Source organism: Hyperoodon ampullatus, assembly GCF_949752795.1.
Source record: "Hyperoodon ampullatus genome assembly, chromosome: 17".
In the NCBI taxonomy this organism is placed as follows: Eukaryota; Metazoa; Chordata; class Mammalia; order Artiodactyla; family Ziphiidae; genus Hyperoodon; species Hyperoodon ampullatus.
Window position 1 is genome coordinate 11,710,409 of NC_136930.1, and position 72,089 is coordinate 11,782,497.

General features: G+C 37.5%; 2 protein-coding genes across 4 annotated transcripts in view; both read right to left on the reverse strand.

The window, feature by feature from the left end:
* Positions 1-22,915: 22,915 nt before the first annotated feature.
* On the reverse strand, positions 22,916-54,842 carry MYBL1 (MYB proto-oncogene like 1; the record flags this gene model as incomplete). 3 transcript variants are annotated; one of them, XM_079722569.1, is made up of 16 exons in its annotated part: positions 22,916-23,041; positions 24,498-24,677; positions 25,115-25,219; positions 25,308-25,424; positions 28,494-28,608; positions 29,036-29,178; positions 31,365-31,733; positions 33,118-33,348; positions 36,510-36,614; positions 37,228-37,302; positions 39,485-39,659; positions 42,162-42,382; positions 43,766-43,858; positions 45,709-45,780; positions 46,098-46,203; positions 54,823-54,842. In XM_079722569.1, 16 exons carry the CDS (start codon positions 54,840-54,842, stop codon positions 22,916-22,918), a joined length of 2,253 nt encoding a protein of 750 aa, XP_079578695.1. The 3 variants fall into 3 exon arrangements, with proteins under 3 accessions (XP_079578695.1, XP_079578697.1, XP_079578696.1); XM_079722571.1 differs by lacking the exon at positions 24,498-24,677 and having other exon boundaries at positions 33,118-33,345; XM_079722570.1 differs by lacking the exon at positions 24,498-24,677.
* Positions 54,843-67,049: 12,207 nt separating this feature from the next.
* VCPIP1 (valosin containing protein interacting protein 1) overlaps positions 67,050-72,089 on the reverse strand; it is a gene marked incomplete at both ends in the record, with an annotated part of 21,902 nt that continues 16,862 nt past the window's right edge. Inside the window, one exon of the mRNA XM_079722811.1 lies at positions 67,050-67,918. Within this exon, the coding sequence (XP_079578937.1) occupies positions 67,050-67,918 (869 nt within the window). The remainder of the gene's footprint in view (positions 67,919-72,089) is intronic.

Sequence of the window (72,089 nt, forward strand, 5' to 3'; positions counted from 1 at the left end):
TGAGTCTGTGCTCTAAAGCCCGTGAGCCACAACTACTGAGCCCACATGCAACCACTACTGAAGCCCGCGCGCCTAGAGCCCGTGCTCTGCAGCAAGAGAAGCCACTGCAGTGAGAAGCCCACGCACGGCAATGAAGACCCAACACAGCCAAAAATAAATGTTAATTAATTTTTTAAAAAATACAAGGAATTGCCTAGAAGAGGGTAAAAGTCTTTCTAGAACCCTCCAGCAAAAAGCTATGGAGATGATATTTCTTACCCAAGAGCCCCAGGAGTGGTTCTCAAACTTTCAAATTTCATGGACCTGTAAGATTTCAAAAATATTGAGGATTTGGGGGAGTGACATAGATTTGGAGTCTGGCATATTTTGTCAAATAAAGATATCCTCATTGTTTTAAAAAGAAGGATTACTATTTAAACACCCCCAAAATGAGAAGAACGTGTTCTCAGAATAAATGACTATTTGATAAGTTAATTAAATTTTGTTTTATAAATGAGAATATATATATGTATAAATGAATCACTTTGCTGTACAGCAGAAATTAACACAACACTGTAAACCAACTGTACTTCAATTAAAAAAAACTTTTTTGTTTTACTTAAAAACTTATGCCCAGCCACTTTCCTCAAATAAGAGCATATCCTCACCCCAAATAGACCAATATTGTCTTTCATGTAGACAATGGAATTAGAAAAACTTTTGTTTCTAATTCTCTACCTATATCAAAAATTGATAAAAACGATCCCAAACTGAATGCTAGAATTCAGGCAATAAAATATGGTGCTGCAATTCTAGTGAATGCCAGAGATCCTATGTTCTTATCCTATCCGTCCCCACCTCGTTAATTTGTATGATGGCCTAGGGAAATAATTCCCTTTGCCACTCTTTCTCCATCAGCAAACCTGCGAAAACGTTCATCTTTATCACCACATCGTGAAAAGCTACAGCAAAAGAAACTGATTAAAAGACTCAAAACCACACAAGTAAGTTCCCACTAGACCTACAGAGCTCAGCCATTGCAGGAAGTATAGATTTTATCATCACATCTATCCCCCAGATTCATTTATGACACCCTGGTGACATCATACACTTTCTCCTTTAGAAAGTGAACAGTAAGCCAAATATGAAAGTATAAATCACATTTACTCCTTTACATTGGTTACCTGATGTTTATCAACCACCTGCTGGTGCACCGACCTTCCTGCGTCCTGTGATGGAACAGACGTGGATTCGATGCCGTCTCTGAGAAGCAAGATGAGCTGTGGACACAGAGCACAGGGCTTCTGAGCCAAAGGGTGGAGGCCCCACTGGGGGCACAAGTTTTACATTATTACGATTATAGTTCTCATATCCAGCTTTTTTTTCACCTGATGTTCTGTTTATACTTTTCTGTGTTTGTATCTACATAGTCTGAAAATAGAACAGGCCTTGGAATCAGAAGACCCAAGTTCAAATGCAGCTCTACCACTTACCACCTACCTGCAAAGGCAGATGTAGGTCTTATGGGGCCCAAGGCTTGGGGGCCACTCTTTAAAAATACAAAACTGAGAGCAGAATTGAATATTTCTTTGGAATGAAAAAGGAAATCACATTTCTGGAGATTTCAGTCTTTTCTTCTGAGATCTCTTTAGACAATTTACCAGAAATGCTCATACAGAAATGCTCTCTGATTACAATCTGTTCCCCCGCCCCCGTCCCAGCCACCACATCCCACCTCCCCATGTGACTTCCCCGCTCACAGGGGCCCATGCAAGTGGGGGCCCTTAAGTTTAAGCTTCATTTGCTTTATAGTAAGTCCACCCCGTCCGTGTGATCTTGGGCAGGTCACAGAACTTCTCTGGTCCTCAGTTTGCTCATCTACAAAATGGAATCATAATAGCTACCTGCGAAGGTTGCTGTGAGGACCAAAGAAAATAATGCAGAAATCAGTGCTGGAACCCGTGGGGACCACACAGTCTGGTTATTATTCCTCTAACGCCAATGACTGGGAGGTGGAGGCTATGTATGGGACACCCTGCACTGTTCCTCATAGAGACAAGTTTCCTTCCAGTTAGATAGATTATTGTCACTTTTCAACAATCTACGCCTGCCTTCCTTATGTCACTTTTAATGGATTTTTAGACCAACAGATTTTGTGAGTTTTTATAGAGTCTTCTCTAGCAATTTGCAGTTAAAGGAGGAAGTAGGTAAAGCAACAATTTATCTGGGTCATCCCCTTAATTATTTCTTCTGAAAACAATGCCTGAAAAAAATCTTTTTCTGGGGGGGCAGGGATGCATTGAAGCAATTAGAAAAATGTTAAAGGACTCAAGAGATTCAACGGCTCCGGGCTGTGAGCAGACGGGCCATTCATAACTTTGTAGTTTCTAATTCAGAGCAGTCTCAGATGAATTTCCTACCCAAGCTGGTCTGCTTATGGAACAAAAGCCTGGAGCTGTGTCTGTTTCACGCCCCATTGGAGGTGCACACTGCCAGGGCTGGCCTCTCTGGTGGCCTCTATTCAAAAGAGGGACTCGCTGCCCTCAGCAATTTGGCTTTTACAAATCACTGCAGGGAAATCCAGTTTAGACAACACATAAACGCTTTCCTTCATACCACTGGGACATCGCCACAGTCCTTTTTATCTTAGAAGTAACTCACAAAGGTTTCAATAAACTATTTCCTGTTACTGCAGCCTCACCAAGAAAGGCACCCTCTTCTGGGGCAACTTTTCCAAAATGCTAAAATCTGAAGGTGACAGTTGTCCCTAAGTGATTTCTTCCAGGTTTTACAACGTAGAGGCCTCCAATGATCATTTTCATGCGGCTACATTTTACCTGATATCCTACTGGCTCTGACAAACAGGGATTAATTAGGTACCTGTAAAATAATACACAATCCGGGAATGGTGTTAATACCTCAACAGGCAAGAGATGCCAAGTGTCTCATTTTAAACAATTTACCTCGGTTTTAGTCCTGCCTTTATGGAAAAAAAAAAAAAAAAAAAAAAAAAAAGCTTCTGCAGTTACAACTACTCCAGCCTCAGCTCAGTTACCTTACCTACATAACAAAGGAGAAAGGAATGGAGCCCAAGGACCACACGGTGGGCAGGAGAGATGAACGGATGAACATAACAGGGAGGCTGGGCCCCACCTTCCAAGCAGATCAGACTAAGTAACGGGCAGGAGGACGGGCCAGATACCACCTCTGTGTGCTGGAGAGAGGAGACAAGAAACCAATTAACTAATTTTAAAGAGTGGGTGGTGAGGCATAACTATCACTTCCCAGGATTTTCCTGAGTCTACAGTTTTTGCTTTCATAATTTAAAAAGTATATTTTTTTAAATATTTGGAGCTAATTGAATACTTATAAGTGAATTTCCTTAAATACTGAAAGTAAGTATCTAATAATGGTGACTTCTGGTAGAGAACTGACCTCAAATTTTAAATTAAATTTTCCGAAAGCTTCAACCCAGGTTTCTTCTCCACATCTTGAATTTTGGCTTTCACATTCTTCAAACGTTAGGCTGACCTGATTTTTCTTTCCGGTTACATCAATGTAACTTGATGAATTCCTAATAAGGAGAGTGTATCCAACCTTGTAAAAAAAAAAAAAGTTAAGAATGAAATTAAAATATCATAATAGAAAAAAGAGCATTTAAGATAAAGTCCAAACAAATTTTTTAAATTCTTTAAAGATAAAATTCATCTTACAAGGGGCTATCTGGATAGCTTCTTTTCATTGGGAATTGACTACAATTCCTGAGCATTATGTCATTTATGTTGTATCTACTCCATTATTAAAAATTTGCCCATGGACTACATATCTACCACAAATGCAACAATTCACACTGTTAGAGTAGCCTAATATGAGAGGCTGAATAATGACCCCCCAAGACGTCGATGTGCAAATCCCTAGAACCTGTAAACATGTTACCTTACATGGTAAAAAAAGGACTTGGCAGATGTAATTAAGTTAAGGGTCTTGACATGAGGAAGAGTAGCCTAGATTACCCAGGTGGATCCAGTGTAATCACAAAGGAGACAGAGGGAGGTTTGACTAGAAAGAGGAATGTCAAAGGGATGTAGCATGAGGAAGGTTCCACCAACTACTCCTAACTTTGAAAATGGAGGAAGGGGCTAAGTGCCAAGGAATGCAGGCAGCCTCTTGGAGCTAGAAAATGCAAGGAAACAGATTTTCCCCTAGAGCCTCCAGAAAGAATGCAGGCTTTCTGACACCTTGACTTTAGCCCGTTGAAACTGACTTCAAAGTTCTGACTTCCAAACTGTAAGATAATAAATTTGCATTGTTTTAAGCCACTGAATTTGTGGTAATTTGTTACAGCAGCAATTGGAAATTAATACAGCAGAGTATAGTGTATTAATTCCCATTTTACAGAGAGAGACCTAAGATCTTTCTATTTCAAACTTCTATGAGCCAAAATAGTTGAGCACAGTGACTTGAATAAGATGAGTTGATATTGTTACCAAAGCAGGTCCGTTGGCCAACTAAGAGCAAGCCAAGTGCTGAGATGCCAAGGTTCACAACCAAGAAAGAATTTACTCACAAGGCAGCCAAGTACAGGGATGGAAGAACAAGTCTCATATCCACCTCCCTGAAGTCGATGGGTATGGGATATTTAAGGGATAAGCAGGGAGGTCTTAGGCGTGGGGAAAGGTGACTGGGGGCAGGGGAAAAGGCAAGATAATGTGTTCTGCACAGGCATATCTGGGTTACATGCTTCTCATATTCAAAAATGGAGGCACTTGGGACTTCCCTGGTCGTCCAGTGGGTTAGACTCTGTGCTCCCAATGCAGGGGACCCGGGTTTGATCCCTGGTCGGGGAACTAGATCCCACATGCATGCCACAACTAAGAGTCTGCATGCCACAAATAAGTCCACATGCTGCAACTGAAAGACCCTACATGTCGCAACTAAGACTGGTGCAGCCAAAATAAATAAATAAATAAAACTATATAATAAATAGCAATATATTATATAATATTATAAGCAATGAATATACTATGTATTAATTGATTGATAAATAAATTTTTTTTAATAAATGGAGGCACTTAACATGATCTTAGGGTAGAGTTTTCCAGTCCTCTGATGTCAAAAGACCATCCACTGGACACCTGCACAAGCCCAGTTTTAGGGTCAGTGGTCCCAACCAGCCTTAGCCAGCTGGCACTGAACAAGAGCTGCCTCCAATTTCCTGTAAAACAATGGGGCTATGTGAAGCTGGGAAGGCATGCAATTAAAGAGAGAAAAAAAGGGAGGGAAGGAAGGAAGGAAGGAAGGAAGGAGGGAAGGAGGGAGGGAGGGAGGAAGAAAACAAAAGCCAGCTTAATCAGCGAAAGCAGTTTAAGAGCAGAAGGGTTTTAACAAGCTGTTTCCCTATCTGTTGCTCTGCAAGACAAGCTCAAGAATTCCTGTTAGCCACCAGCTTCTGTTCACTCTATGGGGCCCGGTTTCAATATTCCTTGAGCAGGAATGACAAGATTACGGGCAAGAGCCAGGTGGGTGATAAAAACCAACCAATAAAAGCCAACCAACCTAGAAGTTAAAATTGTCTAAGGAAAATCCGTTAACATAATCCAATGAGACTCTTTATTTATTATCACATTGTTTTTAAAGAAAGAATTCACCCAAAAACTGCTTTTATATGCCTCTCAAGCCATTTCAAGTTTTTTTTAAAAATACCATTTCAATAAACTCTAGAGTCCTATGGGATTTAATGATAATAGTAAACACAATATTCTGACAGTTACAATAACTGATAAGGCCCCAGTAGTATATGTTGAGCTTGATTTTTCTAGATTCAATATAGTTATAGTAATAGACTGCACATGTTTGGAGAGGAAGTTTCGGCTCGAAGTAGCTAGAGGTGGTAATTGAGAACCAGAGGTCAAAGAGCTTTCCTGAGAGCTGGCATTCCTTCTTCCAACACTCCCCAACTAGGTACCCTCCTGAAACTTTGAAAGATGCTGAGGTCATGTTCAGACGTGCACCCTACACATCCTGCAGCTGTGGCCTCTGATCTTAGCATGCGGTGTTTCAGTGGATGCAGTAGAAGCCGAGAGAGCCTGCCCTGCTGAGGGGGTGTGCAGACTGGAGGTCAGTTCAACATAGAGCCTGGAGAGCAAATGCCAGACAATAAATAAGTTTAGCTTCATTCTGTTCATATTCTTATATTTTCTCTCTCTCTCTCTCGGGAGAGATTCTGCTCGAGCATCATTTCCCTGGGGAAACCTTCTCTGCCTGACCACCCATCTAGTTGGCATTGTAGACATCCATAAAACATGGCATTCCTTTCCTTCAGAACGTTCATCGTGGTCTGTGGTTATATACTCGTTAGGGTCATTGGTTGTTTAGTGTGTCTTTCTCCCCAATAAACATTAAATCAGGTAAGAATGGAACCAGGTCTGATCTGTCCCTACCAGTTTATGGTTATGGTCAACATTTGTTGAGAGAATGAATGAATAAGAACATGGGATGTAATCCTATAAAGCAGCCCCGCTGCTGGCCTGTCAGGGAGAACGGTGTACTCTAGAGCTGGAGCTCGAAACTCTCCATTCTTGGATCCTAGAATAACGCTTTCCTTTGCTTCTGAACCAAACTTGGTCTCATTATATCGGTGAGCAAGACATTGGTCAGGAGGACCCTTGCTGGGCCTGACTCCAAAGGGTCAGTAACAATGGCATGAGATTGAAATGAAGACTTCCTTTCTAGATATCCAGATTTCTCATCCAAATATATGTATAATTTTACTTACTTTGTAATCATAATTGTTGGTTCCCAAAATGGCCCCTGTACACAGAGGGAAAGGAGAGACTGAAGAAAGAGGCAGACCACCTCAGACTGTTCCAAGTGACCCAGCTTACATAGTGTCAAAGCACTGGGTTGAGGGGGCTGATCTACAGTCATCATCTGTGCAGACTGTCACCTCGCTGGCACAATCTACAGGGAACGAAAAATTCTTTAGGGGAGACCCTCAAGATGGCGGAGGAGTAAGACGCGGAGATCACCTTCCTCCCCACAAATACATCAGAAATACATCCACATGTGGAACAACTGCTATAGAACACATACTGAACACTGGCAGAAGACCTCAGACCTCCCAAAAGACAAGAAACTCCCCCACGTACCCGGGTAGGGCAAAAGAAAAAAGAAAAAATAGAGACAAAGAACAGGTACGGGACCTGCATCAGTGGAAGGGAGCCGTGAAGGAAGAAAGGTTTCCACACACTAGGAGCCCCTTCGCGGGCGGAGACTGAGGGTGGCGGAGTGGGGAAGCTTCGGAGCCGCGGAGGAGAGCACAGCAACAGGGGTGCGGAGGGCAAAGCGGAGAGATCCCCGCACAGAGGATTGGTGCCGACCGGCACTCACCAGCCCGAGAGGCTTGTCTGCTCACCCGCCGGGGCGGGCGGGGCTGGGAGCTGAGGCTCCGGCTCAGCTCTCCGCAGGGAGAGGAATGGCGGCGTGAACACAGCCTGAAGGGGTTAGTGCGCCACGGCTGGCCGGGAGGGAGTCCGGGAAAAGGTCTGGAGCTGCCGAAGAGGCAAGAGACTTCTTACTTTGTTTCCTGGTGTGCAAGGAGACGGGATTAAGAGCGCTGTTTAAAGGAGCTCCAGAGACGGGCGCGAGCCACGGCTAAAAGCGCGGACCCCAGAGACGGGCGTGGGACGCTGGCGCTGCTGCTGCTGCCACCAAGAAGCCTGCGTGCGAGCGCAGGTCACTGTCCACATCTCTCTTCCGGGGAGTCTGTGCAGCCCGCCACAGCCGGGGTCCCATGACCCAGGGACAACTTCCCCGGGAGAACGCACGGCGCGCCTCGGGCTGGTGCAACGTCACGCCGGCCTCCACCGACGCACGCTCGCCCCGCCTCCGTGCCCCTCCCTTCCCGCCCCGGCCTGAGTGAGCCAGAGTCCCCGAAGCGGCTGCTCCTTTAACCCTGTCCTGTCTGAGCGAAAAACAGGCGCCCCCAGGCGACCTACACGCAGAGGCGGGGCCAAATCCAAAGCTGAGACCCGGGAGCTGTGAGAACAAAGAAGAGAAAGGGAAATCTCTCCCAGCAGCCTCAGAAGCAGCGGATTAAAGCTCCACAATCAACGTGATGTACCTGCATCTGTGGAATACATGAATAGACAACGAATCATCCCAAATTGAGCAGATGGACTTTGGGAGCAACTGTAGACTTGGGGTTTGCTTTCTGCATCGAATTTGTTTCTGGTTTTATGTTTATCTTAGTTTAGAATTTAGAGTTTATTATCACTGGTAGATTTGATAATTGATTTGGTTGCTCTCTTCCTTTTATATATATAGATATATATTTTTTTCCTTTTTCTCTTTTTGTGAGTGGGTATGTGCATGCTTCTTTGTGTGATTTCGTTTGTATAGCTTTGCTTTTACCATCTGTCCTAGGGCTCTGTCTCTCCTTTTTTTTAACTTTAATACTTAAAAAAATTTTTTATTCTTAATAATTTTTAATTTTTTTAAAATAACTTTATTGTATTTTTTTCCTTTCTTTTGTTCTCCCTTTTCTTCTGAGCCATGTGGCTGACAGGGTCTTGGTGCTCTGGCTGGGTGTCAGGCCTGTGCCTCTGAGGTGGGAGAGCTGAGATCAGGACATTGATCCACCAGACACTTCCCAGCTCCAAGTAATATAAAATGGCAAAAGCTCTCCCAGAGATGTCCATCTCAACGCTAAGACCCAGCTCCACACAACAACCAGCAAGCTACAGTGCTGGACACCCTATGCCAAACAACTAGCAAGACAGGAACATAAACCCACCCATTAGCAGAGAGGCTGCCTAAAATCATAATAAGGTCACAGGCACCCCAAAACACACCACCGGACACAGCCCTGCCCACCAGAAAGACAAGATCCAGCCTCATCCACCAGAACACAGGCACCAGTCCCCTCCACCAGGAAGCCTACACAACCCACTGAACCAACCTTAGCCACTGGGGGCAGACACCAAAAACAACAGGAACTACGAACCTGCAGCCTTCAAAAAGGAGACTCCAAACACAGTAAGATAAGCAAAATGAGAAGACAGAGAAACACACAGCAGATGAAGGAGCAAGGTAAAAACCCACCAGACCTAACAAATGAAGAGGAAATAGGCAGTCTACCTCAAAAAGAATTCAGAGTAATGATAGTAAAGATGATCCAAATCTTGGAAATAGAATGGAGAAAATACAAGAAACGTTTAACAAGCACCTAGAAGAACTAAAGAGCAAACAAACAATGATGAACAACACAATAAATGAAATTAAAAATTCTCTAGAAGGAATCCACTGCAGAATAACTGAGGCAGAAGAATGTATAAGTGACTTGGAAGATAAAACAGTGAAAATAACTACCACAGAGCAGAATAAAGAAAACAGAATGAAAAGAATTGAGGGAAGTCTCAGAGATCTCTGGGACAACATTAAACCCACCAACTTTTGAACTATAGGGGTCCCAGAAGAAGAAGAGAAAAAGAAAGGGACTGAGAAAATATTTGAAGAGATTATAGTTGAAAACTTCCCCAATATGGGAAAGGAAATAGTCAGTCAAGTCCAGGAAGCACAGAGAGTCCCATACAGGGTAAATCCAAGGAGAAACATGCCAAGACACATATTATTCAAACTATCAAAAATTAAATACCAAGAAAAAATATTAAAAGCATGAAGGGAAAAACAACAAATAACATAAAAGGGAATCCCCATAAGGTTAACAGCTGATCTTTCAGCAGAAACTCTGCAAGCCAGAAGGGAGTGGCAAGACATATTTCAAGTGATGAAAGGGAAAAACCTACAATCAAGATTACTCTACCCAGCAAGGATCTCATTCAGATTCGACAAAGAAATTAAAACCTTTACAGACAAGCAAAAGCTAAGAGAATTTAGTACCACCAAACCAGCTTTACAACAATTGCTAAAGGAACGTCTCTAGGCAGGAAACACAAGAGACGGAAAAGACCTACAATAGCAAACCCAAAACAATTAAGAAAATGGTAACAGGAACATACATATCGATAATTACCTTAAATGTAAATGGATTAAATGCTCCAACCAAAAGATAAAGACTGGCTGAAGGGATACAAAAACAAGACCCGTATATATGCTGTCTACAAGAGACCCACTTCAGACCTAGGGATACATACAGACTGAAAGTAAGGGGATAGAAAAAGATATTCCATGCAAATGGAAATCAAAAGAACGCTAAAGTAACAATTCTCATATCAGACAAAGCAGATTTTAAAATAAAGACTATTACAAGAGACAAATAAGGACACTACACAATGATCAAGGGATCAATCAAAGAAGAAGATATAACAATTGTAAATATTTATGCACCCAACATAGGAGCACCACAATACATAAGGCAAATGCTAACAGCCATAAAAGAGGAAATCAACAGTAACACATTCAGAGTAGGGGACTTTAACACCCCACTTTCACCAATGGACAGATCATCCAAAATGAAAATAAATAAGGAAACCCAAGCTTTAAATGATACATTAAACAAGATGGACTAAATTCATATTTATAGAACATTCCATCCAAAAACAACAAAATACATTTTCTTCTCAAGTGCTCATGGAACATTCTCCAGGATAGATCATATCTTGGGTCACAAATCAAGTCTTGGTAAATTTAAGAAAATTGAAATCGTATCAAGTATCTATTCCGACCACAATGCTATGAGACTAGATATCAATAACAGGAAAAAAATTTGTAAAAAAATACAAACAAATTGAGTCTAAACAATACACTACTTAATAACCAAGAGATGACTGAAGAGATCAAAGAGGAAATCAAACAATACCTAGAAACAAATGACAATGAAAACACGATGACCCAAAACCTATGGGATGCAACAAAAGCAGTTCTAAGAGTTAAGTTTATAGCAATACAATCCTACCTCAATAAACAAGAAAAATAAACAACCTAACCTTACACCTAAAGCAATTAGAGAAAGAAGAACAAAAAACCCCCGAAAGTTAGTAGAAGGAAAGAAATCATAAAGATCAGATCAGAAATAAATGAAAAAGAAATGACAGAAACAACAGCAAAGATCAATAAAACTAAAAGCTGGTTCTTTGAAAAGATAAACAAAATTAATAAACCATTAGCCAGACTCATCAAGAAAAAAAGGGAGAAGGCTCAAATCAATAGAATTAGAAATGAAAAAGAGGTAACAAGTGACACTGCAGAAATACAAAGGGTTATGCAAGATTACTACAAGCAACTATATGCCAATAAAATGGACAACCTGGAAGAAATGGACAAATTCTTAGAAAAACACAACCTTCCAAGATTGAACCAGGAATAAATAGAAAATATAAACAGATGAATCACAAGCACTGAAATTGAGACTGTGATTAAAAATATTCCAACAGATAAAAGCCCAGGACCAGATGGCTTCACAGGCGAATTCTATCAAACATTTAGAGAAGAGCTAACACCTATCCTTCTCAAACTCTTCCAAAATATAGCAGAGGTAGGAACACTCCCAAACTCATTCTACGAGGCCGCTATCACCCTGATACCAAAACCAGACAAAGATGTCACAAAGAAAGAAAACTACAGGCCAATATCACTGACGAAAATAGATGCAAAAATCCTCAACAAAATACTAGCAAACAGAATCCAGCAGCACATTAAAAGGATTATACACCATGATCAAGTGGGATTTATCCCAGGAATGCAAGGGTTCTTCAATATACACAAATCAATCAACGTGATAAACCATATTAACAAACTGAAGGAGGAAACCCATATGATCATCTCAATAGATGCAGAAAAAGCTTTTGACAAAATTCAACACCCATTTATGATAAAAACCCTCCAGAAAGTAGGCATAGAGGGAACTTTCCTCGACATAATAAAGGCCATATATGACAAACCCACAGCAAACATCGTTCTCAATGGTGAAAAACTGAAATCAGTTCCTCTAAGATCAGGAATAAGACAAGGTTGCCCACTCTCACCACTATTATTTAACACAGTTTTGGAAGTTTTAGCCACAGCAGTCAGAGAAGAAAAAGAAATAAAATGAATCAAAATCGGAAAAGAAATAAAGCTGTCACTGTTTGCAGATGACGATACCATACATAGAGAATCCTAAAGATGCTACCAGAAAACTACTAGAGCTAATCAATGAATTTGGTAAAGTAGCAGGATACAAAATTAATGCACAGAAATCTCTTGCATTCCTATGCACTAATGATGAAAAATCTGAAAGAGAAATTAAGGAAACACTCCCATTTACCATTGCAACAAAAAGAATAAAATACCTAGGAATAAACCTACCTAAGGAGACAAGACCTGTATGCAGAAAACTATAAGACACTGATGATAGAACTTAAAGATGATACAAACAGATGGAGAGATATACCATGTTCTTGGATTGGAATAATCAACATTGTGAAAAAGACTATACTACCCATAGCAATCTACAGATTCAATGCAACCCCTATCAAACTACCAGTGACATTTTTCACAGAACTAGAACAAAAAATTTCACAATTTGTATGGAAACACAAAAGACCCCGAATAGCCAAAGCAGTTTTGAGAAAGAAAAACGGAGCTGGAGGAATCAGGCTCGCAGACTTCAGACTCTACTAGAAAGCGACAGTAATCAAGACAGTATGGTACTGGCACAAATACAGAAATATAAATCAATGGAACAGGACAGAAAGCCCAAAGATAAACCCACGCACCTTATATGGTCACCTTATTTTTGATAAAGGAGGCAAAAATATACAATGGAGAAAAGACTGCCTCTTCAATAAGTGGTGCTGGAAAACTCGACAGCTATGTGTAAAAGAATGAAATTAGAACACTCCCTAACACCATACACAAAAATAAACTCAAAATGGATTAAAGACCTAAATGTAAGGCAAGACACTATAAAACTCTTAGAGGAAAACACAGGCAGAACACTCTGTGACATCAATCACAGCAAGATCCTTTTTGACCCACCTCCTAGAGAAATGGAAATAAAAACAAAAATAAACAAATGGGACCTAATGAAACTTAAAAGCGTTTGCACAGCAGAGGAAACCATAAGCAAAATGAAAAGACAACCCTCAGAATGGGAGAAAATATTTGCAAATGAAGCAACTGACAAAGAATTAATCTCCAAAATTTACAAGCAGGTCAGGCAGCTCAATATTAAAAAAACAAAAAACCCAATCCAAAAATGGGCAGAAGACCTAAATAGACATTTCTCCAAAGAAGATATACAGATTGCCAACAAACGCATGAAAGGATGCTCAACATCACTAATCATTAGAGAAATGCAAATCAAAACTAAATAAGGTATCACCTCACACCTGTTAGAATGGCCATCATCAAAAAATCTATAAACAATAAATGCTGGAGAGGGTGTGGAGAAAAGGGAACTCTCTTGCACTGTTGGTTGGAATGTAAATTGATGCAGCCACTATGGAGAACAGTATGGAGGTTCCTTAAAAAACTAAAAATAGAGCTACCACACGACCCAGCAATCCCACTACTGGGCATATACCCTGAGAAAACCATAATTCATAAAGAGTCATGTACCACAATGTTCATTGCAGTTCTATTTACAATAGCCAGGACGTGGAAGCAACCTAGGTGTCCATCGACAGATGAATGGATAAAGAAGATGTGGCACATATACACTATGTAATATTACTCAGCCATAAAAAGAAACGAAATTGAGTTATTTGTAGTGAGGTGGATAGACCTAGAGTCTGTCGTACAGAGTGAAGTAAGTTAGAAAGAGAAAACAAATACTGTATGGTAATACATATATATGGAATCAAAAAAAAAAGATTCTGAAGAACCTAGGGGCAGGACAGGAATAAAGACACAGATGTAGAGAATGGACTCGAGGGCACAGGAAGGGGGAAGGGTAAGTTGAGACGAAGTGAGAGAGTGGCATGGACATATATACACTATGAAATGTAAAATAGATAGCTAGTCGGAAGCAGCCGCACTGCACAGGGAGATCAGCTCGGTCCTTTGTGACCACCTAGAGGGGTGGGATAGGGAGGGTGGGAGGGAGATGCAAGAGGGAGGAGATATGTGGATATATGTATACGTATAGCTGATTCACTTTGTTATAAAGCAGAAACTAACATACCATTGTAAAGAAATTATACTCCAATAAAGATGTTAAAAAAAAAAAGTAAATGAACCAGAAAAAAAAAAAAAAGAACATCGGTTGAGGATCCAGGCTACCCTCCTCCTCCCCTAACAAATACTTGCTTAAGTTATAAATGAAGTCAGTGTAGGTGAGTCAAATAAAACCAGAAGACAACATCCTGGAACATTTAGAGAATATATGTTGAGGGCCCAGTGGGAGCTGGAACTCTTCAGAGAGCTACAAGTCTGCAAGAGGAGCTAAGGCATACATAAAAAACTACAACAAAAAACCAGAAGTGGGCTTCCCCGGTGGCACAGTGGTTGAGAGTCCGCCTGCCGATGCAGGGAACACGGGTTCGTGCCCCGGTCCGGGAAGATCCCACGTGCCACGGAGCGGCTTGGCCCGTGAGCCATGGCCACTGAGCCTGTGCATCCGGAGCCTGTGCTCTGCAATGGGAGAAGCCACAACAGTGAGAGGTCCGCATACTGCAAAAAAAAACCCAGAAGTAATGACAACCAGCAGTGAGGGACAGATAAAGTGCAGTGGGAACTCAGAAGAGGCAAAGTGAGTTCCAGTGGAGGTTACCCTGCCTAGTCCGTGAATTACCTCTCTTGATAATATTCCACAGTCCCTTGCCCCTCAGTCTTTTTGTCACATACTTTTGGCAGATGGATATGCTGTCTGCTTCCCCTGCTGCTTCATGTGATCGACGGGCCCCTGTGGTGGGCACCAAGGGCAGAGCAGACACATATCACTGTGTCTCGGTGAAGGGCCCTGCCTGTGGTCGTGCACCCTGCCAAGGGGACAAGTGGGGCTGGATGAACACAAAAGCATCATTACGGACCTAGCAGAGGGCCTGAACTCACACCTGCCAACCTGGGGCTTCCCTCACCGTCCAGGGGTTAGGACTCGGCACTTTCACTTCTGGGGCCTGAGTTTGATCCCTGGTTGGGGAACTAAGATCCGGCACGCCATGCAACACAGCCAGAACAAAACAACAAAACAACAACAACAAACAAAAAACCACACCTGCCAACCTAAAACAAGTCCTCCATGCTGCTTGGCAGTTCTGCTGTGTTTCCCTGATCAAATCCCTTCCCCATTCTTCTCAAGGATTGTTTCAGAAACCCTTTATTCTCCTCAGATCTCTGACGGTGCCTCTAACACCAACCATTCCTCCTTTTTTTTCTCAGCAGAAGACCCTGCCTCTTATTCCACAGAGAAACTGAAGTCAAAGAGCTAAGTGCTCACCCAAGGCAGGCCCCCATCCTGGGGAGCCCACTTCCAATGGTAGACCCAGGGCTAGAAAGACTTGGGCTCCTCACCTACTTGGAACAACTTGAAGGGCCGTCCGAGCCTCAGAAGTCCCCATGGAGCTGGCCAAGGCCTTCTCCTCCCTCTGCCCAGTCCTGCTTCCTTCCCTTCCTCAGGCGTTGATTACAAGAGGGCTCCCTAGTTCACTCCTCTCTCGCCTGCTAATCTCCACCAGGGTCTGCTTCCCAGGGAATGCGTGTCCTCCCCGCTCTGTGCCCTCTTCCTCAGGAGCCTTCTCTGCACTGTCCTCCTTCTCCACTCATCTCAACACTTCAGCCCCTCTGGCCTTAAGGATTTTTGCATGTGGAACACTAGCTCCCTCCATGGGACCTTAACCTGCTGTTCCCCAACCTTCTTTACCTACCTACCTCCTGCCTATCCATCTGGCAGATCTCACTTCAAACATAACTTTCTCCTGAGGAAAACGGATCAGTTTCCTTTGTCACAGCCTCTCATAGGATGTACTTCTCTCCTTCCCAGCACTTAGAGTTCTGTCTGTCTCCCCTCCCAGATGGAAGCATGTTCCTGGGCTGCTTGCTTTTGCTATCGCATCCTTTGTGTTTTGCACAGCTCCAGGCGGTGTGCTAAATTCTGGACACATTCCCTTGGAGCTTACAATCCACTGAGAGAGAGAGTCAGTCATACAGAGGTTAAAGAATGTAGCAGATGTCCCCGGTCCCTCGGTCAGTAAGGAGAAGAACTGGGATTAAATTAATGAACTCCAAAAGACTTAGGCAGAAAGGAGGGGAAGAGGGAAGGGAGAGTGGGAAGAATTACAATGACTATAACTTCTGAAGTTGTTCTGCTGTGGCCTGAAATAGGAGTATTTCTTCTGAATTACAGAACATTTTCTCTGTAAATTCCTAGTGATTTAGAACTGCATTGCCCAGTGCAGTAGCCACTGACCACATGTGGCTATTGAGCCCTTGAAACGTGGCTGGTCTTAGTTGAGATGTGTATAAAATGCACATTGGATTTCAAAGACTTGGCATGGGAAAAAAATGTAAATTACCTCATTAATAATGTATATTAATCACATGTTAAAATGATAATATTTTGGATATATTGGGTTAGATAAAATATATTATTGAACTTTAAAAAATGTAGACGCCTTCTTATCTGACATTATTTGCACTCATTGTTAATTGAGCAAAAGTGTTCAGTAACCTGGAGAAGTCCTGTTAGCTTACCAGCCGTCAATCAGATGAGTAAGTTAGGTGAATGTTGGTTAAGAGGACGTCAATACTAGGGAATTCCCTGGCGGTCCAGTGGTTAGGACTCGGTGCTTTCACTGCTGAGGGCCTGGGTTCAATCCCTGGTTGGGGAGCTAAGATCCCACAAGTCTCGTTGCCAGAAAAAAAAAAAAAAAAAAAAAACCAGCAAGAGAGAGATAGAGAGATAACATCAACACTAAATAAACAAGGTAATAACACATTGTGCTATAAAGCAATGTAGCTGACAAAGTACAAAGTAACTAGTGGACCACATTAGAGAGACGTGTAATTGGAGAATATGGAAATTTCAGTGGGGCAGGAGTGAAAGCCTGAACTTTAAGGTGGCGGCAAGGTTCAGAGATGTACCTGGACTGTTATGGAGGACTCTGACAAGAGTTCATTCGGTGGAGTGTAGGAAGCCCTTACAGGTCAACTTTTGGTATATTTGGTATATACAGCCCAAGGAAATAGTCACTTATTCCATGCAGCACTTTAACATAAATTTACCAGAAGAAATGGGCCCAACATATACTAGAGAATAATGGTGAGACATCCATAACAGTGCTAGCATTGTAGAGTCTTACATGTAAGCATATGAACAGAATAGTGCAAGGAATAATTCGTATGTATTTTCCTCTACTATCCAACCTAGGCTTAATTTTTAAAAACGTGTTATTGAAGTGTAATGTACATAAACACAGAAAAGTGCACATATAATAGTAAAGCTTGAATTTGTATAAACATAAAACCATCCATAAAATCAGCACCCAGGGAATTCCCTGGCAGTCCAGTGGTTAGGACTCTGCACTTTCACTGCCGGGGCCCAGGTTCAATCCCTCGTTGGGGAACTAAGATCCCGCAAGCTGTGCGGTGTGCCCCACCCCACCCCCAAAATCAGCACCCAAAGCAACAAATAGAGCACTGCAGCACTCCAGACACCCCCCTCAAGGTTCCCTTCAACAATCCTCCTACCCAGGGTACCACAACCTGACTTCTAATAGTATACATTAGTTTTGCCTGTTTTTATACTTTTAGAGAAATAGAATCATATATGTATTCTTTCATGCCCTATGCTTAATTTTTAAAGAATCAATCCAAATCTCAGATGACTGAATGAATCCCGGCTCAGCATTTTACTGAGTTTGGACAAGGCTCTTAACCTAAGCCTGTTTCCATATCCACAGAAGTGGATTAGAAAATGTTTATCTAATAGAGTTGTTGGGAGGATTAAATGAGATCACGTATGTGACTGGCACATGGCTGCAGCTGTTACTTGTACTCAAACTTCCAGTCTGTGAACTTCTTGGGAGGTGGAAGACCCCTGGGCACAATTCTCCATAGTGTTAAGGGGGGAAATCCACACTATCTGGGCGGAACTTGGCTACTTGATCTCACTTTTGGCCAAAGGAGGAGAGATGCCATTTCTGTCACATACTTATGCATCTCTTCTAGAATATCAGCTTCCTCAAGGGAAGCTATCCTGTTTACCACAGCATCTCCAGTACCTAGTGCCAGGTACTGTAAACACACAGTTAAGTATTGGTTGCTAGTTGAACAAATAAATAAGTGCTAACTGTACTGGGGCTTAGGAAATTATGTCAGAAACTGATCCAGTCTTTTGAGCTACGGTTGGCAAAATTACAGTAGTAAAACCAGAGTAAAGTCAATCTCCCTCCTTCTTTCCCTGTGCTGGCAAGAAAAATCCACTCAAATCTAGCACATTCTGTACTTGGAACTTGAATAAGTATACCGGATCTGAGACCTTCAAAAATAAGGGCAGGATAGTACACTGCTTTTAATATGGAGTTTGCTCAAACTCAACAGCTTTTAATGTACTGATGCCAAGATACTAAAAAGTTTTTGAAAACACTCTCTTCCCAACACGTCAGCCATGAATAATTTTTTTCCTGGTGTACTTCATCTTGGTTTTCCACCAATATTTTTAAACATCTTCATTATCCATTTATTAAAACAAACAAACAAAAACGACCAGGGAAGGGGAAAGTGTAATGTTCTGATGGAATTGCACTTGGTTTCTTTTACCCTCCACTACTTAATTAAAAATAACTTTTCACTTCTCACAGAGTCACAGAGTGGGAAGTACCTCTTCAAAACCTCCCATCTAGGGCCTCCCTGGTGGCGCAGTGGTTGAGAGTCCGCCTGCCGATGCAGGGGATACGGGTTCGTGCCCCGGTCTGGGAGGATCCCATATGCCGCGGAGCGGCTGGGCCTGTGAGCCATGGCTGCTGAGCCTGCGCATCCGGAGCCTGTGCTCCGCAACGGGAGAGGCCACAACAGTGAGAGGCCCGCGTACCACAAAAAAAAAAAAAAAAAAAAAAAAAAAAAAAAAAAAAAAAAAAAAAAAAAAACCTCCCATCTGTTTTATATTACAATTAAAAGTCTGATTGGCTGGCAAGCCTACCACTCTATAACTAGATAAATCAGGCAGGAAATCACATGGTTATAAAATGAACTAAAAGATTTTAACAAAATAATAGCTTACTGACTATAAAGCAACACTGGTTTTATGCAGATAACTGAGAGACCAAAGCTATTCACAACTGTTGTGTAAAATAAGTATAGTTAATACTCCCTAAGCGTCATGACTCCTTTTATAACATTCTTTCAATTTAACACTTACTGAGATTTTCTAAGCACCACGCTAGACACAGGAGCTGTAAATAGCAATCCCTACTCTTCAAAACATGAAGTCTAGTGGGAAAGTTTTATGGAGGCACCAGGATAATCAGGAAATGATTCACAGACCTGTGCCTTGAAGGCTGAGTAGAATTCTAACAGGTAGGGAGACAAAGAAAAGCAGCCATGACGAGAGGCACGGAGATAGAAGCATGCACATATATGTTCCTGAAAGATCCAAGTCGCCAGGTCCAGATTAGGAAGTGAAGAAGGAGAAGTCTTATTATTTAGGCAACAGACAACTACAGAAGGTCTTTGAATAGGAGAGGTGTGATCAAATCTGTGTGTTTTTTATGTTGCTTTACACTCACATATAAGCAGTTGTATTTCCTCTCAGCAGTTATATTTCACACTGTAAATTAATAAATTAGCATTCTGGTTTCATGTGTCAGTCTCACACACTTGCTATAGGCGTTCTAGTGAGAGGTAAACTCATTTTTGGTGGGTTAATCCATCAGATTTCTAAGGCTAAAGGTAAAATCTAGATGGTGACAAATTCACCGAGGTGATATAATACTGCACAAACCTGACTGTGTGACCACTTGGCTTTGCCCAGGTGACACTCTGATGTCACAGAACAATTTCTTCATATTTCTGTAGAATGGAGATCAGAGTGATTAGTGCAGTCGTCTAAATAAAAGATGAAGGAATGGAATTAGAGCTGTGCCTTTATGTGGGCAGAGATTTTACAACAGATTTCAATGTGCAGGGTGAGGGAGAGGCACGAGATTTCACAGTGGGTGATCAAAGGGAAGATAACACCACTAAGAGATAGAACAAAGAAGGGGCATGTCCAAGTTGGGAACAAGAGAACATACTACAGTTAAGGTACTGGCAGAAGAGTCATATGGAAAGAGTCATACCTAAAGGCAGTTGAAAATATGGCTCTAAATGAGGCTCAAGTATTTCCATTTCTTGAGTAAAGACGTCAAGCTGTGTTAACAGATAAAATCACCTGTGAAGGGAGCTCTAAAGGAGAAAAATGGTCTAAGAACAGAACGTTGAGTTAAGTCCTTCAAGGTTCAATCAATACCATAAAATACAAAACCAAAGTGAAATGAGCAATGCCACGTCAGCTTGTACACAGATGTTTTATTTTGGATGTTAACAGTCAACATTGTATGCAAGATTCTCTTACAATGGAAGGTTTTCCCATACATCAAAAAACTCAATTTAGTCAGGGTAATTGCTGTATTAATGCGAAAACCTTGCAACAAAATGTGGTATTATATATGTGTAGTCAGTTTCCATGCAAGTATGGCTGCTACATGTATGTCTGGCATTTTTATAACATACTGAAAGAAATTCAAAGGAACACAACAGTATAAAAGGTGATTTAAGATGCCTGACATGTTTAAGATTAAGAAATCTTCTTGCAAAAAGCAACAAAGCAGTTAACTAGAGGATTCAACCAATACCAACCCAAATATGTACTCTGTCCAAAAAGCCCAAGCTGATTTGCAATATATTACATGTGGGATAATTTAATGCTCAAGAAAAATTATGCTTTATAAAAATATAGCTCTTCCAAGATATTATACTTTGGTAATTGGAGACTATGTTCATCCAAACCAGCTAAGTAAGGGCTACATTAAAAAAAAAAAAAAGGAACCATTATATGCTATTCAACATAACTGAAATTTAAATGATCCAGTATGATTTTGCTACAAGCACTGGTTTTACAAAGTGAAATTTCTGTGAGAAGTTCACTAATTAGGAAGCAATCAACATACTTAACAAACATGCTAAGAAGATTCAAATTGGTTCATCTATTTGGATCAACAAGGCATAATCTTAGTACCACACACTTTCTTCACTTCTCACTACATATAATATGCAAAAATGAGCAAGTAGATTTAAATAGCTTAAAACCCTTTTAGGTCTACTGTTCAAAAGCTAGGCATTAAAATAGTATTTCAATTTCTATCAACATAAAAACATCAGAGAATCTTAAGCTGTTTTTGTTTTAAGGCATGGCATTTTAGTATTTGCAAGAATTTGCCTGGTAATGGTTGATTCCATTAAGTTAACGTGAGAACTTGCCATCATTTGCTTTCTATCTTTTCACACAGTGCAAGTGGTGGTTGCTCTTTCCTCCTCTCATAGCAGCAAGCCGATTCTGCTACCTTCTATAGCAGTATACTTCAGGAGTGGAGAGGGAGAGAGTGTGTCAATTACAAATAATTAAAACTACAGTGTACAATTCTATTTACCTGTCAGTGTTTAAGTTGACAGCACACCATTATATGTCTCAAAAAAAATTACATAAAATCTCTACACAAAAGCAAATAAAGACATTCTTTCAAGAAGAAATAAAATAAGTGCAAACACCTAAAACAGGCAACTGAAGCAACTGTTGTAACCTGTAGAGAAACACAAAACATTTATAAAAGAACATATATTTTTATAAATAAAAGATAATGTTCTCTACTTCTGAAACATTGAGTAAATATAATAAACGTCTAAGTGCAGACTGTTTTTAGGGACCAAAGTACCATATTATTTTTTAAACAAAATGCAAAAATTTCAAACACATATACAAATCACCAGATTAATTTATATGACCCCCCCATATAATTTAAAAAGAAAATATTAAATTATTATTTAGTACATTTTTAGAACTACTTTATATAACCAACATGATTTAAAGGACATAGTGCAATATTTAGGTAGATGTGACATACAGTATAGATATTGTATTCTTTGCAGCTATAACTTACTATTGTTTCATACTTAAAAGTCAAAATTGTTCTTTACTATGTTAGCTTGTAATAACAGGAAACAACATTGGCTTCTAGACACCCTGTATAGGTATAAATATCTACATTTAAGCTTTAAAAATGAAAATAAATTATAAAAACAGACTTCTTTCCAATTTACAAAGTTTTCCTGCTCCTACACACTGTACAATACATTCAACAAAACTCTCAGCTCTTCTGAGATTTATGAAGAAAATACTGACTCTTTACCAATAAGGAAAAAAACTTTTTGCAATGCCTTTTGGTTTTAGTACTAAGCTCAAATAAATACATTTAACACTGTAGTTAATTTTACTGTTTTTTGAAAAATACCAAAAATTAGTAGTGCAACTTTCTTTCTTTTAAATTCCTTTCCACTGTGTTTCTTTGTAAATGGTAGCCTAAGTAAATCAGCAGATAGGCAAAAGTACTTCATAAAACCATGAGTGCTTTCTATACAGAGACTAGTTTTAGAAATCATACATACTCATAAAACCTACCTATAACAAAACCGCAGCATCAGGAGAGTAGCAACATATATCTTCTGAAGAAAATATGTGAGAATTTACTTTTAGAATATCCAGGAATATTCTAATATGATTTCCCCATCTTGTTCTTTAAAAACAATTTTTTAAAATCTTATGTCTTAAAAAATAAACTATGAAATTGCCTACCCCTTACTTAAGTGCCTAGCTTTCTGCTTGCCCAATATGAAAAAGGGTGCAAACCGTTTTAGGGCTGTATTAAAACTTTAAAAAGAGTTAATCAACAAAAAATTTCATTGCAGCCTAATTTGGTATAGAATCTAATACGAGAGTGGGGCATTTCATCAGTTTTAATAACAATCACAGTATGAGAGCTCTTGAGGTACTGCCTGTAGCTGTGTAAGTACTCAAATATCTTCTTGCTTGTTCCGTCATGATAAGTTGGTCTTCCGTCTTCCCATAAACCACTGTTTCCCATTCACAAGACTAGGAAGGAAATATTAATAGTGATGTGAAAATTACTAAGATAACTACCCATTCTACTTCACAATTAGACTTTTAAAAAATCAATTAATTGATTGGATATTTCATAAGTAATTATTGTAAAAAACGTTTTTGATAACAGCATTGTGATTCTTTTTAAATAATGATGTTTCAAAAATACATACTAAAATATTTATGATCAATTTTTTAAGTCAATTTTTTAGCTATCTATAGGACTGTGGAGGCAGTTTAAAATTTCTGTTCCTACAACTGCCCCTCAAATCAAATCAGTCTAAACATGGAAAGAAATGTCAGTCTTTACTGTTTCAAAGTTTTGCAAAAGATTTAAAGAGAGAATGCAATGTCAAAAAATGAACCAAGGGCTTCCCTGGTGGCACAGTGGTTAAGAGTCCGCCTGCCGATGCAGGGGACATGGGTTCGTGCCCCGGTCCAGGAAGATCCCACATGCCGCGGAGCGGCTGGGCCGCTGAGCCTGCGCGTCCGGAGCCTGTGCTCCGCAACAGGAGAGGCCACAACGGTGAGAGGCCCACGTACCGCAAAAAAAAAAACAAAAAAAAAAAACCAAGAATGCTTTACGTCTTGCAAATTAGGAAATATATCATAACACAAAGTCAAGTTTATGTTTGTTTCATTTGTTTTCTTCCCTTATAAAGATTACTACTCTATAGGTATGACCTGCTATGTAATAAATTTTCCTGAAAAGTTCTGTGTTAAACACTGGTAAATGGGATCATTTTAAATGGATTCAGAGAATGTGTTACATGGCTCTATGAAGAGCAGTGGCTCAAGAAAGAGAGGAGGTGGCCACATCTGATTGCCAAAGATGTTTTCAAGGAATGCTTGAATGTCAGGAAGGCTAGCTCTGCAGTCATTGCAGTGTAAAGAAGAAAACTTCCTCCTCAATGACCTCTCAAATTCTCTGGGTTGAATTCTTAAGATAACAAAGTAAAAATTTCTCCAGCCTTCATTTTCAGTTATGTAATGGCTGCATAGCATCAGAAAAAAAGGATTCTGTTTTACAACTTTGAGCCAGAAAGTTCACTGGAAACCATTATATCGATACCAACAAAATCAAGTTTGAAACTGCTTCCAACCACTTACCCTTTAAAAGTAGCAATTAGGGCTACAATTATTTATTACAGAAGAGGTGCCAGAAGTAGATTTAGATATTTTTAGTTTAAAAATGAAACAGTGCTTAAGAAATCACTAGAAGAGTCTCTGGCTATCATTTCAATTGTTTAGTCTATATGTGCCCTGATGAGTGAGTCTCTCAAAAACCCAAATCTAGTTTGAGTGACAAAACAATGGTGAATGTCTAGTCACTATTATAGTCAATTTTGAATTTAAAAGAAAAAATATAATTTCTGATCAGTAGGTCCAAAGTGATAATTGAATGAACAACAACAAAAATCACTGAAAGAAATTTATAAATTCATACCTGAAGATTCTTTTCCAATGTGACAACTTTGGAAGTGTTAGGGTTTGGTTTCTTTTTATTAAGTGTATATGTTTTGTTGGTTGAATTTATATCTTGTTTTTCAGGAGTCAAGTTGCACCTATTGTCATGTATTTCCAATAATGGTATCATTAATAAAGATGTTGTAAATATATTTTCTGACTAAGAGAAAAAAGAAAGAGGAAAATAAAATAATTCAAAAATGGAGACAAATAGAGGGACTATTGAGTAAGTGGTAGTGGAAGCCCTGTTCATTTCCCTCCAAGAAAGCTTCTGGCTCCGATGAAATTTCTAGTAATGCAGTAAAATTAAATATTTAAGAAATGAACCAAAGATATTGAAATTTAAAGCTTTGAGAACTACCATTTTTTGACATCATACATAAGGGAGCTAACTCCTCTCAAAACCAAACAAATATAAAAAGCAAGGAAGTAAATAAGATACTCTCTACAGTTAATTGTTTCTCTCTGAATTAGGCAGAATACTACTAAAGGAAACCGTCTAAGAAGCTTTAATGAATTAGCCACACAATGAGTAAAGCACAAGAACCACTAGGACTTAAAGCAACCATCTTAATATAAGAAAAATTCTTTACAAACCTGCATGCCTGAGAGATCTTCAGTTACTAGTTGAGTGGCTGGTTCTTCTTTTTCCCAATTATCTAAGACTAGTGATTTTCTGACCTTCTGTACAGAAGCAGTATGCTAGAATGGATGATTTACAACAGGAACATTATGGTCAAGTCACTTGAACATGGTAAGACTTTTATTAACAACAATACTAAAAGATCACCTCTTGTTTGCAGCTTTTGTAAGCTGGTTCATCTTCCTCTTTGAGGAATATGTCTGTTCCAGTTTCTTCTTTTAAAACTTCCCGAATATCTTCTTCCAAGAAGGCAAGTGGCTGTGACTAAATTATTTTTAAAAGGGTTTTTAAAAAGCCTTTTATAGCAATTCCTTTTTCTCCCCATATATAGAAACCCATCTTTTATACTTTTTCATTATTGGCATAATTTTCTCCCAGTCCCTATAGATACATACACAGATGAAAAAGATGTGATCACTGCTCTCAAATAGCTATGGCAAAAATAATATTGCAAAATATTATTGGCAAAAATAATACTGCACATTGCAAGCACTAAATGAAGTGTGCTACTTTCTTCATGCTAGGGCACTAAACAAAAGTCTTCCTTTTGGGGAACCTATTACAGCTCCTGCTTCAATCAGGATCCTCAAAATTAAACAGAAAAGCGATTATTTCTCCAAGTATTTTTATATAAAAATAGGAAACACAGAACGAATTGGGACTACAGTAGCTCTCCTTCTTCTATTTTTATTGTACTTATTGCACAGTGTGTAATTACTAGTTTACATGTTTCCCTTACTACTAAATATGTGAGCTATTTGATTCTTAGGGGTTTTTTTGGTTTTTTTTGCGGTATGCGGGCCTCTCACTGTTGTGGCCTCTCCCGTTGTGGAGCACAGGCTCCGGACGCACAGACTCAGTGGCCATGGCTCACGGGCCCAGCTGCTCCGTGGCATGTGGGATCTTCCTGGACCGGGGCACGAACCCGTGTCCCCTGCATCGGCAGGCGGACTCTCAACCACTGAGCCACCAGGGAAGCCCCTATGTGAGCTATCTGAGAGCAGTGATCACATCTTTTTCATCTGTGTAACATCTCTGCACACCTAGCCTTAAGCTTAGAGCTGAGACACAGTGTTCAAGAAGTGTGTGCATGTGCATGTGTGTCTGTGTGTGTCTATGTGTGTACTGGAGTGTGGGAAGGCAGGATACAAAAAAAACGTGAATGTGGGTTGAATGATGAAATAGTCTCAAAATATTATTCATCTATCTGTTTAAAAAAAAAAAAGGTAATCAAAGCGCCACTAAACAAAAGAACAAACTGGCAGCATGTAATGACCAGCAGCTTATGTTCCCAGTCAACAAACTTAGAGAGAATAGCATTCATATATAAATGAGATTTCACAGACATAGATAACAGATTTGTGGTTGCCAAGGGGGAAGAGGTGTGGAGGAGGGAAGGATTAGGAGTTTGGGGCTAGGAGGTGCAAACTATTATATATGGAATGGATAAATAACAAGGTCCTACGGTATAGCACAGGGAACTGTATTCAATATCCTGTGATAAACCATAATGGAAAAGAATATGAAAAAGAAAGTATATATATATATATGTGTGTAACTGAATCACTTAGCTGTATAGGAGAAATTAACATAACACTGTAAATCAACTATACTTCAGTTTAAAAATAAAAAAAGAAAGAATACAAGTGTCCCAGAAAGCCAACCTCTAAGAAGTGCCTTTGACCCACTGTAAGATACACAAGAAAGCTGAGTGGGTAGCACATAGTAGGTGCTCAGTAAATAACTGGAGGAGGAGGAGTAGAAGGAATGAAAAGTCAGCTCGCTACAAATGAGCCTACAGATACTTTAGAAATTTTAATTACAAAATCAATACCTTCTTTTTATCTTAAATTGCTGATGAAAATGACCTGTTTTGGCAATGGATAAATTCTTCCGAAACATGAACAAACTGACAGGGACTTAGATACCTGAAACCTAATTTCTTATGCACTATTATTAAAATGATAATTTTTACTCAACGTATATGTTGACCAAATGACCCTGAGGCACTGTCAGAATTTTTCAACTGTCTTCAAATTATTGCTTATTTGTTGAATTCCCAATTAGGCTGCTACACACCCTTCTGAAGGCAGGAAGCATACCTGACATGTTTAATATTACATCCCCAAAAGCCTAGCCCAGCGCCTGGCACGTATTAGGCACTCAATCAATATTTATCAAATTAATGATACATTTTTTAAGTGAATAACAAAATGCTGAAACAGATTAGTTAAATCAATTAGGTAATTCCATACAATGGACTAACACAAAAACATTAAAAATTATGGGATAAATATATACAATTTATTAAATTTAAAAAGGTTACAAAAGAGTTCATAGTGTGATCCCACTTCTATTATGTATATATTCATAAAAACTAAAAAGTTTAGAGAACTCTAAAGAGAATATAATTGTTCATAGTAGCATATGGAACTAAGTGACAAAAAGACTTGATCAGTCCTACTATGTACCCTCTAAAACAGTATTTCAAAAAAAAGGAAAAGACTAGGAGATTTGAGTGCGAGACATGCTCTTTGGTAGAAAATTGATTAAATCAAGTAAACTAGAATTTATTAATTGATTTACTCAAAATGTGACTACAAATAGAAGATAACTAAAGTACCCTAGAAGTGACCAATATTTTAAAAATCATATTTTATTTCTAATGTACCTAATTTGTCAGAAATCTTTATCTGCCTAGCATCAGAATGCCCATGGTTCACCTAAGGTACTTCAAAATTATCTGTGTGCTAACACAGGTAACACCTCCCACCTCCGTTCATGTACTACTATTGTTACCACTATTATTAAAATAATAATAGCAGCAACTAAGCACATACTACTTGAAACTTAGTACCAGCCCCTTTATTTCTATTATCTATCTTCACAAATAACCTGCTGGGGTGTTTTATGATATCCACTGAACAGAAGAGGAAACTGAGCCTTAAAGAGGTATCATGATCAATCAGTTTCATAAATATTATTAGGAAAGTGCTTATGTATATCAAAATATTAAAATTATTTTATTCTACTGTAGGTAACTGCTACTGAAACTACTAAAAGGTGGGTTTTAGTATTAAGCAATGAGTTCTACTGAAACTTGACTTGCCTTCTCTAGATGATATAAAGAAAGTCTGAATTCAAAAGAAGCCAAGCAAAGGTTTACTTACAAGGAAGAAGATTAACAAAAATTCAAACTTATAAATCGAGATAACATTTTTTTAATCCAGTTCATTGAACATCTTTTTTAAAATGTTAAAAATCAAGGATAAAAATCAAAATTTGTCTTATTAAAATTAGGAAAATTCTTAAAAATAAAAGGAGTATACATACCACAGTTTTAAGAGGTCCATATTTTTTCTCCTGAGCAGCAAGGGCATTCTTAAAAGGAGTAGGAGTTCTTGGTGTGGTACCCAATATAGATCTTCTAATAGTAGGTGTTCTAAACCTATCCAATCATTTAGATATTTGTATTACAGTCAAAATTTGATTTCATATGAGTTAAGGAAGGCAAAGCCACAATAAAAGCACACACTAAATTTTCTTGTATATACACATGCTTTATTTAAACATTCCAAGACTTTTAAAGTGTGCCTGCCTAAACTATTCTTATTCCAATCAATAACCTTAAAATAGAAAAAAGACTAATGCAGAAATAAGTACTAAAAATGTTGTTTGCTCAAGATCAAAGTTTTATACTACATTTAGCTGGTTTTCAGTCTCCTAGGGATAAAACATAAGGTTATGATTTTTTTTCAATTCTAAATCCCATATGGACAGGGATGATGATATATGTATAAATGAACAAAAAACACATCTGCTCTTGAAATTGTGCTTCCCATTTTCTCTAACATAATTATTTAATATGTACTTACCCTACATTTTCCTTTTGATCTTTGGGGGTTGTTTCCTTATGAAGAGGAGTTGTAATGATAACTTTCTGCCCACAAACAGGGGTTGATGTGAACGAAGGATTTTCTATATTAATTTGTTCATTTCCAGGATACGTGTTGAAAAACTAAAAAAAGAAGAGAGTTTAAAGACAATTTCTAAAATGTCCAAATCCTACACAAATATCAAACTGATAAGATTTTCAAATTATTTCTCCATTCCTTTTAGGAAAGGATTATCAATAATACATTTACATTCCACTCCATAAAAATTAAGCTCCAAGAGGGCAGGCATTTTTGTTTTGTTCATCACTGCCTCCCCAGAAAAGTGTTTAAGACGTAACAGGTATTAAAAAAATAGCCGCTTAACAAATATTCAAAAGTAACAAAACACAATAAAAAAATTTCCAAACAGTGCACCTTATCAAATAGGAATCTATAGAAACCATAAATAGCTGCTGTGTTAAATGTAAGCTTTGTAAAACAGTGTAACTGAAAAAAAAGTTTTATGACTTTATTAATAAATGGTCTTAAGTGTTCCTTTCTATAAGAATATTTTAGAACTCAGAATATAATAACAGTGCTTTGCTAAGAAGAAGTACAGCTGTCTGGCAAATTTGCCTATTTAGAACACAGCTCAGAACCTTTGAGCAGCCAGAATCGGTATCATAGAGCCTGTTTTCCAAATGACACAATTTACTCATTGGATCTTCCCTTACATACAATTGTGAAATACTACTTTATTTCTGTAGCCAGCAGAGTAGAAGCAATGTTAAGAAAAAGTGGAAACTGCCAGGGACTTTCCTGGTGGCCCAGTGGTAAAGAATCTGCCTTCCAATGCAGGGGACACGGGTTCGATCCCTGGTCGGGGAACTAGGTTCCCACATGCCGCGGGGCAGCTAAGCCCGTGGACCAAAACTACTGAGCTCATGCGCCTCAACTAGAGAGCCCACGTGCCGCAAACTACAGAGCCCAAGCGCTCTGGAGCCCGTGCATCACAACTAGAGAGAGAAAACCTGCATGCCACAACTAGAGAGAAGCCGCAGGGAAAGAAGATCCCGCATGCCTCAGTGAAGATCCCACATGCTGCAACTAAGACCTGACGCAGCCAAAAAAAATAATAAAAAATAAATTTTAAAAAAAAGTGGAAATTGCTTTAAGGCTGCTTATAACTGGAATGAATTCTATAATAGCTCTATCACTTCTGATGCCCATAAACCATAGGATAAAATCCAAGTTCTTTGTTATGGGATATACGATCTTTATAATCATGCCTCAGCCATTTTCCACCTTACAATTTACTGTTCAATGGAAATTGCAGGTATGCAAAACTCCAAAAATAGAAAATTGCTAGTCTGCTCAACCCTGGTTCACCTTCCTCAGGATACTCTGTAACTCTTGGGGTGGAGGGAGGACACACTACCTGCATTGTAGCCTGTGTAAATAGCATCCCCTGAAGCAGAGGGGGTGCCATTTTCAGAGAAAACAGTGGCTGTGTACTTACTACCAGATCCTCATCTTCCCAGCATCAAAAACATACCTCCAATAATATCCCAACATCCTCCAAGTTTATTTGGCCATTAAACTTCCTTCTTCTCCTATAGGACTTTTTAACCTCTGTCAAGACACTTTAAGCAAACACCAGTTTCATCTCTTTCTTAATAACTGACCTTGGACAAATTGCCTAATTTCTGAACTTCATTTACCTACCTCTAAGGTTTTCTTAAAGAGCATTAACTAAGATACTGTAAGAAAAATGTTTAGCACACAGCCTGGAACATGGTGTTCATTAAGAAAGATAGTATTATAAAATAAAAGGTACAGTTTGCCTTGATATAAATATCTGCTCCCCGGGGATATAACTACAGGAGAAAGCAGATAGTTCCTGACATCCCTGAACAACCTACTGACACATGAGATTCTTATAGGGAGCAGTTGTCTATGAATATATACCTGATATCTCTTGAACAGTCAGTCAGGAAACTGGCGGCCAGTCTCAGCTCTGCCATTAGATAACTTTGGGCAAATCATTTTATCTTTCTGGGCCTATTTCCTGATGAGTTCTATAAAAATGTAGAACTACATATCTAAAACATCCCTTTCTGCTCTAAAAATTGTAAGATAAAATGCAACTACTACACTTCGTGAGATACTTTTCTGATTTATCATAACTCAGCACTCTCCTGTATACATTTAAATACATTATCCATTTTTATGTGTTATCAGAGCAAGGAACTGTTAGTATGGATATTAAAGATCTAATTTAATCCAACTCATCAACATTTGGAAACATAAATAAAAACAACACTACTACCTGTGAAGGAGAAAATGGTAGTGTTTTCACCGGTGTGTGTTTTAGTGCCGTATTACCACCATCATTGAATGAGCCATCGCCAGGGTCGCGGCCTGGGGACTGACCCACTCGCGTTCTTCTCTTCTTTCTGAGGATGGTTGGTGGAGTGCTAAACTTAGCCACACTTGGGGATGTTAAAGGAACAGCCTCACTGTCTGCACCATTACAACTGTTTTTTTTCCCTTCAAGTACAAGACTGACGTTAAATTGACATTCCATGGCTCCTTCATTGTGTTGAATTCGCATTAGTTTAACTGGTGTGGACTTGACAGGAGAAGCAGCAGCATCAGAAAGATCAAAGCTAGTAACATCACTCCATGCTACAGGATCCTGCAATAAATTAAATTCTTAACTAAAGTTATTAATATTATAACCTGGTTAAATCTAGTCTTGAACATAGGATGATGATTTCCAGAGTTAATTAACTACTCATCTTTATCAGTAGAAATAGGCTTTCTTTGGTTCATCTTTTTTTTAAGCAAGCCCATTCGAGAGGAACAGATTATGCTTTTACGACAACTCCAGTTGGAACATTCCAAAGCAATATTTCATCTAACTCAGTAGCTGAAGCTTACTACCAAAGTTCTTTAAATGAAAAGAACAAATTATTTTGTTATTTTTATAAAAGAGTAAAGTTCATCATAAAACTTCACATTTTATTCCACATCAGAAAACTTTACACTCTATTCCACATCTACATAATCATTTGGTAATATGTATGGAATATCTTCAAAGTGGTCATACACCATGATCCAAAAATTCAGTTTAACCTAAGGACATAATCATGATTTTGCACAAAGCTTTATGTACGTTCTTTAGTTTGTAATACTGAAAAACTGGACACCACATAAATGTCCAGTAATAACAGTATGTTGGATAAATAAATTTTGCTACATTCATATGACAGGATACCATGAAGCCATTAAAACTCAAGTTTAAAAATGAGTTAAGAGGGCTTCCCTGGTGGCGCAGTGGTTGAGAATCTGCCTGCCAATGCAGGGGACATGGGTTCGAGCCCCGGTCTGAGAGGATCCCATGTGCCGCGGAGCAACCAGGCCCATGAGCCACAACTACTGAGCCTGCGTGTCTGGAGCTTGTGCTCCGCAACAAAGAGAGGCTGCAACAGTGAGAGGCCCGCGCACCACGATGAAGAGTGGTCCCCACTCGCCGCAACTAGAGAAAGCCCACGCACAGAAACGAAGACCCAACACAGCCAAAAATAAATAAATAAATTAATTAATTAAAAAAATAAAAGCAAGGATGTTTAAAAAAAATGAGTTAAGAAAACAGAGACATGCTCATGATATAATGTGGGAAAAAAATTCACAAACATAATACATTAGTGTATATTTGGGTTTAAAAATGTATACATATATGTGTGTTTTGTATGTCTATAACACAGCCTGCAAGGAAATACCTCAAATTATTAACTCTGGGTTTATGGGGGATTTTAATTTTCTTCCTACAGTTTTCTCTACTTTCCAACTATCTCTAATATACAACTTGTATAATAAATACATAAATATATATATATATATATATACTCTTTTTTTTTTTTGCCAGAAACCACTGCAAAATATCAGAACAAAATTAAGCATGACATACAAGGTAATGTGTAACATAAAACTGGTCAGTGTCCATTAAACTGAGTTTCTGAACATGTAACCACATAACTAAAACTGAGCTTTTGATAATCTCACAATTTCAAACTTACAGATTCAATAAGTTCTAGAGTCTCTGCAAATTCTGGGATGGTCTGTAGAGATGACAGCACAGCGTTTGCCTCCACGGCCAGGAACTTTGTGGGTGAGTTCTGCTGAGCAGACACAGCCTGATTTTCATCCAGACTGTAAAACTCACTAGTGTGCTCCTCGAGGCTTAGAGTATTAGACATGCTATCATCCATGAGGAAACTACCAGACCAGCTAGAAAAGCTTCCAGGTTGCTAAAAGTACAAAAGAAATTTGAACATTATTTGTCATTCCCAATCTAAGCAAAAATTTGGATTTTAAGTAAAAATTTTTTCTAGACCAATGTACTTCACAACATTTCAGCTAAAAATATAGTACCAAATATACCATCTTTCCTCAAAACTGATATAAAAACTTTTTTCATTAAACCTCATCTTGACTATATTTCTTTTTTCTAACTAAATTTTTCTTAAATCTATAAAGTCATGGTGAGATAAAACTAGTAATGTACCATATATACTACAACATAAGGTCCAAACTCCTAGAATCTGGCTTTTCTCTACCTTTCTAACTTCATCTCCCAACTCAAGCCCCCACTCCCAGGGAATACTGAATACCCAACTATAGTCCAGTACTTGCAATTCCCTGATAAGTTTTGGTCTTTCACCCTGGATAAAGGGAGCAGCCTTTGCGCACACTGCTGCTCCCTTCATCTGGAATCCTCAACCTACTTACCAGGGAAAATTCCTATTCCTCATTTAAGATACAGTTCAAATACTGGAAAGTACTCCATCTGATTATTATAAACGGAAACAGGTAGAAGTGTATAATGTCCTAGTTCACCTTTTTGCTAATATATAATCACCGCCTATCTTTCAAGACTGAGCTCAAATAGGATTTCTTCCAGGAACCCTTCTGACTACCTAAATCTCAATCTTCTATGAGCTCCCATAAAACTGTGTTACTTATTATATCACACTGGATGCTGTTTCTTATCTGTGTCCCCACTGTCCTTTGAATTCAGGGACTGTGTCATTTTTCTTTATCTCTCTAGAGATGTACACTGGCCAAGTTACTAATCTTTTGAGCTTAGTTTCCTAGTGTCTCATAATGAAAAACAAGAAGAGAGACCTTGAAGAGCCATGGTCAAGAAACATTATGTAATTTGAGAACTGTTAAGAGTAGTAGATCCTAAGAGTTCTCATTACAAGGAAAAAAACTTTTTTTCCCTTTTTCTTTTTTTTTGGGGGGTACCTATATGAGACAATGGATGTTCACTAAACTTATTGTGGTAATCATTTCACAATATGTAAGTAAAATCATTATGCTGCACACTTTAAACTTATACGATGCTATATGTTAATTATATTTCCAAAAAACTAGGAAAAAAACAAAAAGAAACAGGATGTAAAGTGTATAGCACTGTCCAACAGAGCCTGTGAGGTGATGAAAACGTTCTGCACCTGAAACCACTCAATATGGGCGCCAGCCACATGAGCAACAACAGTGTGGCTAGTGCAGCTGAGGAGCTGGATTTTTAAATTTCGAATTAAATGTGTCTAACAGTTACCATATTTTAGAGGGCACACTGCTCAGTCCATAGGAAGCACTCCATAAACAGTACCTATGACTATTAAATAAAAAATGACTAGAATATGCTAGATATTCACAATAGCAAAATGTTAAGTTTCGAGTTAAGTAAGGTGAAAAAACAAATTTTCAACATTGTTGCAAAACGGGTTCCACTTGTTTTAAAGATTCCTATAAATAAAAGAAATTAAAGCAATCTTATTTCACTAGCACAGCCACCTTCCGAGTTTACAATCCCTTTCTGGAGATAACTTCCAAACCACATACATTTCAACTAAGTTTGTGGGCAGGAAAAAGATTCAAAGAGGGAGGCTACTAGGTCCACTGGCCCGATTCTGAACCCCTAGCAACCAACCACCTAATTTGCAGAGTTAATATAAGGATCACCAGGAATACATATAACACATCTACAACAGTGGAACATAATGAATACTCAGTAAAGTGGCAATCATTATTATCACATAATTGTCTAGAATAAATACTTTATATGCATATGGAGTCTATTATACTGGGTACAGCAATTTCCCTCTAGAACCTCCAACCTCCCTATTCAACCAGATCTTTATGAGAGTGGATTTTAGACAGAAACTATGAAAAAAATTAATAACTTTCTCCCTTTTTAATGCAAATGGCAATTCTTTTAGCTAATTATATTTTCCTGTTATAGTAAAAATGATAGACTATTATCAAAAAATTTAAAATGTGCTTAAAACATGATAACCTACAAATGTGAACTCTGTAACCATGATTATTTATTTGCAGCTTCTTAATAAAACTGAAATTAACTTTAAAATAAGTACACTTCAGGTCTCCCTATTTGCCCACGGTTTTTGCAGTTTCAAAACCAAAACTACTTTTCTCATGGTGTATATCTCATCTACTGCAATTAACAAATGTCATTTTTATTAATACCCTCTGAAATGGTATAAAGACATCACCAGTTGCCTCATAATACTATTTCAAGTCCTCAGGTTATTCTATTTAGTAATTTTGTATTAGTCCCTCTAAATATATTGTCCCCTCATTCAGCCCCAAACCAAGAAAAACACTTTCCTAAATGTAAAAAGTCCCAGGGTATTAAACTTTTTAAATTGTCATTTAAATATAAACTTTCTTTTCCTTTTAATCCATCTAGCATAGCCTGTTTAACTTAGCTAGAATCATTACCATTTATCCTGATATACTACTCCTAGTTGTTCTCATCAACCAAATCTCAGACAATACTTTTCATACCTGATAACCAAAACCCAACATCCATAGAAAAATTTCCTTAGAGAGCATAAAATCTAAATGTTTCCTTTTCCCATATTTTTAACATTATAAATTTTTCCAATTTACTGAATTTGTGTTCTAAATATAGTAAACAGGAAAACATTTTCAAAGAGAGAATAAAAATAATTCTGAAGAAGACAAATCTGTACACATCTATTAAATTCCTTGTTTTTTAAGTTTTTTTTTTCTATTAAGGCCATTATCACATGGAATGTCCAAAGTAAAACCAAAGCCTAATCTGAACCACACAACATTTTCACAGATATACATACTGAAGGTTATACCTTAAGTTTGTTTGATATTTATGACTCAAGAAGCATCTTAATACAGAACACTGTAAAATATGTTCAAAGAGATGCATATCAAAAACAGGCAACTTCAAAGTTGCAAATTAGAAAAACTATTTTTAGTCCATATTAAAATCTGAAGTCACACTGAATATGCTTTCCACTTGCTGGCATATGAAAGTCAGTCCTGATTAAAACTATAAGAGCATATAAAGCATATAAAAGATTCTAACAATAAAATCTAAACACTTAAGCTTATTTCTTACTGATGGAACTCGCTTTCTTCTAACTTCATTCTCAGCTGACATAAGAAGCAACTCAAGTTCCTTTATTTTTTTTTCCTTATCAGGGTCTTCATCAACAAAGGGTTGCTAAAATAAGTTAAATAAAAGAAAAAAAACAGGCTACTTACAAAATTGCTTTATTATTATCATTAATGTTCTAATTTTTATTTTCTTCTATGCAACATAAAATCTATTTTCTCTAATAAAGCTTAATACTACTAAATTCCAAATACTCAGTATCACAATCCTTCTGGTATCTAAAGAGGTGCTGGTAAGTATTTTCAATTTAACAGAAAGGATTTGGGAAATTTAAATGCATGAAAAACCTTACATTGTATCATCTGTATCAATTTAAAAACTTATGTGTGGAGTCTGTTTTAATTTATTGAATCTTAATAGATATATTCTATCCAATTTAGCAAAAATATGTCCATTCATAACCTGAATGCTCTAAGTTGGAAGAATGAAAGAACCACCTTACTGGTGTTGTGAACTACTTTTCATTTGTACAGTTTATATTTCTCAAACACACAAACTTTCTCGTTTAATGTTATAATACTCAAAGTAAATAGACCAGATAGTACTATTTTTGCCCTAATTTTAAAGATGAGGAAACAGGCACTATTAGATCTGAAAATGTTTGAAAGTGTTTCCTTTGGGTTTGTTTTGGGTTTTTTGCTTTTTATAAATAAAAAGTTACCTGAATAAAGGCAGAAGAAGGCTGAACATGTTCTACACAATTGCCTCCAGTTGACACATACTGATAGCCAGGGATCTAAAAAGTAATTAAAACATTAATATCATACATATAATGCTCTGGAAATTTTTTAAAAGCTGAGACAAAGCACAGAAACTGAAAATCAACATGAAAAACTCAGTATGTCTGTTAACTTTGAATATTTATACATATAATAGTTCCTTAATAACTACATCTTTAATCTTAGGACCTACTGATTAAAAGTCGTAACTCTTAGCAAAGACCTATTTTCTCCTGAATGAAATATGAGAATTATCTGGGCTAGATTTATCACCCAGTCTATCTATTATCTACAATATCCACCAAGTATTTTTTAAAATCTGCTATTAAAGGATTACTCTGCCTCCTGGAGAAGACAAAGTAATTGTGTTCCTATCCTTCAGAGGAAGGGGCTGGTCCATATGAAGCACTCTCGAAGTTGGAGCCTAAAGCAAGTCTTCAATATTCTTAACTCCTACTGCTACCACCACCCCACGCCAATCTCTGTACAGAAAGATATGAAAACAGAGGCTGCTTCTATTACTTGTCTCAGAAAAACAATCAGAATCACTCATGTACTTTTTAATACTCTGAAAATAGACTAAGAATTATTCTGTTTCTTTTCTAAAGCATCTGTAATAAAATTTTTGAAGTTGCATGCAAACTTAGTGAGCAGTGGTAGGGAGAAATATGAGAAGTGTTTTTTAAAACCTTAAAATCTAATAAATATAAATATGAAATTGTATATGTTCCATAATGGACTACCTAAATCACTGTATAATGCAGAAACATTATATATAACTTCTAACATGGAACTTAATTTTCACAACACTTCATTAGTATCAGTTATTGCTCAGCTTCCAATGAATTAGAAACTTATCTTTCTCAAACTTTTCATTTTAATCTGTGACAGGATTTCAAACCAATCCATTTTCTTCTTTCAAGTCAAAATTAGAATTATCTTTTTAGCAGTTTAAATGAATTGAACTATGAATACACAAACCTGTCAAGAATTATTAAAAGTAAGGTAAATAATTCTTAAAGTACAAGAAATATCCTTACTTTCCAATATATTTTGACTGAGAGTGTTAACACTCCATTGGCCCCAAATAATTAAAAAAAAATCTTCCTATGAGTTAAAAAAATAATTTAAATGATAATCTTTCTAAGATAGAAGCAGAATGTTTCAGTTTATGCTGCTGAAATCTAAGACTCTAAAGAAAAATGTAAAGAAACAGACCATAAAAACCTTAAGGTACTGACTATCAGCAGATAACTGTACTGTCTTTACGTGTTTTCCTATTTGTAAATTAAGATGTCACTACCTTTTTTAAGTGGTTCTTTTGAAATGATGTCTAAAAAAATAATGTCCACTTAGTGGAATAAAATCAAATCTGTGGCATACTAAGCACAGATTGTTAACAACTAGCCAAATTTTATCTTTTGGTAGATACTTTATCTTGTCACATTTTATGTGATAAGAAGCAAGAAGTGCTCAACATGAAAAATGGCATGACAGACAAATAGACAGGAAAACGTAAAACAAATCTTATGAAAACTCCTAATTTCTTGCAGGTAGGAAAATGCATTGTAAGGAAAACAGAGCTTGCCCTATGATGAATGTGGGTCATCTCCAATGAACCTGTCTAAACAAAGGCTGAAGTCACTCAGTCAGCTGAGTGATGAGGGAAAAGCAAAGTTGAATGCCATCAAAGAACCAATTATTTACCACACACTCCAAAATGATGGCTTGAATGATTTTTGACTATCTTCTCCTCTAAACCATTTTATATACACTTACCTCTTAGAGGTAAGCAATACTACAATTACACAAAATTTTTTTAAAAAGTAAACTACAATCACTATTAAAGCACAAATGATCATTAGCTTTGAATCATGAAGATTCAAAGAATGATAGTATTAGGAAATGTACATACTAAGTTTCTTAATTAGATAACGTAAAAATTATATATAAAAGGGAATATTTTAATGAGTTTGTTCTCAAAATATTTATCAATCAAAACAAGTAGAGATAAACTTCCACTAATGGTTTAACAGCTAGTCATGGCATATTTCTTCAGTTTGGAAATTTAAATGTCTATTCCTCTTAATATATGTTGTTTTTGTCCTATTAAGAAACAAAACACCTTCCCTAAAGAAACTAAAGAAATATAGCAACTAAAGGTATTTTTTAAGTAATAAAGGTATTAAAAATATGTGCCTGAACAGGTATGTAAAACTGATTCTGGGTTTGCAAATGGTCCATAGTCGCACAAGGTTTGTATTGAAGTTTAGATGAAGATCGTTCTGATTTTATTCCATCTTGTAAGTAGCCTTCCTGCTCCACTTTTCTTCGCATAGTAGAATTCCAATGATTCTTGATAGAGTTATCAGTCCTAAGAAAGTATATATTTAAAAAGAAAAAGAGGATTCCATAAATGTTAACACTGTATAAAGTATACAAAGTACTTAAAACAAATTTTTACAACTGGTGAAATTAGACACTTTTTTTTAATTGAAAAAATAAACTGTATGTCTCTATGTCAGATAAAGGTCTAAACACTGGAGATACAACAGTGAATAAGATAAAGAAAGTCCCAGCTCTCATGGGGCTTTACATTCTCACTGGAAGTATGGGGGCAGGGAAGGAGGAAAGAAGAGAAAAACAAAAAAATAAATAATAAGAAAAATAGTGCAATGCAGATCATTTAAAGTAGGATAAGAAAAGTGAGTAACTATAGTAATTTTGATTAGGTGGTCTAGGAAGTCTTCTGTGAGGTTACAGTGAAGCTAAGATCTGAATGACAAGAATGAACCAGCCATACAAGAACAGAAAAAAAAAAAAAAAAAAAAGAGCATTCCAGGCAAAGTGCATAGTGAGGGCAAAAGCCCTAAAGCCAAGCTCAAACATGGTCATAAAATGCAAACCACAAAATACAGAATCCCAGTATTCTTTTTCACGTCTTACAACAAAATACCTATGAAAGAAAGAGTTCATTGGCTCCGCGTTTACCTAAGTTCCCCTTGTAAAAATGGAAGTCTTCAACCTACAGCTACTTGTAGTATAAATTTTTAAAAATACATAAACATTTACTGAGAATCTACTTTATGTTAAGCACTAAGCTAGGTTCTATGGACAGTAAAAAGATGTATCAAAGATTGAAAACATCAGAAGTTCCTAGACCAGGTTCAGTAACTTGGATAAAAAAACTTAACACTATGCTTTAGTTTCCTTACCTATAAAACAAAGACAGCAATGTTTGCTCTGCATATTTCACAAGTATATGAAGATTAATTAAGAATATATAGAATATAGCATCCTATCTCCAAGTTTCAGCAGGAGGGTAGGAGCCCAACTTTAGATGACCTGGCTCCAAGTTGTAAAACTACTTTCTAAAAAAGATATGAGAAGTTTGTTTTTCCTTTATATAAAGCCAAGTAACTAACACAGTTGGGCACTCCAATTGCTAGGTAAGTATACAATAGGATGAACTATGTGAAATAAAATGGTGCTGTCAAGTCTTCTGACTTAAGGACTAGTTATTGTTTATCTTGAGAACCTGTATGTAATGGGTGGTATCTGCTTGGCTATGTGGGTGAAAGGTGGGATTTCTCTCCGTTTTTTGCAATCTCTTATCAGATTGCCTATGATGGGCATCACATTCTGATTTAATGTTTGTTCAACAGTAAAAGTGTTTTCTTTCTCTAAAAAAAAGAAAAAAAGAATATATGTAAAAAGCATTTTATAAACTATTAAGTACTATACAGAGATTACAGCAATAAAAAACAAGTGCATATCTTCCGAGTGAGGTATGGATTTTCCCAAGATTGTTGGTCTACTGTACTACAGACAGCTAGGAAACATTTGAACCAGTGCCGTGTACAGTGTACTTAGCACATCAGTGCCCCTGAGGGAAGTGTTATATTTTAGCCACATGGATATATACACACTACTCATGATCTGAATGATACCATAATTAATTAAGAATTGAATTTTCTCTAATGCACTTTCGTAGCAATTTTTTTCAGCCAGTGTATTTGTTATTCTCTGGTCTTATACATAGAATCCAATACGAAAGAAATCTCTTCAACTCAGATTCCACTCCAACTTAGTTTGTACAAAGAAGGTTGCTTAAATGGCACTGATGTGTAAACACAATTTTGGAAGTGCATTAAACGTTCACATAATCTAAAGGTCCATCATTTTGTTGCACAAATTACTGCTATAAAATATTTCATTAAAAAAGTAATTATATCCCTTACCACAAAATGTACTGATATTACAAATATCGCAAAGGGTTGCTTGTATTCTGCAGTCTAAATTTTTTTTTTTTTTTTTTTTTTTTTGCGGTACGCGGGCCTCTCACTGTTGTGGCCTCTCCCGTTGAGGAGCACAGGCTCCGGACGCGCAGGCTCAGCGGCCATGGCTCACGGGCCCAGCCGCTCCGCGGCATGTGGGATCTTCCCGGACCGGGGCACGAACCCGTGTCCCCTGCATCGGCAGGCGGACTCTCAACCACTGCGCCACCAGGGAAGCCCTGCAGTCTAAATTTTAATTATAAATAAAAGTCATGGGGGCTTCCCTGGTGGCGCAGTGGTTGAGAGTCCGCCTGCCGATGCAGGGGACACGGGTTCGTGCCCCGGTCCGGGAAGATCCCACATGCCGCGGAGCGGCTGGGCCCGTGAGCCATGGCCGCTGAGCCTGCGCGTCCGGAGCCTGTGCTCCTCAACGGGAGAGGCCACAACAGTGAGAGGCCCGCGTACCGCACACACACACACACAAAAAAACCCCCCCCAAAAAAAAAAAAAGTCATGGGGTACTTATAAATATATTTAATAGTAACATAATAAAGATCAAGTTTAAGTACAGAAAAATGTATATACATTTATATAAGTACCTTCCAGGAAGTAGTTTGGCAATTTCTGCCCAACGATTTCCCAACCGCTTATGTGCTTCATAGATAATCCTGTCCTCCTCTTCTGTCCAGGAAGATTTCTTTACCTCAGGATTCAGATGATTATGCCATCTTTCTCTACACTGCTTGCCTATTCTTCCTTTTAAATGTTTTGCAATTAAAGACCATCTTTTTGGCCCATATTTCTGAACTAATTCAATAACCTAAGAAACAGAAAGCAAAGTTTAAAAAAGCATTACCTTTTTAAAAATAAATAAGTCATGGGGGTATAATGTAGAGTATAGTGGCTACAGCTAGTAACACTGTATTGCATATGTGAAAGGTGCTGAGAGAGTAGATCTTAAAAGTTCTCATCACAAGAAAAAAAATTTTTACTACATATGGGGATAGATATTAACTAGACTTGTGATCATTTTGCAATATATACATTATTTTGTACATCCGAAACTAATACATAATTATATCTCAATTTTAAAAAAGCACTACCTTCACAGAATTTTAAAACATAACTCAAGAATGCCATTTTTAATGCATTAAATCCAAACCACAACTACAACTTAAAAAAACAATTTTACTAGTAACTATTCCTTCAGCATTTGTCAAGTTTAAAAATTGATTCCAAACTTATCTAAAATATAAGTTGTTAATTAAAGTGACTTGTAAGTTAAATTGTTTCATACAAAATTAATATGAAATAACAGTAAAAATGTTGAGACTTAAGCATTTTCTACTCTTACTTTTTTTTTTTTTAAAGCTTCAGCTGAAAGCCTAATAAATCATTATGGAAGCAGGAAGGATCTACAGTTACTGTCTTTTCATTTCTTCCTTTCTCAAACTGAAAGGATACAAATCATACATTTTAAAACTTATCATTGGCCATCAAGTAAATCAAATCAGGTCTGAGCCTAGTGAACTTTGGGGTTTTTTTGTTTGTTTTGTTTTGTTTTTTGTTGGGTTTTTTTTTTACTTTGAGTGGCAGTAAGAATACTCTAATTTCCCAACTACATTAACATTTATGCCATAAAGAGCATGAACTAAAGAGCAATTCTCAGTAGAGGACAGCAACTCTCCCATTCTTCTCACACTTTCATAACACAAAGAATTACCTTGGTTTTTGAATCATCCAACTCTTTGGGAACATGATGCTCTGCTATCTATCTTATTTGGGGGTTCATTATAGATCAAGAGGGAAAGTTAAGAATGACTTCCTTACACCTCACATTTTCAGATAAAATAGGAATAAAATTAAATTCTGTTTTTAAAATGCTAACTCAATTTTCAACAAGAAATTATATCCTAAATGTTACTAACCTAAGCTCTAAAGAAGGTGACTAAGCTGATAGTATTTTTCCTTCTGCAAACCAAACTTTCAGACAGCAAAGGCTATATATATTATATTTGGTTTGACTCAGTTCTGAAAAAACTACATTTCAAGATACTCAAGTTTCAATTCTTATGCAAGCAGTAACTCAGAGAACAAATCAAAGTGATTTAAACATGTATTTATGTGACAAAAAACCAATGTATTAGGAAGAAAAAAAGCAAGTCCACCTACACAGTGAAAATAAAGAATATGAACATGTTACCCTCTGATCTTCCTCTTTAGTCCAGGGACCCTTTATCAATTCTGGATTTAAAACTTTCTGCCACCGATGCTGACACTGAAAATCAGAACGATTCTGAAAGAATTCAGATGATTTTGTTATTGAACAATTGTCTTCCAGAAAGCAAGTCAGCCCAAACTTATATCTCACAACTTTTTTTTTTGTATTATAAGAAGAGTGATTTATTGACAAGCTATATAAAAACGCCAGTTTATATTTTATATATATATATATTTTTTATTAGTTTCTGCTTTATAACAAAGTGAATCAGTCATAGATATACATCTGTTCCCATATCCCTTCCCTCTTGCATCTCCCTGCCTCCCTATCTCACAACCTTAAGAAGAAAGTTTTTCGAGAATAATGCATTCAATAGCATTCTTTAAAAATGTAGTATTTATTTTACATGCCTGTGCCCCAATTCTTTTTTTTTTTTTTTTTTTTTTTTGCGGTACGCAGGCCTCTCACTGCTGTGGCCTCTCCCGTTGCAGAGCATAGGCTCCGGATGCGCATGCTCAGTGGCCATGGCTCACGAGCCTAGCCGCTCCGTGGCATGTGGGATCTTCCCGGACCGGGGCACGAACCCGTGTCCCCTGCATTGGCAGGCGGACTCTCAACCACTGCGCCACCAGGGAAGCCCCCAATTCATTTTTAATTAAAGTTGTCAGCATTGCTTAGACTATAAATAAAGACAATATATATTTGAAGTTAAATTATGTATCTCTATACTCTGCCTTATAACAGCAAAAAGCAAAGCTACAACACAGATACTGCCATAAAGAAATGTACTGATGAATAAAAGGGAGTAAACAGACAACTATACAAAGCAGACATACAAACTCAAACAGCATAGCAGTCTGGATTCACATAGTATAGCAGTACATAACTCTAGAAAATTAAAAAAATCCTGAAAGGCATTATTAGACCACTCATGGTATTTAAAGGATGTTTATAAATGACCACCTCCAAGTTATCAAGTAAAAACTAAATATACCTAGATAGAAGATGTACATTATATACCAGTTAAATTATTTAAGTGTTGAAGTTCAAAAGGAAAATGAATTTACCAGGATAAAACCTATGTAGAAACATCCCAAACTCCAAAAATGATTAATAAGTCTAGCCTTATTTTAGTCAAGTCACAACGTAGTAACTCCTATGTATTACAAGGATAATAATAATAACACTTAACTTTTCATTAGTGATTCAGTTTCCAAAGATATTAGTTCATATACAGGATTACAGATAATTTAGAAGCATATAAATACAAATACTTTATTTACCAATAGCTCTGTCCTGGTGCCTAGTGGACTTATTTTATTCAAACTGAGCTTCTTCATTTACAGCTTCTATACATCAATGCTGATCCATTTTAAGGTTATCAATTTTTCAAAATAATCAGGCTGTTCCTGTATAGCCTTGTAGCATTTCTCTGTTCACTTCATTTGCTGTTATACCATTGAAATTAAACTGATAAAGCTAATGTAAATACCTTTTCTAATTTAGCTTCCATTATTGAACACGTGCTAAATGTCAGGAACTGTGCCAAACATCCTATATGTTACTTCTAATTCTCACAGCAACGTAGCTTTTTCTGGTTTTATTAATTAGCTACCAAAATACTTCAATATATTTAACTTCTCTCAAAATGTTTTAACATTTATCAGCAAATATTTATAAAGCCCTACCCAAACTTCATATCATTTTTGTTTTAGATTATTAATCTTTTTAGATCCCTGGATAAACTAATTACTAGAAAATCAGACTTTATAAGCTTCCAACTATAGGAAGATCAGAACAAAATAGATGTTTTTAGGAAGGAAATCTAAATCTAAAATAATGTAGACACATTTCTGAAAAATAGCAAATGTAACCCCATGGTCTAAATCATCCATGTCAGCAATATAAGATAATGTTTCACTTACTTGAAGACGACTAGCAATTAGAGTCCAATCATCAGTTCCATGTTGTTCAACCAACTTCTTTAACTTATCATCCTATTAAAACAGGTATGAAAAATTAGAAAGTTCTCCCTCACCCTATGCCTGAATATAGATACTCTCCAATTCTTCCATGTCATATCTGGTGGCCATTTTTAGAAGGACTGAAGCCATTATAACACAAGTTCTCCCATTTACTAAACTGATTCTGTCAGTCTCAATATCAACCCGCTATTCATGTATGGTTGAAGAAAAATAATGTGCAAGTTAGTTGATGGATAACTTTTCTCATGTTTTGTTTCTAAATATCTTTAATATATATTATTAATCATTAAATGCGAGCATGGAATTAGTAAGCCTTATCACATAATTACCTCATCTCTTGTCCATTTTACTCTATTCCAGAGCTTCTTCAACGCTTTTTGTTGTGGGACTTCATAATCATGATCAGCATACTGAAGGTCATCATCCTCATCCTCACTGAAAAGGACACAATTGTGAAATCAAGAATTTTATTTAAAGATGTGAATTCAATCACTGAATCTGAATACACAGTTACGATGAAAGAAGCCACTCAGACTAGCAGACATATGTCCAACGAGATTATTCAAAGTATAAAAAAAATTAAGAGTCATACAATGGAGAGGAGCTGTAGTTCTTACTGACACAGAGGAATGAAGCTAGATATGTCAGCAGAGGCCAAGTGATAACCTTTATGTCATGCTAAGGAGTTTGACCTTTATTCTTTATTTGACCTTTAACCTAAAGAGTTAAAGGAATTTAAGTAAGGGAGTAAAAGACCAGTATCTTGTGTTTCAGCAAAAATCACTGGCAGGAATGTGGAGAGACAGAGGAAGGAAGACCAGTTGGTAATCTTTCACAATACCCCAAGTAAGAAATTATTAGGGCCTGGCAACGATAATGGTAAAATACAAAACACAGTCAGTTAAAAGACACAATGGAAGAAATGAGCCATTTACAACACCAACAACAAAAAAAGTTAAAATGTGTAGAAATAACTTGAGTATACAGATCAAGTTACAGTAAACAGTGAAACACTATTATGAGACACAGAAGAACAAATGAAAAAACATTCAGAGCACATTCTTGGAAAGGAAAACAATATTATAGATGTCCATTCCCTGTAAATTAATTCATAAATTTAGATTAAATGAATAAAAATACCAATAGATTTTCAGAGGAACTTAGACAAGCTGATTCTACAGTTCATATGGAAAAATAAACAGGCAGTAATAGCCAAAAAAGTTCTAAAAAAGGAGAGAGAGAATTAGCACTACCCAATATCAGAATATACTGTAGAGAAACAATAAATAAAACAGAATGGTACTGACACACGCACAGATACTCAAATCAATGGAACAGAATAGAACATTCAGGAAAACCACAAAACCCATATGGGAATTTGGTAAATTGTAATAGTAACATATCAATCAGTGGGGTAAAGATGGACTTTTCAATGAAGGGTAAGACACTGGGTAGCTATCTTAAAAAATAAAGCTAAAGTCTTACTTTAAAATAAAAAATTCAGATGAAGCAAATATTTTACACTTTAAAAAATGAAAACATAATAGTACTATAATAGGGTTGAATTCTATTTTTTACATCCTTGAGTAGAAGAAATCTAAATGTGACAAAAATCAAGAAACCATAAAAGAATAAACCAACTAAGGTCGTGATAGTAGTTATAGAAAGAAGCACATAAAACTGAGATGAAAAAGGTAGAAACAAAAGGATTTTTCAACTGATGAATCTGAGAGACATGGGAGGAAGATTCAAGGACAGCTCCAAAATTTCTGGCTTTGGGAGCATAAATAGAGCTATCCACTGAGATATGGAATAGAAGGAGAAACAGAACTTTGGGAGGTAGAAGGGAATGAGGAGAGTAAGCAGTTTGGACTGATTTCAAGGCACTTGAGAAATATACAGGTGGATACTGGATATATCCAGAACAGCACTGTCTGAGAGAAATGTAATGCAAGCCACATATGTAATTTCTTAGTAGCCACATTAAAAAAAATAGAAACAGGTGAAATTAATTTTAATAATAAATAATATTTAACCCAATATATTTTTTAATTGTCATTTCGACATAATCACAAAATCTTTTTTTTTTTGGCAGTACGCGGGCCTCTCACTGTTGTGGCTTCTCCCATTGCGGAGCACAGGCTCCGGACGCGCAGGCTCAGCAGCCAGGGCTCACGGGCCCAGCCGCTCCGCGGCATGTGGGATCTTTGCGGACCGGGGCACGAACCCGTGTCCTCTGCATCGGCAGGCGGACTCTTAACCACGGCGCCACCAGAGAAGCCCAATCACAAAATCTTTTACATTCTTTTCTTCTTACTTAAGTCTTCAAAATCTGGTGTGGCATTGTCCAGGAGGGAAGAGAGTGCCAAAGGCAAAAGAGAAAGAGAAAAAAAACCCAAGAAGATGAAGCTGATAGAAAGAGCCCAGGAGCAACAAAGTGAATTCCTAGTTACAGACAGAGCTAATCAGAAAAATAAAAATTAAATTAAATTTAAAAATTTTTTTTAATAAAATAAAATTAAAAGTACATAGCAATTCAGACTAGCCACATATCAAGAGCTCAACAGCCACATGTGACTAGTGGCTCTCCTACAAGGCAGAGCCGATCTAGAAGACAACTGGGCACATGGACCTTCTGCTCAGGTAACAGGTCTAGGGTAGACATACAGTTTTGGCAATCAACAGCACGCAGAGAACAGTTAAAGCCATGAGAGCACAAAACCCCAGAAAAGAGGGCAGGTCTTTATGATAAACTGAATTAGAGGATCTTTGAGTAGTCAATGGACTGAATAAAGTTATGAGCATCTGAAAATAACATGAGCTAATATTTACTTAACGTTTCTAAGTACCAGACATTGTGGAAAATGAAGGCCTAGGTTTAATATATACTGTTTACAGATCCTTTGCACGAACTTCTAATTTCCCTTGATTTGTCAATTCCATTAGGACCAAAATTATTCTTATCCGACCAAACAAGACACCAAAATCCCCCACCCACCTACCTATGACACCTAACTGTTTCTTTAGTTTAATGCACTTCAGTATTCCAATACTTTCTCCCCTAAAGCCAATGTCTATCTTAATAATCTGCCAGTCCTATTTCCATATATGATTGTTTTGTTAAACTATGCTGAAAATAAAAGCACAGGTTTAATTAAATGCCTGTTATTTGCTGCCATCTTCAGCTATCAGAAATATCACTTGATTAGCCATGATTAAACTGTTAAATTGGAGATGGTTCAGGATCCAATGACTTCATAAATTTCTAAGAAGGCTAGTAAACCAGATAAAACACCACACTGAAGCTTGATGTCCACTGTACGCACTCATGGAGCTTACCCATCCTTCTCAATGCTATCACACTTGCCAACCTTCCCAACCAAATTGTAAACTCAGGGGTACAAAGACCATGTCTACTGCGTTCACCTCTCTTCGTCAAGCACAGTACCTGCCATTCAAACATTTGTAAAATTACTGAATGGTCTTGCTTACTCTTTCACCTCCTCCAAGTATTCTATATTCCAAAATTACCTCACTCCTTCCCAACCCAATCAAAACTTTTACCTCCCTTAATACAGCTGATCTCAAGTTGACATGAGAAAGAAAACTTTTTTTTAACAAATGCAAATACCTCTAAGAGGAGGTAAAAAGCATTCCCCTTTATTAAAAAGAACTTTCAAAATCCAAATGCACCTCCAAGTGGTAGAATTTTAAGCATAACCTGCTGAAACAAACATAAAATAAATATTCAGTACAGAAGGGGTTCTTTGGGGTACCTACTAATATTGCCTAACCTTTCCTAGAACTGTCCCCTGCAACATTATCACTTCCTGTCATCCCAAACAGCCCTCAGTCATGCTTTTTACAGGTTCCCGTCTCTTCTTCCCTCCCCTCAGACGCCAACACCTTCCATAACAGCATGTTTGAGATTGCTTTAAAAATTAGGTTATTTGAAAACAATTTCTACTTTGGGGACTCATCCATATAAATTTTGAGTCTTCACAAAAATATCGATATCACATCTAGTCTGTACAAAATTCACCTTATCAGTATTCCTTTCAAAATATGTTAAGTTAAAGATACGAGTCCAAAAATGTTATTTTGGTCAAAAGGCTAGTTTCCAAGGAGTAATATTCCTGAAACGTGTTCATTTTAACGTTAAAAACCTGCCTTATTTTTTAACCACATACTTGATTTGTGAGAAATTTCTATTTCTACAAGAGGTTTCATCCTCTGTCTTGCATCAGCATGGCCCTCATGTTCAGGAAGCTGGGTTTTTTGAGTGGTTGAGTGTGAGGGAGGGTTAGGGTAGAATTCTTAGAATCCATCTCTCTACCACTGGGACTTCCCTAGAATCTATCTACCTAACTACTTCTTAGTTTCAGCATTAAGTTATTTCTATATTCTTTAGGTAACTGTTGAAAGGATGATAAAACTTTCAAGTAAGCGTGACAGAAGAAGATCCTAGAAACTCATCACTAGCTACAACATAAAGCTGCCTGAGAATGCCTACAATTTGCGAAGAAAAACGGGAAGAGATAAAACCCCACGAATAATTTCACCAATATTCTACTTTCACCATTTAACAATGAAAAAGTCCCATTGCTTAATAAAGGTTAGACACCATCAAAACAAATCATTATTTTATTTTCTTTATTTGTTGTTTTATTTGCTTTATTTTTCTGCTTTCTACTTCATTTTTTAGTATTTCTGTATTGTAGCTATCAATGCTGGTAATATCTAATAGTTAAATAAAATCAACTTCCTACTATCTATCTGTAAATAGATAAACCATTTTTAGCCTAGGGTGACTAATCTAGAAGACAGTAAAAATAGGTGAAATTATTTCTCCAGTCACAAAGCAAAAACCGAAGAGGAATTTGTTCTTTGAATCTTCATTCAGGACTTGGTTTCCAGAATCATTCTGCCAGTTTTATTTTTTAAGTCAAATAAAATATTTATTCTGTAACTGTCTAATACATAACCTAAGTACCATATTCGAAAACTTTTGTAGATTATGAATGAACAAAGTGATTAGGGTGATTATGAAACTGCAAAATGAAGAGCATATGCACACACACAAAAATACTATGACTCATTAGGCCAGGAAAATGGTTAAGAGTAATTCTGTACTGGGGTGTAAGCTAATAGGATGTGATAGTCATAACTTTCCCTGTGAAATAATACACAAACTATTCACACGTGGCAATATTAAGATAAAACATTTGAGAGAAGTTCAATTTTAAAGGACATCAATTATTCCACCTAAAAAAGTGTAAAACGTGGTGTGCCAAAGGAAGAATTGAAATTTTTTTAAACTTATTTTTATTTGAATAGAAACTGATTTGAATTAGAGAAATATCAGTAGTTCTATAAAATTTGCTCCAGTAAAATCACTTCAACTTGATAATATTTTAAATCAAACTGCATCAAGTCTGAATATTTTTATCATAATCAAAAAATACATCTTTATTATACTGTCTTGACAGGATAACTGTGAATTTTTTTAAGTTCAGTCGAATTCAAGGGATGAAAATTTACCAGTTTGATTTAATAAAGTGAAATCAGGCCACCCAGTGGTTAATATGATGTACTGCATACATGAATATTTTATTCCCAAATCTGGACTGCAAATTAGCATCATTATAGTAAGACAAATTCGACTTTATTTGACCATTAATAGCAATAATGAAATAAATACGGAATTTCTACCTAGCTATCCATAAACAAAAACAATGCGAGAACATTTCTATTTTATTCCATTAGTGTGTATATTTTTAAATGAGGAAAGATGATTACAAAAAGAGTTCAAAATAGGAACTATATTAAAGCTAGATGGTACCTTATAGACCACAAAATCCAAACCCCTTATATTAACAGACAAAAAACAGGGTTATAGAGTTTACTTGCTTTCCCCAAACAATACTGCTAATTACAAAGTTGATTTAAAAATCAGTTCTCGGGCTTCCCTGGTAGCGCAGTCGTTGAGAGTCCGCCTGCCGATGCAGGGGACGCGGGTTCGTGCCCCGGTACCGGAGTATCCCACATGCCGCGGAGCGGCTGGGCCCGTGAGCCATGGCCGCTGAGCCTGCGCGTCCGGAGCCTGTGCTCCGCAACGGGAAAGGCCACAACAGTGAGAGGCCCGCGCAAGAAAAAAAAAAATCAGTTCTCATATTTCAGTATTCTTCACCCACAACACCCATCTCACTAGAAACAACACAGTAAAATTGCTTCCTACAACACACATACCACATACCTAAAGAGCTGGCTTTTGTCTTTCCAGTTTAGTATAGTCACCAGTCATCTCAACTGTAAATACCTGAATCTGTTCCTACTTAAACAGGCCTTCTAGCGTCTAAATGACACTTTTTAAAGCTTATTTTTAAGAGTGGAACTGGCTTTTAAAACCTAAAATTAATTACTTAATACGTAAATATGGTTAAAAATCAAATACATGTTAATAACAGATATACCAATTTTGGTATTGCCTGTAAATTATGTCATTAAAACCCCCAGTGGGATCTAAAAACTATTTAAAGTCACAACACCAAATAAACCTTTTCCTTTATGTAAATCCAGATCAGAGATACTATAGCTATCTTAAAGATCAAAAGAGCTAACATCCTTCAGTTGTTTAAACCTGAGGTAACATTTTTTACTCCTTTTTTTTTTTCAGATCATACAGGAGAGGTTATTACAGGATTTATGCCTGTAGTTTTATGCAAAACTTTTATACAGCGAACTATAGTTCTCAATCAAATACTTAAATGGTTGTATAGTGGAGATTTTAAAGTGACTGAATTACGCCCTTTTTCATTCAACTATAAATTAGGTTGATATTTATTATTAAGATATTTAGTTAAAGGCATGAGACTAGACTTTGCCCAATAAATAGATTTATCCTTCAAAACATTTCACATCCTATTATTTTCTAAGATAAATAAGTCATATTTACATATACAAGAAATATAATTTAGAGCACAAAACACATTCAAGTATGAAGACCCTAAGAAATACACCATTCAGATATGATAATTCCTCATCACATCTTCTACCTGTATACTCCCATAGGGAGTGTAGCTTCACCCCACCACATTTAACTACTCCAGACTTATGACTCTTTCAATCATTCTGTAATACGTTTCAATTAATTTATACAGCTGACAGGAATAAAAGTCAACAATGCAATTAATGTTTAGATCTCAAAGCTCACAGTATTGTCAATAAAACAACTTATACAGGCAAATTAATCATTAAATCACTTTTCTTAGCCTATTATGAAGCATACGCAAATTATGGACAGAAAAACTAACTGGAGAAGGCAAGGTTCTGACATTCAAGCATCCATGTCTAACCATAACTAACTGCTAATGACAGCGTTAGCCAAGAAACTGTTCCAAATAAGATTAACATCAATACTGATAAGTAGATAATGCCACACACTGAATATAAACAAACTCCTGTTATTGACTTGACAATATTCACTTGTCACCTTGCTTAATGAAGGTATATTTTAAAATTCAAAAGAAAAGGCCTAAATCAATACCTCAGTAATTATAGTTACAGGAGATTTTAATATCTATCTTTTCTGAAGACTGAGAAGTCAGTCAGGTCCTTGATGTTCTAGACTAGTAATTCTCACCTGGGTGATTCTGGCCCCTAACAGACATTTGGTAATGTCTGGAGACATTTTTGATCGTCACATCTGGGGGAAGTGGGGTGTTACTGGCATCCACCGGGTAGAGGCCAGGGATGCTGCTAGACACTCTACAAAGCACAGGACAGCACCCCTCCCACCCCGCCTTCCCAATACAAAGAATTATCTGATCCAAAATATCAACAGTGCCTAGGTTGAAAACCCTCTTCTAGAGAAGTGTGTTTGTGTACATTTGTTCCACCTCAAGAGTTTGATCTATTCTGTAGTTGCTACAAAGTAATAATCTAACAAAGACTTTACTACATTCTATGCTGATTTCTGCAAAAGATACCTTACATGCAGCAGATGCTTAATAAATGAAGGTCAACAAATACTATGTGTACTTGTTGCCAATTTTTAACAGTAATCTGCAGTGAATGAAGCTACTACTAAATTTCAACTTGGGAAATACACCTCCAGTTGAGACTTTGAGGCTGTGGATCTAGATAAATAAAGCCATTTGGAAATCCTGTCAAACATCTTTTCATGTTTATTTAATAATACTGACAACTAAAAGATACTGTAGTTTTTTGTCATCTAAGTAATTCCTACACACAATTTAGGAGTAGCTACTATACTGACATAAATAAAAATGAGAAGCGTAAATTCATCCTAGCAAGTTTTCCAAAAAACATGCCCTACCTCTGTGCAACACTTAGGCACAGTCAGAGCCCAACAGACACACAAAATATCAAGTGACTCAAACACATTGTTTTATTTTAAGATCAAGATCATTTAAGATCAAGATACTGTGGCATCTTCCCAGTAGAAGATATTAAAAATACGTACATAAAGCTGAGAACATGGGTATGGTAATTACAGTAAACATCAAAAAAGGTCCTCTCTCCTCAGCTATTCCTCAGAGGACTTCCACACCTTTCAAGGGAGCAAAGATGGCAGAGGGGTCCCCACCCAGGTTTATCACAAAGTTCCTATTTTAACTGACCCAGTCATTCAGAGAAAAAGAGGCCCTCTGAACACCATTTTCAGGTCGTCCAGGCAGGACACTTCCACTTTCATCTGCGGAGCGTATTCCCTGAAAGCGCACAGACTTACCTGCCAACTCCCACCAAGAAGTGGCTGTGAGCGTTTGGGGGTCTGGATGTGCGCTGTGGGGAGAGTCGACTCAAAAGAGCAACCTGGGCATCTGTTAGTCACTTTCTGAGTCTGAAACACACTGGTCCCCAGCTCCACACGTCACGGCTGCGCTGCGGCCAGCGGGCCGAAGCGGCTGTGGAGCAGCGGGAAGAAAACCTCTGCCCCGGCTGGGGAGGGCCTGGTGCGGAAGCAGCGGGAAAGGAAAGGGAATCTGAGCCGACACTGTGCCGACGGGCCTGGGCGAAAGGGATGTCACCCACCTGCGCGACCTCTTCGCCATCCTTCAAGTACCGCATAGGCGCGGGCTGGGCGGGGACGCAATTCAGCCTCCTCCAGCCTCAGGCTAATACTCCTTCTCCCCGACCCTCCCTCCTCTTCCCTCTCAGAAGTCCCTCTCCGCGGCGACCGAGTGCGGAACGCACGTCCCCGGCAGGGCAGGACAGAAGGACGGAGGGGCGGACCGCGACCCGCCCCCGGTCCGTAGCGCCGCTCCTAGCCCCGGCCCGGCCCGGTCAGGGATGCCCCCAACATGTCAGCAGGCGCGCTCCCGCCCTCCGCCGGCCCCTCCCGCCACCTCTCAGCCTCCTCGCCGCTGTCCCAGCGCGGCTCCGCCGCGGGCGCCGACCCCCGCCCTCTCCCCGCAGCGAGCAGCCCTGCAGGGATCACAGCCTCCTGCAGGGTTTTGTCCGCACCGCCGAATCTCGCGCCCAGCCTCCCTCAAGAGCCGCCGTTTGAATCTGCGCACGCGGCCCCGAATCTTATTGGCTGTGGCGGCCGCACGCGGGGGGACGGGGGCGGGGCGGGGAGAGCGCGCGCGACTGAGGGCGGGGCTGGGGAGCTGGAAGCCGGGACTGGAACCCGCGGGAGCCGGGGAAGGAGCTGGGAGCCAGGGGGTGGGGCCGCAGGCCAGGCTCGCGGGTCCAGCAGTGACAGGACCCGGAGCGCGCAGAGCGCCGCACCCGAGGGGGCGGGACGCCGAGGGCCGCGCGGGGCCTGCTGGGAAAGCGAGTTCCAGGCTCGCGGAGAGGCGTGTCCGGAAGCGGCGGCGGGAGCCCAAACTTCCCGGGGTGAGCGGACGGTGTCCCTGAGGGTTGAGCTGTCCGGCCAGGGCATGTCCTCGCAACCTTCTCTCGGCCTCAGCTCTTCAGTCCTCGGGTGCATCCCTCCTCACTAGTTAGGAGGCGCGGTCTTCGGACTTGAGACAAATCTAACCATAAAATTTGCGCGGCCGTTATTGTTCAAGCAAAAATGCGAGCTATTTTTGCCAAACATCGTAGCTGCTGAACTAGCGAAGACTGTAGCAGGAAACCGAATATCAAGAATGAGCAGGAGTGTGACAGGTGAAAAAGTTTTTAGCTGGACACGTGCTTGGAACGGAAAAGGGAAATAATCCGGGTCGGCGGCTGGTCTCCAAAGTGCTTAATCTCCTCCCCGGCTCTACGGCAAGTAGCTGCCGTGCGCGGTGAAGGAGCCCTGATCCAGGAGAAGAATGCAGGAAGACCGGAGCGGACTGGGAATTTCGCCCAGATAAATGAGTACGGTCGTCAACAGTAGAAGGTGACCTTCCTTCGCAGGAGAGACAGGAGGACGGGGCAACTTCACTGGAGGAGCTTCTGGCAGTTAAAACTACTCTAGAGGTTTCAAGTCTAATAACTACAAACTGCTCAGTTCAAGTAGCATAAAAGTAGATTAACTACAGTAAGGATTAGAAACGGTAAAGGATCCAAATTTGCAAGGTAACATGCTCTACTGCATGGAGCACGAAACCACAGCTTAATATTGTAACAAACTTACATTGTGCTATTTTGAAAGTTTACGCATCAATTTTTGCAAATAGGAGATGCAGGTGCAAATGTGAATTAAGAGGAGCTTGCATGCACTACTTTCAAAACTTAAAACACCTGCCTTTTTATAGTTCCTTTTTCTCAAGGTATGGGTTCTGGGAAGGTATAACAGCTTTTCTTTCAAATCACTCCTTGGTGTGTTGCTTGTTCACTTAAAAAAACAAACAAACCCTAATTTAGAAAGTAATGTCTTTTGAAAACAGTGTTTTCTTTACTCCTGGGTCACACATTACTCCGCTTATTTACATCCTAACAGGAAGCAGAGTTTCTACTATATTTTAGGCTGCAGTCTAAAAGGTATACAGAATAACTTTTTAGAGCTTGAAGAGAGTTGTTTTAGATTTTGACAGCAAACTAAGTCCCTCTCGTTTTAGAGATAGAGAAAAACATAATTCCTCAGAAAGATAACATCGCAAATTCATTTAAATTAGTTACCAAAAAAACAGTGTGGAATTAAAGTGGTTCACAGTCATTTGAATACACATACTCAAATATAACCTGCGACTTGCGTCTTTTTAATCAAAATATATTTAATAAAGAATTTTAATTCAGAGTATATAAAGAACTCTCAAAACTCAATAATGAGAAAAAAAAAAGAAGCAATAAAAAGGGCAAAAGATTAGAGCAGACACTTCACCGAAAAAGATAAGTAGCATGAAAAGATGCTCCACATCATTAATCATTAGAGAAATGCAAAGTAAAACCACAATGAGGTACTACTACACAGCTATTAGAATGGGGGGAGGGGGACTGTAAAAAGTGTTGGCGAAGATGAAGATGCTGAGCAAGTGTAACTTTTCATACACTGCCGGTAGGAATGCAGCTGAAACAGCCACTTTGGAAAACAGATGTTTACAGTGGCTTTATTTGTAATCACCAGAAGCTGAAAACACAAGGAACTTTGTCACACATTTACTCCTCAGCCCCCAAGAGTTATTTTTGAATAGTCTGTTAATGCTTCTCAAGTCTTTCCACAGAGGTATAGGGAGGAAAACCAAGGGGAGACAGGGGTTGGGGACAAGTGCTGGAAATTTCTTTGAAAACTGTCTTATTTTTGAAAACTCATTTTTTATATTTAAAATGAGTTTTTAAATTATTTACTTTCTTACTCCAAATCTTTAAATAAATCACCTCATTATTATTAAATAAATGAGCAGAAGGTACACCATGCTCATCCTTCACATGGCTGCACCAGCTTCTTATCCTCCTGCAAAGGCCAAAGGTTTGCTAACTTAGTTTGAAAAGCTTATGCTGGTTTAATATAGCACCTAATAGACTATAGTTTTCATAGAGCTGTATCAACCATTCCCATAAGTAGATTTTTGTCTGTTCTATTTATTGTTAGATCCTCAGTCCCTAGAATAGTGATTCACCCAGATGCTCAATAAATATAACTGTAGAATGAATGGAAAAATATAAATAAGTGCATTAAGTAAATATTTATGCTTACAGGGATGCAACAAGTACAAATTAAACCAGATTTGAAACACGATTTTATGACTACTAAGGTAGCAAAATCTTTCTAAATCCTGCCAACAAAGTTTGAATAATTCCTTGATGTTAGTATTGAAACTGGTATAATCCTTTTGGAAAGCAATACCAAGCAAAAGCCGTAAATGTGTGCACAGCCTTTGACAAAAAATTAGAATATAATTCGATACAAGCAAAAAAGATGTGCTTGAGTGCTTATAGTAGTGTATTCCATTAGAACCCCAGTTTGGAAGCATTCACATTTTGAGGCTAGCTTAAATGGTTCATCAGCAGGAAAAAAACAATTATATAGCCAGTAAATATAGGGTAATATTAAGACAATGCCATTAAATGGCTATTACACTTCTAGGCCCTTCTAGGTGCTTTGCATGCATTAGTCTTTGGTAATATCCACAACTTCTATAATTGTTAACAACCCTATGAGATAGGTACCGTTACTTTCCTCCACTTTATAAATGAGGAAAATTGGGCACAAGGAAATAGCACAAATATGGTATGTAAAACTTGTCCCAATATTGATAATGCTAAATAAATATGCTTTGGCAGAATAATGAAACCATATATTATGTATTTGATACGAAAACCAAAATCAGGTTTAGAATGCTACTTTGAATACATAACTGTATGGTCCAACTTCTGTCTGCCCACCACCAATATATTTTGCTAATCTGTACATTTAGGGTGCTATTTTAAATTTGATGGAAATTATAAATAGAAACCATACTAACATAAGCAGCTATAGAATTCTTAGTTTGTCTTTTAAAGGCAAAAGTAAGGGTGGTTGAACTGCAAGAAAAAATATATACTGTAAGAGAAAAAAAATGTTTTAAAGTGTCCCAGTTTCAACCCAATATTCCTGGCTCTACCCTTTTCTGGTAGATAGAATAATGGCCCCCCCAAATATGTCCACATCCTAATCCCCAGAACCTGTGAATATATTACCTTAATGGCAAAAGGGACTTTGTAGATGTGATTAAATAAGGACCTTGACAAGGGGAGTTTGGAATATCTAGGTGGACCTGGTGTAATCACAAGGGTCCTTAAGAGTGGAAGATGGAAGCAGAAGAGTCTGAGGAGATTGAAGATGCTATGATGTTAGCTTTGAAAACGAAGGAAGGGGTCGTGAGCCAAGGAATGCAGGCAGCCTTTAGGAACTAGAAAGTCAAGGAAACGGATTCTCCCCTAGAGCCTCCGGAAAGGAACACAGCCCTGCTGACACCTTGACCTTAGTTCAAGGACATCCCGTTTGCACTTCTGACATCCAGAACCTTAGAATAATAACTTTGGTTTTGTTTTTTTTTTTTGCGATACGCGGGCCTCTCACTGTTGTGGTTTCGCCCATTGCAGAGCACAGGCTCCGGACGCGCAGGCTCAGCGGCCATGGCTCACGGGCCCAGCCGCTCCGCGGCATGTGGGATCTTCCCGGACCGGGGCACGAACGTGTGTCCCCTGCATCGGCAGGCGGACTCTCAACCACTGCACCACCAGGGAAGCCCGCAATTTGATTTGTAAACATCCTATTAATTCTTTAGGTCTCAGCTAATACATCACCTCTTGGGAAGCTTTCTCTAACCACTAGCAGGTCAGGGTAGTTCCTCCTGTAGTGTCATCCCACACCACTCAGTATTCCCCCTAGATTTGCACTTGCTTATTTAAATGTCTCTCTCCTTCACTAAAAATATAAGCATAACAAAGGCAGGTGAGAAATGTCTTTCTGTACATCTAACACAACATTGTAAATCAGCTATCCTTCAACTAAAAAAAAAAAGATGTATGTGACCACCAAATTTTACTTGTTTGCTAAATTACGAATGTAGCACTGAGGTTAAGAGCACAGTGTATGGAGTCATAAACATCTAGGTTTAAATCCCAGCTGTGCCATTAACTTCAGGACCTTGGGTAAACTACCTTACCTACCTGAGCCTGTTTCCTGAAAGATGAATAAAATTATGGTACTCAACCACAAAGAGTTGTTTTGAGGATTAAACTAATTATTTCATGTTGTGTTTTGCCTATTGCCTGGATATACGGAAAGGGTCACTAAATGATAGTTATTATGCTCATGTTTATTGCTTGTCTCCATTATTGCGGTGTAAACTCTAAGAGTCACGTGGAAGTTGTCTCATTTAGAACAGTTTCCTCAGTTCCTAGAACAGAAGCTTGGCATTTGATCAGTGCTTAATAAAAAGTTTTAAATGAATGAAGGATTCAAGTATAATATGTTTATCCCATAAGCCAAATAAGTATGAGGTAGATCTCATACTGCACGTTTCTTTTTTTTTGCTCTTTTTAAATTAGTTATCCATTTTATACATATTAGCGTATACATGTCAATCCCAATCTCCCAATTCATCCCACCACCACCACCACCACCCCCGCTTTCCCCCCTGGGTGTCCATACATTTGTTCTCTGCATCTGTGTCTCTGTTTCTGCCTTGCAAACCAGCTCATCTGTACCGTTTTTCTAGATTCCACATAATGTGTTAATATACAGTATTTGTTTTTCTCTTTCTGACTTACTTCACTCTGCATGAGTCTCTAGGTCCATCCATGTCTCTACAAATGACCTAATTCCGTTCCTTTTTATGGCTGAGTAATATTCCATTGTATATATGTACCACATCTTCTTTATCCATTCATCTGTCGATGGGCACTTCGGTTGCTTCCATGTCCTGGCTATTGTAAATAGTGCTGCAATGAACGTTGGGGTGCATGTATCTTTTTGAATTATGGTTTTCTCAGGGTATATGCCCAGTAGTGGGATTTCTGGGTCGTATGGTAGTTCTATTTTTAGTTTTTTAAGGAACTTCCATACTGTTCTCCATAGTGGCCATATCAATTTACATTCCCACCAACATGTACATGTTTCTTTCTATATATATAACTGACAAACAGGAATAATCCTCCCAGATTCTCACACTATCTGTTTTTAGATAAAGAATTATGTGGTATGATAAATGAACCAAAGGCAGGTTTAGTTCCAAAGAAGAAAGAGTACAAATTTGAAGAACACAAGTTTTTCACCTCAGTATACCATATACAGTTTAGAAAATCAATTAAAAACTTACTTCAATTTTTCTATATACATTTTTAATGATTAGAAACAATCAACTATGCAGTCAGAATTGCAGTTACTGTGGTCTGAAAAAGCCAGTCAATAAAAATAAAATCCATACTGAACTGTCATAAGTAGGATGTTTGTCTTAGTCACTGAAGTTTTTGAGAGCTCCAAACTATGTAGTATGTGACCAGTGACACGCATGTACAAGACCTCAAGTCCAAGTTTGGGACAAGCGTAGCCAAGTCACAAAGCAAAGCTAATTATGTTTAGTTATCTTGGGGCTCATACCAATGTCGTTTTTCCCATCAGCACTATGCCTTCAGCAAGTGAGACCACAACGACGTGGTCAGCAGAACAAGAGCGTAACAACTGTAAAACAAGTTTATAGTAGAAATGGAGGTCTTGAAAGGCTCATGACTTGCCTTAGGTCACAGAATAAGTTAGTCACAGAGCAGAGACTGTCAGTTCTCCAGATTTTCTATGTTGCATGTGATCATAAAGCTCTTGCATAAACACTTGGACACATAACCAATACGGTTTTAGCTCATTAATTATATACCACAAATAAAGCGAGTTTTAATATAAAGTATTTAAATAACGTATGCCCTATGTATGGTTTGTCCTACTTAAATGGCAACTGAGCTCTACTGAGTTATTTTGATGTATAAATAACAATAATAGCAAACATTTTAGTGTTTATTATATGTCAGGCACTGTTCTAACCATCTGATATGTGTTAACTGGTTTTATCCTCACAAAAAACCCAGTAGATGTCATTATCATCCTCCCAGAGAGGAAACTGAAGCACAGAGGTCACATAGTAAGCAGCTGCCAGGACTCATCTGTAAGTCTGATATCTGAAGCTATGCTCTGACCACTAACTTAAACAGTCTGCACTAACAAAATGGACATTAAAACTTAAAAGTATGTATCAGTTGTGTTGATTGCTAAGCTATACAAATGTAATTTAGTGCCATTTTCTATATTTCCCTTCATTTCCTCATTATCTCGTTTTTTTTAAAAGAACGGAACAAGTTTTCTCTTTGTTAGAACATCTTTAAGTATTCAGTAAGCATCACATGACCCAATTATGTAATATGTCTAAGGAAATGTTACTACTCTTTTCTAATTGGGTCCATTTCATTTGCATTGAAATCTGCACTAAGGGGAGAAATCACTGTCCCTATATGATATCCCAGTGAAGGAAGTTTTCAAATAAACTTTATTATACTAAGAATTCCTTTATAAAAATGAACTATATTTTCATGCATTATAATAATTAGGTATAATTCCAGGAAACTATGTATTAACTTATAGTTTTATTACTGATATAAAAGAAAACTTCAAATACTGTACAGTGAAGTGTGCTGTAGAACTCTATATAGATGGAATACACTATTACCAATTATTTATTACTCAAGTGTAATATATACAGCAATCACAAAATCAGAAAATAATGGATAACAGCCAGTGCTTTAGGGATGGTAGAACATCTATACTATTTTATTGAGCAGTTAAAGCACTTGCTATTTAATTTTTTCTAAATATTTACACTATTACACTTATTTTTTACATATTCTTAATAACATTTCCCTCTAAAAAGCAGACTCTCCAGCTCTTGGCACTAATTCTTAAAGTCAAATAAACCTGAAAATACTGACAACCTTTTCAGTCCTTTATTGCTCTACCACAGGCATAAAAGCTCAGGAAGGGACTTGTGCATTCTAAAGAAAAGTATGCAATACCTTAAAATTTTTAAATACTAAGTAATTGATACTCACAAGCAGATAACATCAACTAAAACTTTTTTTACTAGTTTTCCTTTTCTTTTACAAGAGAATAATCATTTTATTAATATTATACTAAAAAGCATGTAGACGCCATAATTTAAAAAGTTAAATGTCAAATATACAAGTAATGGCATTTTCTCCAATAATTCACAATTTTTACAATTTCTGCTATTTTGGAGCAAACATTAAAATTCTCACAATTTAAGTATCATTAAATATGAATTGAAACACTTAGCATCTCAAAGAATTATTAAGAATGGCAGAACTTACAATTAACTACAAATCTTACATTGGTGATATAGCCCCTTTTGTTATTTCTTAAGTAAACGTTCTACTGTGGTATGTTTTCAAGTGAATAGTTCTGGTTTGAAAAATTAATTATATTGAGAAGAGCCTTGAGGTTATGCAATTTTGTTAAATTACATGATAACCTGGAAATGTAGGATATATCTACCCCAACTTACTTTAGAGTATGTATCTCACTACTACTGTTATAAGAGGTGATTTTAAATTCATATTAAGATGAGTGGAGTTTAATCTGACTTTGCAAAGGCTTTTATGAAAATCTTAATATGGAAACCTTGTTTTGAGAACCATGAATCTCTCAATATCTGCTCTGCAGTATTTTTTGTCTGGGCCAAGTAAAATTCCTGTTTGAAAAATGAAGACCAAATGGTATTGATATTCTGAAATAAACATTTTATGATATTGTCACTGTACTGACCAAAGCTTAATTAAACACAGAAGTTGTAAGTTTATTTCATACTTAAAGGTTGGTTAGTAGTGAGGTCTAAATTTTTTAGAGAAATGTTCACTAGCAGTTATTAGTAGTTATTAACTACATAAAATAATACTGTTATAAACTTTGCAGTTAGTAGCTAACATGTGATGTCAGTACAATTCTCAGAAACCTGTCATTAGTATGTGAGTTGCTAGCAAGTGATCTTCCCTGAGGTAAGAGACAATATGCAAAAGTTTGCTAATTTCCAATAAAGTTAGATTCTTAAAAATAATGGCAATAAGGACCTGTGTGGCTGAGAATCAGATACATTTCAGATTGTTATCTTAATTGCAAGCAGTAGGCTTGACTGCAAAAATGAAACTGAAAATCGTCAGAAGATATAAAGCAAGTTTTACAGTCAATAGCACTTGCTAAGTTTCTCAGGTCTTGAGCTTAACATTTTCCAATAAAATACCTGAAATATAGTGAAAGGAGGGGAAATGGGCCGTAGGCTTGCTCTTTAACTAGTTCCTGAGTAACCATTCCCTTGGAGTTCATTATATTCTAGCTCATAATATTTGACAGTGTCTTGTTTTCTTCAATTTCAACCAGTTTCTCACAACCAGTATTCTAGACACACATCATCTTCAACTCTACCTGGACTTTGGGTCATATATTCAACCTTGGTATGACTAACTATAAAATGGATTACTGAAGAAAAAATTTACAATTATACTTCAATTTTCAGTTAAACACTGCAAATAGAATTTAACTATAGGACTGAATTAGAGTTATAACGTTACATGTAGGGCTAAGAAAATATTTCAACTAATTTATGATCCCTAGGTTGGACTCAAAGTTGCAGATGTACTGGTAGTACTAAAATGGTAGTACTAAAAAAATAATCATTCCTATAATTATGCATTTGATTATGATAACCATATGGAAGGGCAAACGATGATAGTCAAGAACTTAAAGAAATTCTGCTCTAAAACTTTTCTGTGAAGATGATACCTGGCCCACTTCTCAAAAACCATTAATTACTGCAACCAAATATCAGCTGATCTAAAATAACTTCAAGAAACCTGACCATTCTCAGAATCGAGCCTTTTATTCTTTATCAAGGGAGAACCCAAACTATTATTATAATGTTCACACCTAACCAGCTTCTAAATAGCACTGCTCTGGCAAGAGAAATTAATAGTGTTGTCAGAGATTAGCCTGCCTTCTAATGTTCACAGGTGCGTTCTAGTTTGACTAAATGCAAAAGTATTTAATAGGGAGATAAAATGTGCATCTGATATTTTTATTTATGCTATGAAATTATATTTTTCAGTTATTAACTAAACACACCAAGCCACAGGTGAAGAAAATATTTGTTAAAAGGTGATTATATCATTTACCTGGAAGCAATGAATTCGTTTGTTAACCAGTTTTCCTGTATTTAAACTAAACAATGTATGTGGTGGTGGAGGGGCGGGAGGGTGTTCAGTGGCTGAAAAAACCCAAAAATAATTATAGTGGTTAGTGATATTTGTAACTTTTAATTTAACACACAGAAGTCACCTGTACTAACCAAATGGGAAATATTATTTGGTAGCTGCAGTTCTTTATGCAAAACTAGTACATAATATAAAAGTTCTAAAATTTCCTTATATTTATAGACATAGAGAAAGGTATCTGAAAGTAAATTTAGAAGAAGAATGGAGACAGAATATGGTTTTAAAAATGTGATAATACTAACCCAAATATGTATCTTGCTCAGATATCACCTGCAAAATGTCTAGAGTCTCCATTCTTTCCCTATTCAAAATAAAGTAGTTAACTTAATAAGTGGATTCAGTCAGAGATACTTTCATAGAAAGAAACCAAAAACTCCCTTATTTGGAAACACAAGTTAAAGTTCTGTCTATATTCCTTATGAATCAGCAGGCTGACATTTTTAAACACCTGATAATATAATTTCTGATGTACATTTTCTTGAAATGCAAACGGTTCTGCATCTGTTAATACGAGCAAACAGAGACAGCCAGGCTTTGAATGCTCTAGATAAGAGATTGTATTAACATACATTTTGTCTTTCATCCATTCAAACTCAAATTAATTTCAGTGAACAGAGGAAAAAGATGGATTAACGTGTACATTTCAGAATACAGATTTGCAGAATAGGATAAAATAGTGCAATACCAGTCTCAGGATAAACATTCTTTTTTTGTTTTTGTTTGTTTTTGCGGTACGCGGGCCCCTCACCGCTGCGGCCTCTCCCGCCGCGGAGCACAGGCTCCGGACGCGCAGGCCCAGCGGCCACGGCTCACGGGCCCAGCCGCTCCGCGGCACGTGGGATCTCCCCGGACCGGGGCACGAACCCGTGTCCCCTGCATCGGCAGGCGGACTCCCAACCACTGCGCCACCTGGGAAGCCCCAGGATAAACATTCTTTAAGGAGTAAACATGAAAGCTGCTTTTTGAGGAAACTGGCACTAAAGATTTGATGAATACACTATTTAAGCAAATGCCCGGTTGATCAGGGTATGACGCAGTCAAATTTGCATCCAAATCCAAGTGAAGCCAACAAATGAAGAAAATCTTATTGATTCTAAGAAAAAAGGGAAACATTTTTGGTTCAAAGGGGCTCAAATACATTTAGCATATACAAGCTTAAATACCATCGATCAAAATTGTAGAACAATGTAACTCATTCATAAAGATAAATTCTTATTTATAAATGCTCTGTGAATCTGACAAACTCGGAAAATTAGAGATTACTGCTACCATTATTTTTATTATTTTCTACCACACTTTGCAATCAACTTTTCTGCAAGATTAAAGGACAAAAATTTGGTAGTACTTGACCAGGCCAGGATTCAAAATAATGGTAACATATTATCAACAACAGAGCACACACTTGGCTGTGTTGGCTCAGACAGCAACATTACTGAATCACACTGACTTTATCATTCTAGAATAGTTATCTTCCCCTAACCTTGCTCAAATCAGGAAAATGTTATATCATTACACTACATTCTCAAGATAGTTTCACCAAGAATATATATCTCTATGAATGTGTTCATGTTCACAGAAGTGTCAGGATCCCAGTGTCTAATATATCCTTTTATGAATTTCAAGATACAATTTAATTCAGATAACCTTCAAATTTACATAAATCCTTTGACACACTAATAAATATGTGGAATGGTTACCCTGATGACATCAACATTAGCAAAATCTTATTTCCCCCCAGCCCTAGCCTTTTCAGAAATCAAACATATGTAGCAAGAGAATTTTCATGTTTTAAACATTAAGACTTTCATGGAATTAAAATTACAATGAACCACATATATGGAAGAAAGTCATCTCAGCGGATCTAATAACTAATTTATAGGAATTCAGCGCCAGCCTGGGCAGCAGTATATTAAAAGCTATTGCCAATCACACACTTGCTATCATGCACTGAATAACAAGATATAATCTTTGAATTATATACGTACAAGATTTTTAATGACTAATCAAGTTATGTGGCCCAGCCAACAAATATTACATGTTCACAATAAACATTCTGCCTTTATTAGCCTCTAATTAAATCAAGAGTGATCCATTGGCTCAGTTGTGTTTGTCAGCTCAGCATCTTGACTATCCATCTCTTCAGGTTCCTCCACGGAACTTCCCTTTTGTGCTTTTGACCTTGTAGCAAATGATGCTCCCAGTGCCTCTGCCACACACCCATCAGTTGTTTCCGTGTTCAAATTTTCAGTGCCACCAGTTAGAGAAAAAGATTCAGGTAAGCCAGTCTGAAGACTCTCAGATTTTACAGAAGAACTCACAGCTTCGACTTTCCTTTGAGGAAGATCAGACGGTGACTGCTCTGTACTCTGATCCCGCAAGTGCTTGTCCATCGATGCCTGAATAGAAGAAACCATTTCCTGCAATTTTTTTCGCTGGGCCTCAACCATATCAGGATCAAGCTGCCTGCTGTCTCTCATTGTAACTACTCCAGGAGCTATTCGAATAAGCTCACTGTTACTAGGAGCAGCTGTGAATACAGAAGGCTCTGTTTTAATGGAACTACTAAAGTGTGTCCCTGTGGTCTGCTTCCTTACAACTGGAGTTTCCCTAGCTCTTGGCTCAAGGTGTGGGGTACTGGATGCAGTTCCTAGAGAATGCCCTTTTCCCTGAAAGGCAGTTACATTATGAAGCTGCTCGGATTTCTTTTTCACTACTCCACCACTACCTAGTTTTAATAAGCCATGTGAGGGACTTGACTCCCTACTTCGTGTCGTAGCCTCTGCTCGAACCTGACTTACAGCCTCTTTGACTAAATCTTCAACATCAGGACCAATGGGGAAATGTCCTGCAGCATCCACACACAACTCCAGCCTATCTTCAGAAGCATTATAGACAAAGGTTTTGCCAGGCAGATGTGGAAAAGTGCAATGCTTGCCATCAGCCATACCTGAAGAGAGGAAGAAGAATTTAACATATTAAAATCTTACTTGAAAGGTGTAGTAAAGACAATTATAATGGAAATAGTAAATTTCCAATAATAATTTACAGGTAACAGTTTTCAAAACAAACTTAATTAGCAAACAATTTATTACACTTATTAATAGAATTTAATGCTATTACAAAAAAAGAAATACCACCATAAACCTTAATGTAGTTTCCCAGGGGATTTGAAATATATATATCATTAACCTATCACAAGGTTAGGAAAATTAGGCTTGAAACAAATAGCTTGCATAAGAAAAACACTAGCAATTGTGTTAGTAAAGCATTTGCTTATAGTAAAGCAATAAGAAAATATACTTTCATTTAGTAAAATTCAAATTATAAACTTTAAAAATACCTATAAGGGCAAAGTGTGGTGTACATATGTTGCGCAGTGTGTTGAATTAAAAGTGATTCTATTAAATTACAGAATACCAGAATAAAAGTTTTCTCTGTGCGTATATATGTATTTTTCACAAATATAAGAAGTATGAACTTTCAAAATAAGATACTCCATATTTAAGTAATAGGTGTGGAGGCACATGTAGGAAAGCTAGGATTAAGGAAGGCACTGTGACTTCAGTATAACTGGAAGAACTGACATTTGGTTACAATAGATTAACAACATCGTATTCAATTCAATTCCTTTGAAATAGTTGTACTTCATGTTACAACTCTTATTCCTCTCTGGCAGATCAGAACCACCGAAACAAGAGTGAGTTATGGATGCTCTTCAAATGGCCCAGTGCGATATACTTCCTCACGGTCAATGCAGCAGTAGAGGGTAAGAACTTGAAAGCAGGCTTCCCTTTATTTTCTAGCTGAAGAGTTTGGTCTCACTACATGGTATTTCAACTTTTTATACTTTTTCCAGCCTGGGCATAAAAAAATTTCATGTGTGTTTTAAGCTATCCAATATCTTTACATTTTAAGTATAGACTCCAAATATGCAAAAATAAGGGGTTTTCAACTTTTATGAAACCACAGATTTTCTATGTTTATTTTTTTTATTTTGTTTTATTTTTTTAGAAGCTGACTTCTTCCTCTGCTCAATTCTTTTTTTTTTTTTTTTTAGATTTTCTATGTTTAAAAAAAAATGAACGGGCTTCCCTGGTGGCGCAGTGGTTGAGAGTCCGCCTGCCAATGCAGGGGACGCGGGTTCGTGCCCCGGTCTGGGAAGATCCCACATGCTGTGGAGCGGCTGGGCCCGTGAGCCATGGCCGCTGAGCCTGCGCGTCCGGAGCCTGTGCTCCGCAGCGGGAGAGGCCACAGCAGTGAGAGGCCCGCGTACCGCAAAAAAAAAAAAAAAAAGGAACTTTTAATAATATATGGGTATGTTTATGGCAAAATATAAAGGCAAAAGCAAACTAGTTTAAAATGAATGAGACTGTTAGTAAGTACTATAGAAATTCAGAGAGGGGAAGGATGAGTGAACTTTGGAATGCTTTGTGGGCACTTAGGTAGTCTCTCTCCAGTTTTGCAGGTTATTAAGAATAGTCCCTTCCTCTCTGAAAAAAGCTACAGAGTGGTTCTAATGTATCTTACTGTGAATATTCCAAATAATCAGAGAAAAAAACAACTTCAAATGAACAAATACCATATAGTAAGTTCAAATAAACACTCATTTCAGTGATAAGTGAAAATCTAACGAGAATTTCCTCTTGGCACATTTTTGGCAGAAAGAACTGACAAAAATAGATGTACAAAAATTAAAATCAGAGATGTCTAAATAGTACCTTTCAGAGTACAACCCTTAAATCAGTTTACCTTCTACCAATCCCCTACCTCAGAGATCTGTAAACCATAGCTCAGGAAACAAAGGTAGCAAAAAAGAGAATTTTGAATGGTAAGGCCAGGGATGCCCCAAGGAAAAGCTTTTAAACAATCACTTCAATAGATAACAACTATTGAGCCTCACTATATGCCAGGAACTAAAGTAGACCCTGAAGATTCAAAAATAAAATGTAATTCTTAGGAGATGGAGATGAGTGTCAATAGACAATTATAATGCAATCAGGTAAGTATAACAATGAGTATAGTACTTATTTCACTAATTATTTGAGGATTATATGAGAACACATGCAAAGCACATACCACAGTGCCTAATATACATGATGCAGTCAATAGTTTTAATTTCTATATTAGATCACAAGGTTTTGTAATCGTTTCCAGGCTGCTACTGTGATGCTTTCCCTTGGTTTTCCCTGGAAAGAATCATGGTCCCACACGTTTATCACAGTATTATTTACAATGAAACACTGGAAACAATCTAAGCTTTCAACAAGAAGAGAAGGGTTAAGAAAATTACAGTCTATGTACCTGACAGAAGTAATATGCAGCTATTAATACTGATATAAATAAGTAACCTATGATGCCTCATTTATACAGTAAAATATGCATGATACAGGAAAATAGCAGGAAACAAATCTAAGTATTGTAATTACAATCATACCAAAAAATGCACGTATAAGACAAGTATTTAGCAATTATAGGTGATATTCCCCATTTCCATAGTTTCTAGACTTTTTACATTATTAAAAAACTTTAAAATATATGTTGAAAAATCAATACAAATACTGTGTTGTGATTAAACAATCATTTAGGTTTTATATAACTTATATAGTCCTTTGAATTTTAAGAATCAAGGTATATTAAAATTTCTATATCATATATCAACAATTCTATTGCACATATACACCAAAAGACATGTATAATAATATTTACAGCTACATTCTTTCTTACATCAAAAAACTGGAAACTACCTAAAGTGCATCAGAACAATGGATGAATTAATTTAAAAATACCTTTCCAAACATAAAGAATAGGAATATTAAAAGTCTATTTGTTATATTGGGCAATATGTCTGTTCAAATGCAGATATAACCATCTATCTGTTAGGGTGGATTTGAACAAAGTAAGAGAATTATGTTCTTTTCCAATTTTTGGAGGGTATGGGTGTATGTCTGGGGGTGTGGAGGGCTTGTTATGCTTTGATTCTTTGACCACGGGATGATGATAAGGATTTGCCACATGAATCTGTCCTAAAAATACAGGTAACATTTTACCACAAATATCAGACGAAATTACATTTTGAAAGGTAAAATGATTTTCTGATGGTGACCCATTTCAAATGGCTGTGTTATGGTCAAAAATTTTTTAAATAATTCTGCAAATAACAGCTGGGATTCTAATAATAATAATAATAACAAACATTAGCTAAGTATTTATTAGGTACCAGGCCCTTTGCTAACTGCTTTATGTGCACAATCTCATTTGATCCTAATAATAACGCTGAGATTATCATACCCACTTTACAAATAGAGAAACTGAGACTTAGAAGTCACACAGGGATAAGTAGTAGAACCAAAATTTAGTATCAGATGTTCCTACTCCAGAGCTCTAAACTCCCTCCTAGTAAGAATAAATACCACAGGTAACATTTAAAAAATATAACGGCTCTATTGACATATAATTCACACACAACCTACCCATTTTTAAGTGTACAGTTGAATGTTTTTTAGGATATTCAGAGTTGTGTAGCCATCACCACAATCACTTTTAGAACATTTTCCCAGAAAGAAACCCTGAACCCATCAGCAGTCACTCCCACTTCCTCCCCCACCCCATTCCCAGCCCCAGGCAAACACTGATATACTCTCTCTGTCTCTCTAGGTGTGCCTATTCTGTCATTTATATGACTTTTCATATAAGTAAAATAATACAATATATGGTCTTTTGTTTCTGGTTTGTTTCATGTAGCATAAGATTTTCAAGGTTCATCAATGTGGTCTGTATCAGTACTGCATTCCTTTCTATTGCCAAGTAATATTTCATTGTATGGATATATCACATCTTACTTATCCAGTGTCTAAGTTGATAGACATTTGCATTGTTTCCAGTTTTGACTACTATGAATAATGCTATTATGAACACCTGTGTACAAGTCTTTTGGTTTTTTTTTTTTTGCGGTACGCGGGCCTCTCACTGCTGTGGCCTCTCCCATTGCGGAGCACAGGCTCCGGACGCGCAGGCTCAGTGGCCATGGCTCACGGGCCCAGCCGCTCCGCGGCATGTGGGACCTTCCCGGACCGGGGCACGAACCCGCGTCCCCTGTATCGGCAGGCGGACTCTCAACC